Source organism: Arachis hypogaea, chromosome 10 (assembly GCF_003086295.3).
Source record: "Arachis hypogaea cultivar Tifrunner chromosome 10, arahy.Tifrunner.gnm2.J5K5, whole genome shotgun sequence".
Taxonomy (NCBI): Eukaryota; Viridiplantae; Streptophyta; class Magnoliopsida; order Fabales; family Fabaceae; genus Arachis; species Arachis hypogaea.
In genome coordinates, this window is record NC_092045.1 from 110,939,927 (window position 1) to 111,003,092 (window position 63,166).

At 31.7% G+C, this 63,166-nt stretch overlaps 5 protein-coding genes, 1 long non-coding RNA gene and 1 pseudogene across 6 annotated transcripts in view; 4 read left to right on the forward strand and 3 right to left on the reverse strand.

Moving 5' to 3' along the window:
- LOC112716560 (GDSL esterase/lipase 7) overlaps nucleotides 1–5,215 on the forward strand; it is a 5,803-nt gene extending 588 nt beyond the window's left edge. The window contains exons 2-5 of the mRNA XM_025768483.3: nucleotides 625–746; nucleotides 2,529–2,780; nucleotides 3,485–3,737; nucleotides 4,843–5,215. Of these exons, the coding sequence (XP_025624268.1) occupies nucleotides 625–746; nucleotides 2,529–2,780; nucleotides 3,485–3,737; nucleotides 4,843–5,051 (836 nt within the window). The 3' untranslated portion in view covers nucleotides 5,052–5,215. The remainder of the gene's footprint in view (nucleotides 1–624; nucleotides 747–2,528; nucleotides 2,781–3,484; nucleotides 3,738–4,842) is intronic.
- Nucleotides 5,216–6,667: 1,452 nt separating this feature from the next.
- Nucleotides 6,668–7,406, forward strand: LOC112717957 (uncharacterized; annotated as a pseudogene).
- Nucleotides 7,407–8,337: 931 nt separating this feature from the next.
- Nucleotides 8,338–9,175, reverse strand: LOC112717958 (3-isopropylmalate dehydrogenase, chloroplastic-like). Its single transcript, XM_025769876.1, has 4 exons — nucleotides 8,992–9,175; nucleotides 8,657–8,898; nucleotides 8,499–8,578; nucleotides 8,338–8,401 (listed from the first exon to the last, which is right to left on the reverse strand). The coding sequence occupies exons 1-4, from the start codon at nucleotides 9,173–9,175 to the stop codon at nucleotides 8,338–8,340; spliced, it is 570 nt and encodes a 189-aa protein (XP_025625661.1).
- Nucleotides 9,176–17,221: 8,046 nt separating this feature from the next.
- LOC140175528 (uncharacterized) lies at nucleotides 17,222–18,032 on the forward strand. Its single transcript, XR_011866358.1, has 2 exons — nucleotides 17,222–17,515; nucleotides 17,727–18,032. It is a non-coding gene; the product is annotated as an uncharacterized lncRNA (long non-coding RNA).
- A 2,093-nt stretch (nucleotides 18,033–20,125) lies between these two features.
- LOC112718361 (amino acid transporter AVT6B-like) lies at nucleotides 20,126–22,554 on the forward strand. Its single transcript, XM_025770137.3, has 5 exons — nucleotides 20,126–20,891; nucleotides 21,109–21,261; nucleotides 21,363–21,566; nucleotides 21,656–22,124; nucleotides 22,198–22,554. The coding sequence occupies exons 1-5, from the start codon at nucleotides 20,462–20,464 to the stop codon at nucleotides 22,340–22,342; spliced, it is 1,401 nt and encodes a 466-aa protein (XP_025625922.1). The 5' UTR covers nucleotides 20,126–20,461; the 3' UTR covers nucleotides 22,343–22,554.
- Nucleotides 22,555–28,329: 5,775 nt separating this feature from the next.
- Nucleotides 28,330–42,649, reverse strand: LOC112716561 (uncharacterized). Its single transcript, XM_025768484.3, has 17 exons — nucleotides 42,179–42,649; nucleotides 41,975–42,093; nucleotides 41,828–41,873; nucleotides 41,461–41,533; nucleotides 41,288–41,345; nucleotides 40,216–40,311; nucleotides 38,791–38,908; nucleotides 38,442–38,708; nucleotides 38,260–38,361; nucleotides 37,406–37,763; nucleotides 37,186–37,299; nucleotides 36,117–36,745; nucleotides 35,748–35,944; nucleotides 33,734–33,956; nucleotides 33,202–33,321; nucleotides 32,123–32,896; nucleotides 28,330–31,599 (listed from the first exon to the last, which is right to left on the reverse strand). The coding sequence occupies exons 1-17, from the start codon at nucleotides 42,272–42,274 to the stop codon at nucleotides 28,540–28,542; spliced, it is 6,450 nt and encodes a 2,149-aa protein (XP_025624269.1). The 5' UTR covers nucleotides 42,275–42,649; the 3' UTR covers nucleotides 28,330–28,539.
- A 1,901-nt stretch (nucleotides 42,650–44,550) lies between these two features.
- Nucleotides 44,551–56,898, reverse strand: LOC112717959 (uncharacterized). The gene is made up of 22 exons (XM_072204317.1): nucleotides 56,615–56,898; nucleotides 56,090–56,361; nucleotides 55,666–55,889; nucleotides 53,943–54,210; nucleotides 53,730–53,829; nucleotides 53,155–53,276; nucleotides 52,966–53,050; nucleotides 52,771–52,882; nucleotides 52,483–52,637; nucleotides 52,289–52,382; nucleotides 51,542–51,659; nucleotides 49,371–49,445; nucleotides 49,028–49,168; nucleotides 48,844–48,927; nucleotides 48,442–48,666; nucleotides 47,623–48,061; nucleotides 46,588–47,516; nucleotides 45,694–46,397; nucleotides 45,501–45,574; nucleotides 45,180–45,406; nucleotides 44,737–45,045; nucleotides 44,551–44,627 (listed from the first exon to the last, which is right to left on the reverse strand). The coding sequence occupies exons 1-22, from the start codon at nucleotides 56,896–56,898 to the stop codon at nucleotides 44,551–44,553; spliced, it is 5,118 nt and encodes a 1,705-aa protein (XP_072060418.1).
- Nucleotides 56,899–63,166: the final 6,268 nt, after the last annotated feature.

Here is a 63,166-nt window from a genome sequence, read left to right on the forward strand (position 1 = left end):
GATAGAATAATTAAAAAAAAGTATTCAATGTACAGGAGAATACTAATATATCAAAAAATAATATTGTCCTGCGATAACAATTGACTGTTAAGTTTTATTTTGTTTTAATTTTGTCTTAAAATTTTTTTATTTGTATCAAATATACTACTAACTGTTAATTTTTTAAAAAATTTAGGATCAATTCAATAACAATTTCATAAGAATAATTTTTAACACATAAAAATAAATTAAGTATAATTTTCATATATTATTGTTAGATTGGTCTTATTTTTTTTGAAAATTTAGTTGTCAAGATATATTTGATGAAAATTAAAATTTTTTGAGACAAAATTAAAATAAAATAAAATTAAAAATATTTTTAAAATTTTTACCAAATTTCAAGAACAAAAAATATAATTTATCCTATTTTATATTCATTAATAATTTCTAAAATAAATTCACAATAATATTAGATGTAATAAATATATAATTTTAGATATTATATGCATAAAATTATAGATATTAAATTAAATAAGATAATTTTAAATTATTATTTTCTTAATATTACTGAATTAGAAAATATCTAGAATAATTTTTTTTCCTAATAAGCTAATTACTAATTAGTGTTTTTGTTTTGGTGATCAGCTGAATATATGGGATTGCCATATCCTCCACCATACTTGAGCAAAGAAGGGCCATCTTCATTAACCGGAATTAATTATGCATCTGGTGCTGCTGGAATTGTTGAATATACTGGATCACAAGTTGTAAGTACTAATAAATTGCTAGACCTTGATTTTCCTTTATATATATATATATATATATATATATATATATATATATATATATATATATATATATATATATTTCATTTTTTATTTTTTTCCTCTGGTATAAATTCTGAATATTTTTTTCATATTTTTCTTGAATTTGGATTTGATTTCCGAAGTATTATTGATTCTTGAATGATTCTTTGTGGTTGTTTTAATTTGAGTAATAAGACAAATAGATCCTGAAAATTTTGTGATAAACTTATAAATTATAAATTAAGAAACAAAATCTAAACAAGTTTTTGAAAATATTTTGTAGAAGTTTTATAAGTCTTTGTAGAAAAAAAAAGTCTCTAAAGAATTACAACATTATAGTTATACATTTTGAAATGATGATGAGATAGTTGTGTACGTTACAGTTATTTAACTAGAGATTTATAATGCTGTTGCTGTAATTATTTAAAACCTCGGTATTTTATTATGATTTTATTTTTGATGTATTGACAATGTAAAATATTTTTTATAATGATCAATCATATTTATTTTTTTAAATAATTATTTAGACAGTTAATAGTTAATGTAAAAAATAATTATTTTGATTAACATTGTTAGAATATATTAAAGGTGAATTTTATGGTGCCTTTTATTATATGGTGTCTAAATTGCTAATTTATTTTTATAAGTAAAAAAAAATATATAAAATAAAAACAAAATATTTTAAATTTATTAAATATTATTTATTTGACTTTTTTAGTAAGTTAGGCACAATATCATAGGCACCATAGCATTTACCTATATTAAAATCAATTAGTATTCATTAAAATTATTTAATATATATGAATATTTATTAATAGGATATTATATCTCTTAGTACTTATAAATATTTTTTTATATTGTATCATTTTATACAATTTGAATACACACAAATTTTTTTATTACTCTCTCTTATCCTCTAATATGATATCAGAGTCATGGTATCTTTCTTGAAGAGGATATGTTGTTTTTCTTGTCATTTTACTGTATTTTTACATTTTTCCTCTTTGTCATTTTTTTCTTGCCTTTTGTTACTCTTTTGATGCCTTTTCACCTCACCAATTAGCCTATCTTTTCTGTCTTGTGTCTTTTTGATTCTAATGAATCAAACATCACTATCATCCGCTGCTTACCTATTCTCGTGAAAAAACAATATATTTTTCGTCACTCTTCGATAGTTTGTCATCCTTTGACATTTTATCATCTCTTTACAATTTTCCACCTTTTCGCTAGTTTATTATCCTTTTGGCAGTTTCGTCTGCATTTTTCTTGCGATAGTTTCGTCTGTACTTTTGTTGTAACAGTTTTATCTGCGCTTTCTTGTGATAGTTTCGTTTGTGCTTCTGTTGCAGCAATTTGAGAGGGATGTTATTAGAATATATTAGAATCAATTAGCATTCATTAGAATTATTTAACACACATAGATATTTATTATAAAATATTATATCTCTTAACACTTATAAATACCTTTTTATATTGTATCATTTCACATAACTTGAATATATTCAAACTTTTTTTTTATCGTTCTCTCCTATCTTTCTAACAAACATAATGATACATGATTGAATGTACATATAAAATTATTTTCTACCGACATCACATTTTTTTCTAAGCTTATAAATCATTTCAAATTTTTCAGAAACCTACTTATTCGACTACTTTCTTAAACTTTCCTTTGATCTTGATTCATTGTTAATGAACACCATTGTCAAAATATTATATCATAGAATTTTTTTTTTTTGGTAGGGAGTGGTGCTTCCTTTGGACGAACAACTTGCCAATTTTCAGATGACAATTACAAGGGATTTGCCCATACATATGACCCAAAGTCAGATATCTGAGCATCTATCAAAAGCTATATATTTATTGTCAATAGGCAACAATGACTACCTCATCAACTATCTTGGAGCTTTTACTGGCGTAAGTCCCACATCCACTGTTTACGCACCCGAACCCTTTGCTGACCTTCTCATTAACACCCTTGAAAAACAATTGCAGGTATGTCATCTCATCATTGTAGTCACCAATCACACTTCTTGTCATTTTTGTCACAGAACTAATTATTCGTATGCTTCTTTTTATCAATTTAAATTAAAAAAAAAAGTAATATTATGACGTAATGTCAAAATTTGTATGACAGAAAAATTTAGAATTTGATCTTTATTAAATAAAAAAGAATATATCTTTAACCAAAAAAATTATACAAAAAAAATTCTTATTTATAAAAGCATGATAAAAATAACCATTTATATTTTTCTTCTTATTAGTTTAAATTTTTGAAAAAAGTAGTAATAATATAAAATTTTAAAATATCCATAAATATAAGTTGCTAGATTATAGGTGCATAGATGTTCATTTTACATCATTTAATGCAAATAATTTTTATGATAGGTAATTATAATTTATTCACGGTAATATTATATATCAATTTATTTTAATAATTAAGTTTAATCAAATTAGTTCAATAATTTTTTAACATATAATAATTAGTTGAAGAAAAAAGAAAAAATATAAAAAAAATTAATTAAATTTAATTATAAAAATAACTTATTCAATTAGTATTTCTGATTTAATAATTTTATCACAAAAACTAATTTGTATAAATAAATATTTAATCGTATATTATTATATTAATAAAAGTAATTAATTTTTAAATTTATTATTTAAAAAATGATCTAAACGCATGAATCTAATTGTAACAGCAACTATACAAGTTGGGAGCTAGGAAGATAATATTGAACGATCTATGCCCCTTAGGGTGCACCCCAATGTACTTAAAGACATGTCCCCACAAAGGTGCATGTGTTGATGAAATAAACGCATTGGTTCAACATTTTAACAAAAGGCTTCCTTCAATGCTTCAACGTCTCTCTTCCACCCTTACCGGAGCCGTCTTCGTTCAGGGTAATATTTATGCCACCGCCACTGAAATCATCTTAAATCCAACCAAATATGGTAAACCTTTTCTTTTCTTTTTTTTTTTTGATTTTTCTGCATGAATTTTCAAGTTTGTTATCTTGTCTTTATTGATATTGTAACAGGTTGCATTTAATTTTTTTCTTTTATAATAAATTTATGAGATTATCTGTGCAAAAAATAAATGACTAAAATGATGTTCAAAAATTTATATTATAAGCAAAAATAATTTTTAAAAATTATATTTAAGATTATTTTTGTTAGCGTAAAATTTTGAGTACTATTTTAATAGTTTATATCAATTTTTCCTTGAGACTTTGAGGTTGCATTAGATATCTATATATAAAAGTTATTAGGAACAACAACTATTATTTAATCATGTTTATATATTCTTGTTTTGATAACAAGCCTCTAATTTTGAACTGGAAGAATATGCTTTCTTTTCTAAAATTTTTTAAAAGTTTTAAAAATATTTTATCATTTAATTGATTTAATTTTATTATTAATATTTAAAATAAATGTTAAACTTTTTCATACTAATAATTTTTTAATAAAAATTTACATATAAGTATTTTTATGTAAAATTAATAATTAAAAATTATTATATGACAATTTAATCAAATTTATTAAATGATTTTTAACTATGTACTTTAAACGAAAACAACTTCATGTACGTTTCTACCTAATTTTTTATAGTGAACATGTAATTGACTTTTAGCATTATTATTTTAGAGAATCTTAGCTGCCAATATTTTTAGTAAAAAAATTAATAATTGACTACTATCAATTCAAATGTAAGACGAAAATAAGAAAAAAGTATTGGTGTATTTTTTTTCCCTTTGTTATGTCTTTAAAAATTTACAATTTGATAACTATTACACATAGAATTCAAATGATTTTGAATGATGTTAATGAGATGGTCAATAAAAATAATTTGAATATAAATGATGTTAATAACTGTAAATATAATAAACCAATTTGGGTTAGTACTTAGTAGAATAATAAACTTAATTGTCCACTTAAGTAAGTGTGGAGTTTGAATCCTACCTTGTACATATATTAACATATTGATCAACGATAAACTCTTAAATAGAGTTTAGATCCGCAACGGATTATTTTTTGATTTGTGTATTTAATTTTGCAGGTTTTAGTGACGTGAGAAACCAATGTTGTGAAACATCGTTTAATTTGATGTGTATGCCATTAAAAACGCCATGCTCAGATCCACAAGAAAAATTCTTTTGGGATGGAGCTCATCCAACAGAAGCCACATATTCAATTATTGCAAAGCGAATGGTTTCTGATAAATCTGTTCTCACACCATTCACCCTTCAAGAACTCCTCCAACTCTAACTGTAATATTCCCATCATTTTTGGGGTGGATTTTAATTTTTCTCTAGTTTAAATTTGAATAATTAAAAAACAATGTAACGCTTATTACATATTATTTTTTTGTTGATTTATAATCATATTTCATCGTGAAATATAAAGCAACTATTATTTGATTTATTTCATAATATATAGCAAATGTGTCTTGTTAATTAATATTCAGGCATCTTTCTTTTTGTGATCCTTAATTGGATGTGTATAAATCATGTAGGAATGACATATACTTAGGATAATAGCATGCACAATATAAAATATTTATTTCAATTTGATTTTGGGCGGTAATTATTTTCATGTCTCTCTCCTCATATCAATTATATAATGTAGTATACTTGAAGTGAGAAATTTGCAGAGAGGTGTAGAATTCGTTGGGTAACAAAATTAACAAAATAGAATAAGGCAACTAAAATTTATAGATAAAAAATGGATAAAACTGAATCAAATGATTTGGATAATAATAATTAAAATATACATTTAAATGATAAAAATTATAATTTTTTAAAATATAAAAAATCTATAATAAACTCTTTTTATGAAATCTTTACTCATTTTTTCTTTTATTTTTGTCCACTATAATTTCTTAATACATTAGAATATTATTTATAACAAATTTTATTAGCAACAACTATGTTTCTCTTGATAACAAATTGCTACTCATCTGACCATTCTTCCTTATATCAAAATCACTCGTTATTAGCTAAGATATATTTACAAACAAGTTTTATTAATGATAAGATAAGAAGCAATAATAGTAGAAATCAGTTTTTTTTTTAACAGAAATTCTGTTATAACAAACTTTTTTAGTCAATTAATTTCTTAACTACTATGTGATGTATATAAAACAAAATCTTTTTTAGTGTGTAAAATTCTGATTAGATAATACATTTTATTGAATAGTTCTGAGATCTTCTAAAATTCTAATTTTATAAAATATTTCAGTGAATAATTTTGAGATCTTCTTCTAAAATTCTATTTTCTCTCTTATTTCTTGATTTCATTTAAGTTCAAAATGTTTTTTTGTGCTGCTAATGTTATATTGTCAATGTGCTGAAACAGTAACACACATACTTTTATATGGTCAATATATTTCTAGGTTCCGGGTGAGGTTATGGGTGAGGCTAATTAATGTTACTTGGTTTAGACCTAACGAATAAATCAAGGAGTGTATAACATGAGTAAAAGAAGGTGGCTTATGTCTTTTTTTTTTTCATGGTTATTATATGAATTGTATTAAATTAATCTTCTACCTTAGCACATAACAATAATAAAACATAACAATAATAAAAAAATTTTGTGTTCCACAAATTTAACCTAATAAAATACATAATTTCAGTTACAATTTTAGTATTTATTATTTTATCTTTTTATTATCTTTTTATTTTATCTTATTTTTATTTATTTTTATCTTTCATGAGTCAATGTTTTACCTTCTTAATTTACAATATAATTCAATAATCAATAAAAAATTTTTTTTTTTTTCTTTTCCTATTTTTTCACAATTTTATGAGCAGCAGACTCCACCCTTGCCACCGTCTGCTCTGTTTCTCAATCGCATTCGCCGTGGCCGCCGTGGTTTCTGTCTCTGCTTCTTCAGCTCGCTGGGGAACATAGATAGAGTGAGTGCTGTTCATGTTATTGTTTTAGCTGCTTTATTAGATTAGACAGATTGCAGAAGAATGAAGGTCAAAGTTATATCTCGTTCTACTGATGAATTCACCCGGGAACGAAGCCAAGACCTTGAGAGGGTATTCCGCAACTACGATCCCAACCTTCGTACTCAAGAGAAAGCTGTTGAGTATGTCCGTGCTCTCAATGCTGTCAAGTTGGACAAGATTTTTGCAAGACCGTTTATAGGTGCAATGGATGGGCATATAGATGGGGTTTCCTGTATGGCCAAGAATCCTACACAATTGAAATGGATATTCTCTGGTGCAATGGATGGAGATATTCGTCTCTGGGGTATAGCTTCCAGGCGCACAGTTTGTCAGGTCATCAAGGTGCTGTCAGAGACTTGACTGTATCAACAGATGGGCGCATGCTTGTGTCATGTGGTACTGATTGCACTGTTAACTTTGGAATACTTCTGTTGATAATCTTATGGAGTTGGGTCACTCAACTAAGAATTTTGTAGAGCCAGCAAGTGTTCATGTTGGGAAGTATGCATTTTTGGCTGTTGATCACCGGTGGGATGGTGAACTTTTTGCCACAGCTGGTGCCCAAGTAGATATATGGAATCACAACAGATCTGAGCCTATAAACAGTTTTAAGTGGGAAACAGATTCAGTAATTTCAGTTCGGTTTAATCATTTGAGATTTATTTGATATATGTTATATCAGTATATGTAATTATACTAAATTTTATGTGTATATTAAAAATTATATTATATTATATATATATACATTGGCCCATAGATTAAAACCTTTTATATATATATATATATATATATATATATATATATATATATATATATATATATATTCTATTAATATTTAATATATAATAGGAGAATAGTAGTGGGTTGGTTACTCGACAAGTGTTTGCTTTCATTGAGCGACACGTGATAGGAAAAAATAAAATAAGATAAAGGGTAAAAGACAAATAGGTTTTTGACATTAAAATGCGGACATTTTCGTCCTTCAAAATTGAAAAATACATTTCGATCCCTTACTATATAAATTCCGTGACAATTAAGTATTTCGGTGGAATTGATGCTCGAAATGGTAACGGAGATTGTTGAGGTGGAGAGGTGGAGAGTGATGTGTCTGTTACTGTTGTTAAAATGGATGTGAAACAAATTGTTAAAAGACAAATTAGTGACCAAAACGACACCAGATGCATCCCCCACTTTCATGTCCATAGTCCCAGACCTCCTCTTCTTCTTCCATGGCAGAGAAACCAAGAAAAAAAAAATGAAAACCGTAAGCAACACATTAACTTAGATGTCCCTCCCACACAATCTTTTTTCCATCCTTCTTTATGAAAGAAACCCCTCCAACATAATCTCACATCAAACAATTGTGAAAGTTCTGAATCATTGGATATATTTTTCACATGTGTTGGCTCAATCGACTATTCTGAATCATTGTATAATAATAAAATCTGTAATCAAATAGTGCACATGAATTCTCTTCCACTTAAGTATTCAACCAAGGTCAACAACCTTGACGAATTCTATTGCAACCATAGCTTTTGTTTATATTTCACTCACAAATCACAAGCAAGTTATAATTCATATAGAGAAGCATTTTCCAATTAGTAAGATACTTGGCCATTTTCATTGGTCCGAAAGCCCCTGGGTTTTCCAAAATATATACCCCTGAATAAGCAGAGAGCACGGACAAGAAGATTTAACCCTATGAATCAGGGACAGCAACTAGAAATTCAGTATAATGAGCGGGGAACCGAAGGAGGACTGACCGCCAGTGGGTTCCCTCACAACCATAAGATCAACACCTTCAGCAACCTCTTTCTTAAGGGTTGAAGCATCCACTAACTAGAGGATAACCAGCACAAATAAAAAGGCATGCAGATTATTTCCATGTGAGAAGAAGCAGCAAGAGCTGATTAGTACCTGTGGGAAGACAGTGGCTGGTCTGAGATTTGCAAAAACTTGAAGGCCAGGCCGGAGCTGAAGCAACCCAGTCTCTGACTTCAGATGTTTCTCGTTTTTATCCCATTTATAGCCTCCAATGGCACCAAGAAGAACAGCATCGGATTGCTTCGAAACAGCAAGGGTCTCGTCGGGCATGGGGACTCCGGTGGCGTCCAATGCAGTGCCTCCTAGAAGCATCTCTCGGAACTCGTATGTGATCCCTGATGCAATAAGGGGGGAAAATTAGGAAAATTGTGGGATTTTGAAGAGTGAAAGAGCGGATGAAGTGGGGAAAAGGGAAATGGGGAGGATACCTTCGAAGGAGCCGGTGAGGACAAGAACGTCTTTTGTGAAGGAAATGACTTCGGGGCCGATGCCGTCGCCGGGGAGGAGGGTGATGGTGTAGGACGCGAGAGAGGAAGAAAGGGTGCGATGAAACTGCCATGGAAGAAGAAGAGGAGGAGGTTTGGGATGATAGGCATGAAAGTGGGAATGCATGCCGCGTCGTTTTGGTCATTAAGGACCAATTTGTCTTCTAACAATTTGTTTTCCATCCAGTTCAGCAATTATAACAGACACATCACTTTCTATCTCTCTACCTCAGCAATCTCCATTACCGTTTCGAGCACCAATTTCACGAAAGGACTTAATTGTCAGGGAATTTACATAATGAGAGATTGAAATGTATTTTCCAATTTTGAGGGACAAAAATGTCCGCGTTTTAAAAGGTTAGGAACCTATTTTTCTTTTGCCCATTTTTAGTAAAAAAAACCAAAGTTTCCGTGAGAGTTGAGACCTTGAGTAAGAAAAGCATTGGGTGGGATTTTTGCTAAAATTCAAATTTAAAATAGAGGTTTATGGTTCAGGTGTGAGGTGTGAGGTGTGAGGTGCGAGGGAGAGAGAAGGATGGAGATAGGGGAAGAGAGAAAGAAAGACAGAATGTTGCAGAGAAGAAGAAGAAAATCTGAGGGTAAAGAAAAGAAATACGACAGAAGAAGGAGAAGAGGGTGGCGACAGAGGTGGCGGTGACAGATAAGGAGGCTAGATGGAGAGAGAAGGGAAGAGGGGATAAGAATGTATACTACATGTTTGACGACACATCAAGTCCCATCTCATAGATTCATTTCAACTCTTCCATGTCAGTATTTTATTTGATCAATTCTTGCTCAATGCTTTGATTTTCTGATTAACTAAATCATATATTAGATCAATTATATACTATGATTCATCCTCGCTCCATCTTTACTACTCTTTGACTGAGGGAATAAACTGCAACATTATTTATAGTTTTTTGTACTTTTTTATTAGAAAATTTTTTTGGTTCTTTGTTTCTAACTCCGAGTATTTCGTGCAATTGGAAGCTTTGATCTTTGGAGCATAGAGAGTGTTGGTTTAGAAAAGATAAGAGAAAGGAGAAGTCAGTGGAGGATGAGAACAAGATAAGTGCAAAATGAATACTCTGGAGAAAATTTATGCTGGTAAGTGAATGCTTTTTAGCCATTTTTTAACAATTTTGTACTACCTCTTTTGATTTTTGTTTTTTTTTTCATGGTTTAGGTGGATTGGGAAGGCTCTATTTTGAACATTCTTTCTTGATTTATTACATAGGTTAGTCTTTCATGTATGATAAATATGTGATGCAATGATTTAGTGCTAATTTTAATGGGGAAAAAGGAGGAGAAGTGAATGGATCCATTTGTTTAGTTTCAAGTCTTTTCTATTTTTTTTTTAAGTTTTTTTTTCTTTTTTCTATGATTGTTTTTATGAATAGATGGAGTGTCATTTGTGCACTTGAATACTGAATACTGCAAATTCAATGTTGAGTGTGATATTGTCATTCATTTATATGTTGAAGATTGTTTTTTAGTAAAGTACCTTCCTTTAGTTAGAATTTTTGGTGCCATTGTGGAATCATTTCTAAGCCTTACTCTTTGTCTTTCATTTTTTTTAGTTGCACATATATTTGGTTTAGACCGTTCTCATGCTGTTGTTATGGAACTTCAACAAAACCGTTTGGATTTTCATGCTGAAAATAGAGTAGAGAAGAGAAAATGCTTAATCTACATGCTGTTTTTTCCCTCTTCTACTTATGCCAATGTTTCATTTTAATACACTATAAAGTAATCTCGCTATATTTTTGCAGATAGTGGTGTCAATTTTTTTGGTAGGTATATTTATAGATCTAAGAATATGAACAGATTTTGCTCAAGAATCGGAAAGGAATTCGAGGCGTGTTTGCTGTGATATTAGATTTCAATAAATTAAGCTTCTCTTCTATATGAGTGTTTCATCTAATATTACTATGTAAGACTTTGAACTTTTATATATATATATATAGCAAAAATTGTTGTATTTTTTCAAATTGTGATTGAATCAGAGTAAAAGAGCTTTGGTTTTGAGAATGTTGATGCAATTAACATATGTTCTTTATATTTTTAAAATTTTTTATCTTTTCTTTATTGCCTGATGTGGTGTTGATTTTATTCTTCCATGAATTGACCACTTTTTAGATTAATTTTTAATGTAAACATTAAATTGTTCTGTAGTGTTTATTGAGGACCATTAGAAAGGAGAACCCGAAGTTACTAATGGCCAGCTCTGTTGTGTTTCTCTCCCATTCACCTAACAACAAAATTAAATAGTACTAATATAGTAATAAATCCTTTGTTAATGAGGTTCATTTCATTTTTTTATTTTTACCGCAGAATGTTAGTTCTTAGTAACTTTTAATGTCAATTTTATTTGGTTGCATCTTCACCGGCATTTATTTTCGTTCCTTTTTTTTAAGGTATTATAAAATTGTAGGTTCTTTCGATAATTATGCTACTACATTGTAAATCTTAAACCCTAAATGATACATTGGCTATAGGATATGTTTAATTAATTTTATATAGCATATACAAATTTCATCATTTAAACGACCTAGGTTACAGGTTTAATATCTCATATGGTTAGTCCCTCAAATATTTTTAGTGTACAACTTTTTATCATGAAAGCAGTTAGGAAAAATTTATTGTTATTTTTGGGAATCCACTTAGATAAAGATGTCAAAAATATTTTTTTTAAAGATATTTTTTAAAATTTAAAATTTATCATATATAATCAATTAAATTATATTATTTTTATTAAAATTAGATCGGACAAATTAGTTTAATAAAAAATTAATAAATTAAATTTTAAACCGGTATAAATTAATATTTTTTATAAAAAATTAGTATAATATCTCTATTATAAAACACAACTAAAATATCTCTATTATATATATATATTGAAAACTTTAAATTCTAACTTTATAACGACGATAGAGAAGAAAATAACTAGAATTTAGGATTCTCAAAATTAATATATATAATAAAATTATTTTAGTCATTTTATATAATAGGAGTATTGTAGTTATTTTTTATAAAAAAATATTAATTTAAACAAATTCAAAATTTAATTCACTATTTTTCAGTCAAATTAATTTCTCTGACATAATTTTGATAAAAATAATATAATTTAAATGAGTATATGTATTAAATTTTAATTATTAAAAAATATCTTAAAAAAAAAATGTTTTCTACAATTTTATGAGAGCATCCTCCTTATTCTTGATTTCAAGGTAGATGAGAATGTAGTGCTATGACTGCAAAGAAGGATTCCTTTGAGAGTACAGTGCTAGAATATGCGTGTAATACACTTTTTCTCAAGGTAAGTAATTATAATTTAAATGGACTTTGAAGGAGTTCCTTTGTTTACTTCAATATTATTCTTACTTTTTTTTCATAGAATTAATTTTATTTCGTTAATAGAGGTGTTGAATATTCTGAGTTTGAAAAAAGTGTTTCTATGTGCAAATACATTATAAAATAAGGTTTACTTGAATAGACCAAAGAAGAGCTCGAGCAATATTAAAATTTTCTCCATTTCAAATCCATGATTTGAATTTCTTTCTTGTTCTCATTTTTCATTTTGCTCTTGATTTATGTATTTTATTAGGTTGAATTTGTGGATCATAAAATTTTTTTTATTGTTGTCATCTGCTAAAGTAAAAGAGTAGTTTAATAAATTGTGTGGAGTAATAGCAATAAAAAATTATTTGTTAACAAAGTTTACATGGTCAAGTTTGTGGGAACAAATTAAAGCCATTGTGAGTTAGTGGTATATTGAAAAGAGAGTAAATAGAAATGAATGTATTATAAAAGAGTATAAACCGCAACGCCCACCATAGAAGAAATATTATAAATTTCTAATTAAAAGTGTCTTTGGCTTTTTCATGTTATTCAACTTTTTTTTTATTTTTTATTAAGTAATTAGTAGGAATGAATTAATGGCAAAAAGTTTTAAGTAGTAATGCCGTATAAATAAAATTCTATATTTAAATGTTTTTTTCTGTCAATATAAATAAAAAAATAAAAAAGTTGGTGAACTATATAAACATTATAAAAGAAGAAATTGATATTATGTTTATTTGCAAATAAATGTTTAAATTAGTCCTTTAAATTTTACAGGTAAATCACATTCATCTTTTGAATTTTCATTAAATTAAATTTATTATTTTTAGGGTTTAGTTATTATATGTTATAAAAGACAAATATTAAGATTATTATTAATACAAATTTTTAAATTTTTTATTTTAATAAATAAATAATAAATATATTAAAATTTTAAACTTTATATATTTTTATACATTTTTTTTTATTTGTAACATTATCTCGTGCTTTTAGGACATATAGTTAAACTCTATACGTTTTCATTTTCCTAAAGTTTGATCCATATTAATGTGGTGTGTTAAAATTTCAGGTAGGAAATGTAGGATGCAATAAAATAAGATGTTTATGATGGAACTCAATATCAATTCAAATGTAAGACGAAAATAAGAAAAAAGTATTGGTGTAATTTTTTTTCCCTTTGTTATGTCTTTAAAAATTTACAATTTGATAACTATTACATATGGAATTCAAAAGATTTTGAATGATGTTAATGAGATGGTCAATAAAAATAATTGAGTATAAATGATGTTAATAACTATAAATATAATAAATCAATTTGGGTTAATATTTAGTAGAATAATCAGTTTATTTGTCCGTTTAAATAAATGTAGAGAGTTTGAATTCTGCTTTATACATATAATAACATATTGGTCAACGATAATTTGTAGGTTTTAGTGATATGAGAAGCAAGTGTTGCGAAACAACCTTTAATTTGATGTGTATGCCATTAAAAAAGCCATTCTCAGATCCAGAAGAAAAATTCTTTTGGGATGGAGCTCATCCAACAGAAGCCACGTATTCAATTATTGCTTATGAAGCATGAGTACTTCATTGAGTTTTTGTGTCCGCGGACACTACACTCATCGACACTCGTTCGATACGCATGTTTGCTGTGTACAATCGTGTCTTAATAAAAAATAAAAAATTCTTTTTTCGGATAGGACACACCTAAATACCATCATGTGAGTCTTATTCTTAACATATATTTTTAAAATAAATTTAGATATAGTATATATTATTATTTATTAAAACAAAAAATATTTTAAATACTTAATATAATTAAAATAAGATATTAAAAATTATAATTTATATTTTAATATCAATAAAATATCAAAATATTATTACGATTTATCTAAAAAATACTTTATATATATATATATATATATGTGTGTGTGTCTACGTATCTTATATCGTATTGTATCTCGTATCTGTGCATCATAGATTACTGCAAAACCAATGGTTTCCGATAAATCTGTTCTCACACCATTCACCCTTGAAGAACTCCTCCAACTCCAACCTTAATATTCCCATCATTTTTTGGGGTGGATTTTAATTTTTCTCCAGTTTAATTTTGAATAATTAAAAAACAATGTAACGCTTATTACATGTTATTTTTTCGTTGATTTATAATCATATTTCATCATGAAATATAAAGCAACTATTATTTGATTTATTTCATAATATATAGTAAAGAGAAGAGTTAGGGGCAATAATTTTTATAATTTGTAGTTATTAAATAGTTATCAACAATATTTTTAATGGTGTGAAATTCTATTCAATAATGTGAAATTATTTATTTTTTTATTAATTACATGCTAGTCAGAATTTAATAAAATTATTAGTCCTAAACTTTTCTATTATATGTGTCTTGTTAATATTCAGGCATTTTTCTTTTTGTGATTCTTGATTGGACGTGTATAAATCATGCAAGAATGACATGTACTTAGAGCAACTCCAATGAATTGATCGTGAGGCCCTGTTTCTGACAAAAGAGGGATGGGGAGCGTTGGAGAGAAAAAGAAACGAATTCATGCACGGATCTCAAGGTGAGCTCTCTAAGCAGGGATTCAAATTAATCAATAATAATTTAACATTTAGTAAATTATTATAAAAATAAATAATTATATAAAATTTAAAATAATTAAATAATTATATTAAATAATTAAATAATAATTAAATTAATAATAATTATAATAAATAATTATATTTTTATTTAATTAATAATTTATATTAATTATTTAAATAATTAAATTATAATTAATTTATTAATAATTTTAATAATTAATTAGAGTTTAATTAAATACATATGGTAATTTTACAATGTTTGTAAAACTTAATTATGTTTTTTTTTATATTAAGTAATTTTATAAATAAATGTAATTCTGAATTATATATTGTGTATTATTGTTATATATGAATTTATTTAATATTAATATCTTTTAATAGTGAATTATTTTTAAATTTATAAATTTAAATAATATTATTAAAAAAATCAATTATATTAATTTTAAGTATTTTAATTAATTAATTAAGTGGAACCACAACAAGGACTAAAGTTAGTTCCTCCTAATAGAGAAGAGATAGATGTTTTGAGTTTCTATTTACTATTTATGACGCAAAACCTGATGTGAAGTTGCTTTTTTATGACAGGTGGGTCATAAATAGGGATTATGATGAGTTTCCTACCGGAGATGGTCTTAGAATAATAGTATCATAGCATGCACAATATAAAATATTTATTTCAATTTGATTTTGGGCAGTAATTATTTTTATCTCTCTCTCCTCATGTCAATTATATAATGTCCTATAGTATATTTGAAGTGAGAAATTTTGAGGGGTGAAGGAGAATTTGTTGGGTAACAAAATTAACGAAATAGAATAAGGCAACTAAAATTTATAGATAAAAAATAGATAAAATTGAATCAAATGATTTGGATAATAATTAAAATATATGATTATTAAATGGTAAAAATTATAATTTTTTAAAATATAAAGAATTTATAATAAAATCATAAATGTTATAATTTTTTTTTGAATCCCGCTAGGGAGACAATTCAAGTATTAAACTGATTTTGGGTTCACCAAGGATCGAACTCTTACCTTTCGAATCTAGCGCTTTAATACCATGTCATGATACCATTCATCTCAAAAACTTCAGCTGATGGGAAAAGGTAACACTAATGGTTATATCTCTGATATTCCATAAACCTCCATTGTACATATTATGTAAATATTCCATTAACTTCTCGTACTTTCTCTTTCTTAATACATTAGAATATTATTTATAACAAATTTTATTAGCAACAATTAGCTTGCTCTTGATAACAAATTGCTGCTCGTCATTTATTCTTCTTTGTATCAAAAGTCACTAGTTATTAGCTAAGATACATTTACAAATAAGTTCTATTAATGTATAAACAATAGTAGAAATCTTTTTTTTCTTCAACAGAAATTCTGTTATAACCTATTTTCTTAGTCAATTAGTTTCTTAGCTACTAAGTGGCATATATAAAGCAAGAGTCTTTAGTGTGTAAAATTAAATAATATATTTCGGTGAATAATTTTGAGATTTTTTTTAAATTCTATTTTCTCTGTTTCTTGATTTCATTCAAGTTCAAAATATTTTTTTGGATTGACTAATGTTATACTGTCAATATATTGAAACCATAGTTATCAGAATCGAATCGGCAATCAACTCGGTGAAGTTACTAGGTCACTGGGTTAGTGGTTTAACTGATGGGTCAGTAATCGAACCATTTAATCCGGTAATAATTAAATAAATATATAAAATTATAATACAATATTTATTAAAAAATAAAAATTAGGGTTTAATATTGCATATTATTTAAATTTAAATAAATTATATATAAATTTCATTAGCTTATTACTTTAATACGATATATAGATAATTTATATAAATTATTAGCCTTTAATTTAATGGGTCTAATCTAAAAAAAAATTACATATAAATAAAATTAATATTAGACATATGAACTAGTGTATGGTTGTTAGTTTAGAACATTTTCATGTGAACTTTCTTATTATATATATTATTATTAGCCTATAAATACTAAAGAAAAATGATTGGCTTTGTTACCCTTTTTGGTAATGCGTTGTACAATTTGTTTTATTTAGCAGGTGAGATGATTATTTAGCCCAAGTATACTTTTTTGGATTCATTAGCCCAAGTATACTAAATAGCTACTTTTGAATTTTGGGCCGTAGCCCATTATATAGACGAGCCAAAGCCCATAGTAGTATTGAAAAGCAAAGCTCCAGTTTGAGTCTTCGTATCCAACACGAAAGTAGAAATAGGTTCAAAAAAGAAAAAGCAAAAGACGGTTGCATTGTGCCCAAGCAAAAGACTGAGAAGTGAGAAGGAAAGAAAAGAAAAGTCGAAGAAGAAAATCAAACTGAGAAAGAAAGAGGGAAGAATCCATAGAGAAGGTTATAGTGCACCCACTGGTGCTGCTGAGCATCGTCGACAACTACAACAGAGTCGCCAAAGACACTCGCAAACGCGTCGTCGGCGTTCTTCTCGACTCCACCCTCAAGGGCACCGTCGATGTCACCAACAGCTATGCCGGTACCCTACCTTCTTAATTTCGTAAACTGAAAACTGGAATTTAATTCTGTATAGTCATGTAGTAGCATTGGTATCTAGGGTTAACAAGCCAGATTTCTGACTCAAGCTGGTTTGCTTTTGTTGTATATAACTTGATAATCGATGCTTTCTTATTGAAATTTGGAATTAGGAATGTGCTTATTATCATTAATTAGTTTTGTAATTCACACAGGATTTTGAGCTACAGGGTTATCTGGTGGTGCTTTTCTGTTATGGTTGATCGATCCGGGTCCGGTTCTGATAACTATGGTTGAAACAGTAGCACATATACTTTTATATTGTCAATATATTTCTAGATTCTCGATGGGGTTATGAGTGAGGCTAATGTTACCTGGGTTGGACCTAACGGGTCAATCAATGAGTGTATAACATGAGTAAAAGAAGGTAGATTAATTGATTTTTTTTTACTATTATATGAATTGTGTGGATTAGTAGCAATAAAAAATTATTTGATATAATAAAGACGTTACATGGTCAAGTTTGTGGGAACAAATTAAAATCATTGTGAATTAGTGGTGTATTGAAACGAGAGTAAATAAAAATGAATGTATTATAAAAGAGTATAAACCGCAAGGCAAGGTGCACCATAGGAGAACTAACACAAGTAAAATCAAGAGCCTAACTGGATTAGCCAATTTGTTCTTGAAGACAGAGGGGTGAAGGAAACAAACACATAGCAATGGGAAGGGAGACATGTTGAAAAACTCATGGTTGAATGGGAGCATAACAAAGACTATTATATAACAATTTCTCATGTCTTTTGTTTGAGGTTTATTAGGTGTGTCTTGGATGTTAGATTTTATGGTACTTTTAGTATGATTTTGTAGTTGTCTTTAATGTCAATGTCGAATGAATGATTTACAAATAAAAAATTTTACTTTTAAATTTGGGTCGAGTATGAACTAAATATCTAAAAAAAACAAGTTTAAAATGTCTAATTGTTTTTTCACACGACAGAATTAAACGTATCATCTATGCTATAAATTTCTAATTAACTTTTCATATTATTCAAATTTTTTAATATTTTTTATTAAGTAATTAGTAGGAATTGAATGAATTATTAATGGCAACAAGTTTTAAGTAGTAATGCCGTATACATAAAATTCTATATTTAAATGTTTTTTTTTTCTGTCAATATAAATAAAAAAATAAAAAAGTTGGTGAACTATATAAACATTATAAAAGAAGAAATTGATATTATCTTTATTTACAAATAAATGTTTAAATTAGTCCTTCAAGTTTTACACGTAAATCACATTCATCTTTTGGATTTTTATTAAATTAAATTTATTTTTAGGGTTTAGTTAGTTATTATAATTTATATGTTATAAAAGATAAATGTTAAGATTATTATTAATAAAAAATTTTAAATTTTATTTTAATAAATAAATAATTAATATATTAAAAATTTAAACTTTATATATTTTTATACAATTTTTTTTATTTGTAATATTATCTCGTGCTTTTAGGACATATAGTTAAACTCTATACGTTTTCATTTTCCTAAGTTTGATCCATATTAATGTTGTGTTAAAATTTCAGGTAGGAAATGTAGGATGCAATAAAATAACGATGTTTATGATGGAACTCAACAGTCCACATGAGCATATGCATGCATAAAAACAAAAAGTGGTCTAATAAAGGAATAATGTAATTCATGCTAATTAATTTGGAGGCCGATTTAATTTAATAAAGATTTAAAAAATTAATTTAATTTATACATAAAATTTAAGGAAACTTTTGACGTGCTTTAATTAAACTTACACGCTCAACATAATCGATAAATCTATTTATAATTATATTATATTGTTGTTTGTAATTATAATATGTCAGTAATTTTATATAAATATTAATTTTCTAGTATAAAATATAATAAAATTTTACATAAAATGATACAAAACTTTAATCATGTTAATCAACTAAATTTAATACTTATTATTATTCAGTTAAATTAAAAAATAATAGTTAAATATAAGTAACATCCGAATAAAAATTATAATAATGATAAATTTCAGTTTCAAATATTCAAAGCGTAGACTATTTAAATATGTTTAGTAACACTATTGTTATTATGACTTCATCTTATATTCCCTTAAATAAATTTTCTAAAATATGTTTAATTGCGTTTAATTTTAGTATAACAACATTTATTTACTAAATATATTTTCTAATATATTATAATTAATAAAATTTATTTATAATTTTATATTATATTTTTGTATTTTTACTTTTAATATATTTTTTAGTTTTCTTTTTTAATTAATCTCCAAAAACACAGACAATTAAAAAAAAAGTCAAAATTACGCTATAAAATACTATCTTCTAAAAAATATCATTAAATAGATAATTGAATCTTAAATAATATAATATTTTTAAATTTATATTATATAATATCTTTAGGTTTGTCCGATGATGCCCAGATTTTTTTTTAATTAAGAATAAGACTCAAATTTACGATATTTAAGTGAATATAAAAAGACTATACTATTTAAGTTATGTTAGTCTTTTAAGTGTATGTCACGCGTATTTACTGTGCTAACGCACTAAATACCCACCGCACACTTTTTCTCTGGCTTCTCATTTTTTCCATTTTCTCTTTATTTCATTTTTTGGTTCCCTTGTCTCCATGATTTTTGGACGAAAAAGAAAAAGAAAAAAAAATCCAAAATAGCTCTTCAGTTTTTTCTATTGTGCGCCTCATTTGGCAAAGAAATTTTGGGATTCTAAATCCTTACCAATTGATGATCATTGGGACTGAAATTTTATGTCTTCAAGAGTTTAGGTCATCTCAATTTGCATCCTTTTAGAGAAAAAAAAATTGGGTGTGTTTTTTCGTATTTATTATTAAAATCACATTCCCATCTGAAAATTTTGGAAGAAAAAGAAGCCTTATAATTGCGAAAAACCATGGTTGGAGGCCCAACACCTAACCATGTGAAGAAAAGATCAAGAAAGAGCAATGCAATTGGTGCTAATGAGAATGAACCATTGTTGCCAAAGTCTCAAGAAAATTATAACGGTGATGATGATTTTAAAGGATCCTCATTCGCCAGTGCGACCTTCAATTTATCAACCACAATTATTGGTGCTGGGATCATGGCCTTGCCTGCAACCCTCAAAGTGTTGGGGATGGTGCCTGGTCTTATTACTATCACTTTCATGGCTTTCTTGACGGACAAGTCAATCGAATTCATGATCCGATTTTCACGCGCCGGCGGCCTTACTTCTTATGGTGATCTCATGGGGGATGCCTTTGGGAGATATGGAAAAGCTGTGCTTCAAATTAGTGTCATAGTCAACAATGTTGGCATCCTTATTGTTTACATGATTATTATTGGTATATATATGGTTGCGTTTATTCACAGGCACGGGACATTGCGTCCAGAGATACTGAATTAGTATATTTTATATCTATCTTGACAAGAAAGATAAAGAGATATTAACAAAAGATACTAATTTTTGTGTCTCTGTCTTTTGTGTCTTGTTTTCAGTGTCTGTCTTATTTATTATCGGAACATGATTGTTGATGTCTTATTTATGAGATTTAATTTCAGGTGATGTGCTATCTGGAACATCTTCAAGTAAAGATCACCATTATGGAATACTTGAAGGATGGTTTGGTGTACATTGGTGGACAGGCCGTACAGTTGTTCTTATTTTTACTACACTTGCTATATTTCTTCCTTTGGTTAGCTTTAAGAGAATTGGTGAGTGACTCTGCTCTTTTTTACGCAGACAACTAATTGTGTATTGTTATATCAACTAAAGTAAATCTGATTGGATGATCGTGTAAAACTACTGTATGCAGATTCGTTGAGTTTTACATCGGCACTATCAATTGCACTAGCAGTTGTGTTTCTTGTAGTTGCTGTGGGAATAGCAATTTTCAAGATCATAAGTGGAGGCATTGGAATGCCAAGACTCTTTCCAGTTATTAATGATTTGACAGATTTCTTCCAACTCTTCACTGTAACTCCTATTCTTGTCACTGCCTATATATGCCACTACAATGGTATGTATATGTTTTAAATCTCTATGAAGAGCTAAATTCCATTGGTAGAATATGTGATTATGAGAGATGGTTGAATCTTATCTTTGCAGTTCACAACATAGACAATGAAATGGAGGACCCCTCTCAAATGCATGGAGTTGTAAGGACATCCCTTGCAATGTGTTGTTCAGTGTACCTATTAACAAGCTTCTTTGGTTTCCTCCTATTTGGAGAATCAACTCTTGAAGATGTCCTAGCAAACTTTGACACTGATCTTGGAATCCCTTTCGGCCCTGCGCTTAACGACGCCATTCGATTTAGCTACGCCGCGCACATCATGCTTGTTTTTCCAGTTGTCTTCTATCCCCTGCGAATCAACTTAGATGGCCTCATCTTTTCGTCTTCTTCAAGGCCTTTGCTTCAAGATAACTTGAGATTCACGTCACTAACCTTATCTCTTATTCTTCTAATATTTCTTGGTGCAACCTTAATACCTAGCATTTGGGACACTTTTCAGTTCACTGGAGCAACCGCCACCGTTTTTGTAGGGTTTATTTTCCCGGCTGCCGTCACTCTTAGGTGAGTTTGGCCTTTGAATTCTTTCTAGTACTTCTTAAATGAATTGATCATCAAATACCTTCTTTTGGAACAGGGATCGATACGACATTGCAACCAAACAAGACAAGATTCTTTCGGTTATGATGATCATATTGGCAGTATTCTCAAATGTTGTGGCTATATATAGTGATGCCATTGCCTTGGTGAATAAGGATAAAGGCAAAACTTCACGTGAATGACCTCTTCAAAGTTGAAACATTCTTCAAGAGCTTAGAAGAAAGATCAGAATAGGAGGGAAAATTTGTAAAAATATATTGTGAAAATCATGGTTTTCTGAGAATGGCTATATATACTAATGTATCTGTATATAAATACATATATAGTTTAATTTATTTTCATTGTGTATTTATATTTTAACATGTATTTTATACTGGTGACTGGTTTTGGTGTACACGTAGTATAGTCAAAATTTTTTCTTTTTATTATCAGAAATTCAACAAAATCAGTTCGACCCGATTAAGATCTCGTGAAATAAACAAGACGAGCTTTTCCGTTTGTTTTAGTGAAAGAATGGAAGAAACTTAGGTGAATTTTAAAGGAAATGACAATGATCCTGAAATCAAATTAGTGTTGAAAGATATCTAAACCTACTAATAGATACTGTTTACTTTCAATTATCTAGGAAAAAGTTTCAAGTATGCAGTTCAGCAGAAGAAATTTAATTAAGTGTGAAGATTTAATTTAATTAAGTGTGAAGATTTAATTAAAGATTCTACAAAAATATAAGGTGAAATGGTAAATGATATCATCCCACAAAAATAATTACCGAATACAGTATCAGTAGCATTTTAATCTAGCATTCATATTAACTCATCATCTATCATTTGCAAAACAAAGGTAAGTCTGAAAATTCTAAGAGAGAGAAATAGAAAAAGAAATTTGCTGGAGTTGAATTGAAATTGCTTTATAATGTATGGCTAAACCATTCATGGACGAGTAATTTTAAGTATGGCTCCAATGCAAATTTTGACGTTAGCAATGGAAGTAGTCGAAAGACTAACGTGAATAATTTAAAATTAAAAAAAAACGAATTTAATTAAAAAATTATTCAAAAAGCAATTTAAAAAATAGATAATTTTTTATGAACAAATTTGGCTATTTACTTCATATGTTAACTTTGATCATTGACAAAGGCGAGGCAAAATATCATAAGTTTCCACAAAACAACTTTTTCAAACAATTACCATAAATTCATTAGATATACTGAATTTCCATATTTTCTTATCTATACTAATATGTGAAATCAAAACAACAACAACAACAACAAAGCCTTGTCCCACTAAGTGGGGTCGGCTACATGAATCAAACGACGCCATTGTACTCTGTCATGTATCATGTCTACAGTGAGACCGTTTACATGTAGATCTCGTCTGACCACCTCATGGATGGTCTTCTTAGGTCTTCCTCTGCCTTTCGCCCTTTGTCCATCTTCCATCTCATCCACCCTCCTGACTGGATGTTCTATCGGTCTTCTTCTCACATGTCCAAACCACCTGAGACGCGATTCAACCATCTTTTCCACAATGGGTGCTACTCCAACTCTCTCCCTTATATCTTCATTCCTTATTTTATCCAATCGCATATGACCACTCATCCATCTCAACATCTTCATCTCTGCCACACTCAGCTTATGTTCGTGCTCCCCTTTAGCCGCCCAACACTCCGTACCATACAGCATCGCCGGTCTTATAGCGGTGCGATAGAATTTACCTTTAAGTTTTAAAGGCACTTTTTTGTCGCATATAAAACCAGATGCACTCCGCCATTTTGACCAACCTGCTTGGATCCTATGATTTACATCATGTTCAATCTCTCCATTATCCTGTATGATGCACCCGAGATACTTAAAACTTTTAACTTTTCGTAGGGTGTTCTCTCCAATTTTCACCTCTATATTGGAGTTTTCCCTTCTCAGACTGAACTTACATTCCATATATTCCGTCTTGCTACGGCTTATGCGCAGACCATACACTTCTAGAGCTTCTCTCCATAACTCCAACTTCTTATTTAGGTCTTCCCTTGACTCTCCCATAAGGACGATATCATCGGCAAAAAGCATGCACCATGGCACAGGCTCTTGGATGTGCTCTGTGAGTACTTCCAAGACTAATGTGAAAAGGTATGGACTTAAGGATGATCCCTGGTGTAATCCTATACCAATAGGGAATTCCTCTGTCACACCACCTTGAGTCTTCACACTAGTTGTGGCCCCATCATACATGTCTTTAATTGCCCGAATATATGCGATCCTTACTCTCCTCTTTTCTAAAACCTTCCATAAGACCTCCCTTGGTACCCTATCATACGCTTTTTCCAAATCAATAAACACCATGTGTAGATCCCTTTTATTACTACGATACCTCTCCATCATCCTTCTTAATAGGTATATCGCTTCAGTGGTAGATCTGCCTGGCATAAATCTAAATTGGTTCTCTGTTACTTGTGTCTCTTTTCTCAACCTCCGTTCTATCACCCTTTCCCATAACTTCATAGTATGACTCATAAGCTTAATCCCTCTATAATTTTCGCAACTTTGTATATCTCCCTTATTCTTGTAGATAGGTACCAAGGTGCTCTTTCTCCACTCATCAGGCATCTTCTTTGACCTTAAAATCTCATTAAAAAGCTTGGTTAACCAGTTGATGCCTTTTCCTTCAAGACCCTTCCAAACCTCAATCGGGATATTATCAGGTCCTACTGCCCTGCCATTTTTCATCTGCTTTAGAGCCTCTTTTACCTCGAAGTCTCGAATCCTTCGATAGTAGTCAAAGTTTTGATCTTCTTCGCTTGTGCATAATCGACCAAGGTTCGGAAGAGTCTTCTGTCCCTCATTAAATAACTCGTAGAAGTAGCTCTTCCACCTTTCATTAATCTTCTCCTCTTGAGCCAACACCTCTCCATCCTTATCCTTTATGCACTTAACCTGATCTAAATCTCTCGTTCTTCTTTTCCGGCTCTTTGCAATTCTATATATACCTTTTTCTCCTTCTTTCGTGCCTAAAGACTGGTAGAGACCCTCATATGCTCTTGTTCTTGCTTCACTTACAGCCACTTTTGTCTCTTTCTTAGCCGCCTTATATTTTTCCCAGTTATCTGCATTGCGGCATAAAGACCACTCTTTAAAGCATTCTCTTTTTATCTTTATCTTTTCTTGTATACTCGCATTCCACCACCAGGACTCCTTGTCTCTTGGTCCTATTCCTTTAGATTCACCAAAACTTTCTTTTGCTGTTCTTCTAATAACTTCTGCCATCTCCCTCCACATTTCTTCCGCGCTTCCATTCCCATCCCACTTTGCCTCTTCTCCTACCCGTCTTAGGAAGCTTCTTTGTTCCTCACCTTTCATCCGCCACCACCTCGTCCTTGGGTTCTTCGTATGATGTCTTTTCCTCAACTTTTGCTCAACGCGAAAATCCATGACGAGCACCCTATGTTGTGTTGTCAAACTCTCTCCCGGGATAATTTTACAGTTAATGCAAAATTTCCGGTCGACTCTCCTCAACAAGAAGAAGTCGATTTGAGAGCTTGTCATGCCACTCTTATAGGTTATAAGATGTTCGTCTCTCTTTTTAAAACATGTATTTGCGATGAGAAGATCAAAAGTTGAGGAAAAGTCCAAAATAGTTTTACCCTCGGCATTGATCACCCCGAAACCATGGCCTCCGTGAATACTCCCATATCCAGTCACTTCTCTCCCAACATGGCCATTTAAATCTCCTCCTAAGAAAATCTTATCTCCCAAAGATATGCCTTGAACCAAACTCTCTAGATCCTCCCAAAACCTTATCTTGTGTTGTTCGTCCGAACCCACTTGCGGTGCATAGGCGCTAATCACATGGAAAGCACCTCCCTCCACCACAAGTTTGATAGAGATGATCCGATCTCCCACCCTCTTGACATCAACTACGTCCTTCTTCCACTGCTTATCCACAATTATTCCAACTCCATTCCTATTCTTCACCTTTCCTGTATACCAAAGTTTGAAACCAGAAGAATCCAACTCCCTAGCCTTTGCACCAACCCATTTCGTTTCTTGTAGGCACATAATGTTAATCTTCCTCCTTGTCATGGTGTCCACCACCTCCATGGACTTTCCTGTTAGAGTGCCTATATTCCATGTCCCAAATCTCAACCTTTTGTCGCTTCGACTTTTACCTTTTCCTTTGTGAACTAGCTTATTTACCCTCGTCCGTTCACGAAAACGCGAGAACCCTTGCTCATTTAACACTACATCCGGGCACCGATGCAGCGGCTCTTGCTTTGACACCGTACTCGAGCCATACGGCGCGTTACTTCCGGGTAACGACCTAGCTTTAGTAATATGTGAAATCAATTAAGAATTTAATTTTCATAATATTAGTAAAAATAATTATTTTTACTCACTTTAAATACTCATCTACATACATCAGTGTAAAGCTTTTTGTCCGAAAATTATAATCTACATGAGGTCTAATAATATATATTTCAGTCTAAATTTCCTGCTCTACAAAACTTTGGCAGAAAATATAACAACAATAAACAACAACAAAATTTGTCCCACTAGATAGAATCAGATACATGAATCAAACAATGTTATTGAACTCTATCATGTTTATAAAAAGACCATTTATATATAGATCTCGTTTAATCACTTTATGGATGATCTTCCTAAGTCTTTCACTGCTTTTCACCATTTGTCCATCTTTCATCTCATCTACCCTTTTAATTGGGTGTTCTATCGATCTTCCTCTCACATCTCCAAACCACTTGAGACGCAATTTTACCATCTTTTTCACAATAAGTATCACTCCAACTCTCTTTCTTATATCTTTATTCCTTATTCTATCCAATCACGTATGATCACTTATTCATCTCAACATCTTTATTTCTACCACACTTAACTTATATTCGTACTCTCCTTTGACTGCCCAATACTCTGTACTATAAAGCATAGTCGGTCTGATAGCAGTGCAATAGAATTTACCTTTAAGTTTTAAAGATACTTTTTTTGTCACATATAAAACCAGATGCACTCTACCATTTTGACTAACATGTTTAGATCTTATGATTTACATCATGTTCAATCTCTCCATTATCTTGTATGATGCACCCAAAATACTTAAAACTTTTAACTTTTCATATGATGTTTTCTCCAATCTTCAATTCTGTATTAGGGTTTTTCCTTCGGAGGCCAAACTTACATTCCATATATTCCGTTTTGTTACGGCTTATGCGCAGACCATACACTTCTAGAGTTTCTCTCCATAAATCCAACTTCTTATTTAAGTCTTCTCTTGACTCTCCCATGAAGACGATATCATCGGCAAAAAGCATGTATCATGGCACAGGCTCTTGGATATGCTTTGTGAGTACTTCTAATACTAACATATAAAGATCGACTTAACGATGATCCCTAGTATAATCCTATACTAATAGGAATTTTTTCTATCACACCACCTTGAGTTTGCATACTAGTTGTAACCCCATCATATATGTCTTTAATTGCATGAATATATACGATCCTTACTCTCTTCTTTTCCAAAACCTTCTATAAGACTTCCCTTGACACTCTATCGTATGCTTTTTCCAAATTAATAAACACCACATGTAGATCCCTTTGATTATTACGATACCTCTCTATCATCCTTCTTAACAGGTATATCGCTTCAGTAGTGGATCCGTCTGGCATAAAACTAAATTAGTTCTCTGTTACTTGTGTCTTTTGTCTCAACCTCTATTCTATCACCCTTTTCCATAACTTCATGGTATGGTTCATGAACTTAATTCCTCTATAGTTTTTGCAACTTTGTATATCTCTCTTATTCTTGTAGATAGGTATGAATGTGCTCTTTATCCACTCATCTGACATCTTTTTTGACATTAAAATCTTATTAAAAAGCTTGGTTAACCAACTGATGTCTTTCTCTCCAAGACCCTTCCAAACTTCAATCGAAATATTATCGGGTCCTACTCTCTGCCGTTTTTCATCCGCTTTCGAGTCTCTTTTATCTCAGAGTCTCGAATCTTCGATGGTAGTGAAAATTTCGATCTTCTTCCCTCGTACATAAGTCATAAAAATTTGACTAAGTTTTTATATTAGGTATCGAAGGCTTAATACAACCTTCCTCTTTTATCCGGGTATAAAACGAAAATTTTCTTGGAGAAAAAATAAAGATTGAGAGGACAATAGAATAACAGTATAGTAGTATACTATAATAGAATGTTACTTACGACGGATACATTATGCATGATATTGACATCAAAAGCGTGCTGCTAAACTACACATAAAGATACAAACTGTGAAACCAATATTTAGATGCCTATTTACAAACCCCCTATTCTGGATTAATCACTACATCTTTGGACAGAATATATACAACAACTCTTACTATGCAGATCACGGGTTACCAATATTGGCCACAAAAGGGACCAACTTTTTCTGGTCCTTTCTCCTACCTAATGCACTTCTATCCAATACCCTCCCTAGAATCAGGCGAGTATTCTGCAGAGCTAACTCTCTTGCCTCTCTTGCTGAAGTCCCAGACTCGTTTGGTCCACCCTGTGTCACTGTAGACACGGTGCCGAATGCTGATCCTATACTATACTGCAGAGGGCCGCTGCGTGCCTTGAATGAGGTCTGTGGAACAAGCAACTTTTCTTCAGTACCACCAATTCCATTCTCGAGCGAGCCAAGTTCATGCGGGTGAGCACCATTCAATGAACTGCAACTTTGTAGAAGGGCTTCAAGCACACTTAGTGCTTCCCAACAGAGAGTGCTTTCCACCAATTGGGAAACAATTGCGTAGATTTGCGGACTTTGGGCTGCATCCATTGGAGTATGCTGAAGGAGAGCTTTGAGCATAAGTAGAATAACGCGTTGATACTCAACAGGTCCCCTCTCTAGTAGCCTTAACAAGTGTCCAAAGGCCAAAGTTGAATGTCTTGGAAACCATTCATTGCATAGGAGGGGCGAAACACAGGCTAGAAAATTATCTATGCTCTTGATCTCACCTCGAGAGTAAATCATAAATACGGTAGCTAGTTCATCCAAGGACTTTGCTCGGCACCAAATTGCAATATTCGCTGCAACGGAGCAAGCTTTTTGATATTGGTGTTGAAGTGGGGAAGCAGAACCTATCACTGGGTCTTTGCTGAGTTGAAGGCAAAGCCATGGGAGCAATCCTATAATATGCATAAGGAGTCTTGTCTCAGCATCACCAAATATAGAATCACATGAATGCACCGTTATACGGGACAGGACATCAATAGAAACACTGTGGCTGACATTTGACGTAAGTCCCTTCAGAACAAGAGGTTGTACTCCTTCAAATGCTGGCAAATTACCCTCTTGTAGAGGTTCATAATTTTTGGATTCTATACGTTGAAATTCTGCTAAATCACTAGTATTAACATCTCTAGGCATGCTTGAGAGAAGAACATTTTCTGTAGTGTGATCACGGAATGATAGACGATCAATAACATGAGAAAAGAGCTCTAAAACCTGTCGGTAGACATGGACAAAATCCGTGTGCATCATAGCTACACACCCCCAAAATAGCTGAGGATAAAGTATGACCTTCTCTGGCTCCATATTCTCCACCATAACTTGCAATGTCATCAAAATTTCCATAATAAATCCCAGCACAGGAGGTATTGGATTCCCCAGACATCTATGTAGGCACCGGAGAAGGGACACACAAGCATCACTTGTTACGCTGGGTCTAAGTGCTCGGTAGATCTGATGTGAACGACAAGCAAGGTGTCGTGAAGTGCACTCCATAGCCCATCTAAGTGCTTCTTCTCCCCAAGTCTCACGAAGGTCTCCTTGGAAGAAGATAGCATCCACCATGCTCTGAACTAGGGCAGAAAGAAGGGCTGCACTTGGCAGCTCTGTTCTGACAACAGTAGGATCCTCATTCTCCCACATCATGCTTCCTCGCTTTGATTGTACATATTTAATCAGGCTAACAACCTGCTGCTTGTTCTCTCTATCATTATTTTCAACCTCATACTGCTCTAAATGGCGGCCTGCAATAGAATATAGCAGATTAACAAGCAAATGCTGGCAATGCTCCAGTACAATGTCTTCTGAGCTATCCATTGAAACAAAAATGACATGGAAGAGTAAAGGCAAGTATTGGCGGAAGTCTTCGTCATTTTCATATGCAATTTCAGCAAGAAGAATCAATGCTATATCTGCATGTGTAAGTGAATGCTGCTGATGACCCTGCAATGCTGATTGAAGTTCTTTTGCATTGATACCATGCCCACTCACAGGATGCAGACCATCTTCACCAGAGTTTGGTGTGTCAACAAGATAATCTCCACTATCACGTGAAAGATGACGGCTCCGCAAACTCCCTGTTGAACCTCTAACACCAATTAAGGGTCCTGACATGTTTACCAACGATGGAAGGAGCTGCCCAGATCGCGCTGCATTTACTGGAACAACATTCAATTCTGGAGGCATTGGACTTAATGGGCCTGAGACACTTCGGCCTGTCATACCTGCTGTTCTCCAGCTCAAGCTCCCACTAACATTTCTAAGTGGTCCATCAAGAGAACCTCTTACAAGCAATGGGGACATGTGTGGTTGGTTATCCATAACTGATGTAATTTGGGCTACAGCAGGACCTTGCGAGAATTCTAACACAAAATTTGCACCGGCATCACCCTTAGTTGATGTTTGCCCAACTGGCTCAATGCTATCCTCCAGTAATCGCTGAGACAACTGGAAAACCAGGTGATCTATAGTGCGTTGAGGGCATATTCGTGCTAAATACAGACTAACCCGTTTCGCAACACTGAAATATGTCGCAAATGCACCACTTATTTCAGTTGATGCATTTGAATCACAGTCTTCAATACCTTTTGTGATCAAGAAGTCTAAAACAGGACTAATATTCTTATTTTTGCTAGCAATTGTACTCCAAAGTTTTTCAATTTCATCAGGGAATTGGTCTCCATGCCGCCATGTTACGTAGTATAAACTTTTCAATAACCTTTCACTCCAGCCTTCCTTGAGTTTCCAGAAGTTAAGGTTCTCAATCCATGGAGCCATGCATGTTAAAACCTGATGCTGAGCAATTATATCAACAGCATCCAGTTGCCTCTGCATAATCTCTTCACACAGAAGTTGACTCAGTTCAGGATGATCTTTGGCAAGCTTACAGGAAAGCTTGTACTGGAATTGTTGGTAGGAATCTGGAAGATTACCCACTACAGCAGCTCGATAACTTCCCGATCCCTCGATGCCATCCTCGGCCCATTCACGAATAGAAAGTGTCTCGAGCATCTGAAGGGCATCATCACGGATTTGTCTAGATGGGTCCACCACCTTGTAAAGGATCAAACTTAGGAGTCTCTGTATTTCACAGTTTGGTATCTCTTGACGCATGTACACCTCAGCTAGTACACTAAAGTACCCGTCAGCTACTGAAGAGTTAGAGTAGTAGCACTGCAAGAGATAATGAATATCTATAAGCTTAAATGTCAATGGGAAACAAGATAGATCTGCATAAAATTACTTGACTGAACAAGCTTGGAAATACAGGAAATCAAAATGACAATTAGATCATGCAAAAATATAACAGAATTGCATAGAGAATAAAATAATCCCTACAAGGTCATGCTATTTGAATCTAAGTACAGAGCTTTCTGAATATCTCTCAGTGGCTACATATAATCCAACATGCAGGGAGATCAAATGAAAGAATCATAAACAGGGAGGCACATATAAAGACAGAACCCACTGTCAAGAACAGAGACAACCAGAAGATACTGCAATGTCGTATGTTTAAATGATATATGGTGAGGTGACCAAAATTTATGTTGCTTAGGATGAAGTGATCTGGATAGTCTTTTGAAAAGAAATACGATTTGAAAGAGTTGGACACACTTTAAACCCTTGCTTGCTTTCTGCACAATACATGAACAATGCTCATTCAGATTCAATGCACAATAATGTGAGAAAATATTACCTGATCAATGCACGACGGAAATAGGTCCAAATTTGTGAGCAGAAGATTCTTCAGAGCTAATTTAGCTAACGAAACACGATGTTGGCCACCTCTAAGCCTATCACGACCAGCATTTCCTCGACCACCTTCCACTTGATACTTGGTATATGATGGAGTTCTTGGATCAGCAGGTGAAAATCCAAATGGAGCCCTTGCAGTAGGCTCCATAAAGAAAGCATTAATCCAAGATATGACACGGCCACTCATTTTCCTTGCATTGTCATCAAAGCATGGCCCATATAAAAGTGATGCTATTGCATTCAAGGACGCCCACTGGATTGCCTCAATTTGTTCATTCAATTCTTTGTCAAATGATATTTTATCCACAGAATCTTTTGACCTTGCATGTTGAGAAGACTTGTAACGATCGACCTCACGTCGATAGTCATTGACACCTTCCTGACCCCATGCACTTCCTGTGTCATCGGACCATGAGAGGAGAAGATCAAACAGACGCTTTCTAGTTCTAACATCAAATTTTTCTGATTTTGAATCAACAAATTCGGGGGCCAAGGATCTTAGAACACAGGCAAGAGCATAGCGGAAGGGTTGTATTTCCTGAAAATTTTCAGGGGGAGATGTTGAGATTAGTCTGGTTGTCTCTTCAATGAACCTAAGATAATGGAGGCGGAACACAGGCTTGCGGGCTAGCATGCCAGGCCATATATTTTCTGCAACTGTGCGATATATATTGGCAATGTGGACACGAAGTTCTTCTCGGCGAACCTTTTGACTCTGCGTTCATAAAATAAAACTCGTAATCGCGAACTTAAGATTCGAAAATTAGAAATCGAGCAACCAAATTACTATTTAACCAAAATAAAATAAAATGAAAACTCCCATATCGTCTTTGTTTAAATATGGAGTATTATCAATAAAATTGTTTGAATTGTAGGAATGGTTAAGATATGAGAATTCAAAATTCTTAAAATGATATTAAATTTCTTGTATTATCATATTATCCTTGTCATTTATAATTCATTAATACTACTATAAAGAATAGTTCATAGAACTAAATCTACATTTTTTGGGGAATTTACCTTCCATTTTGGTTTTCCTTCTGTCTCAGAAGAAATCTCATCCATAAAAGTTGCAAGTTCACCAAACATGATTTCACATGCCTCTAGGTGTGAGCGGCCAAGAGCCATGGTGGCTGCTTGCTATATCAAAAACATCATCACCAATAAAAAGTGGTAAGCAAACAAATGACAGTAGAAAATTTAGAGCAAATAAATTCAAGGCATCATATTTATTAAGATATTAGAATTATTGGGTTATTCTTCTTATTTTTAAATATAAAGAACATAAAATAAATTGAATATAGGTTTAAGGTTGTATTACATTACTTTTATCAATTATATTTTCAGACACCTTTATAGCTGGAAGCTGGCTTTATCTATTTTCCTTCTTAACAGAAAGTCTCAGCTTTTCAAGTACTCATTTGGACAAAAAATAAGTACAAAATCCTGAACACACGGTAATTATGCACAGAATGGAACTCTTCATCTTTATCAACATTCCTTTTGAAAAGAACTTAAGAGAGCTTTCGGTAGTTTGACAGAATATACTTACACATTGAGCATCAGATCCAGATTTTAGAGAAGGGAAAATAAGATGGTAAAGATCTTTGGTTGCTCCAATTCCTCCTGATTCTCGAGTTGATGGTGGGCATGAACAGACAAACATTGCATACATAAGCCACTGATCCAGTTTATTATCAACATCTTGTGACTGATGAGCTTTTCCACCCAGCTCAATAGGTGTGATATGGGTAAGACGTTGCATAACTTCTAGCCTGCCCAGAGTTAGTTGGTACTACAAAGCTTTAGCCAGGACTCAGAAACACAGATTAAAGGCAACATGCAATACTTTATACTTGTGAGTAAAACTCACTTTTTATTCGCCATTACAATCATGCATGAATGCAGAGTTTAAAGAAGATAAAGAGATGCTGGTTATAAAATTAATGGCAAAAATAAATATTTGTCCTAGCTAGCCTCAAAAACTCAGTACCAAGATCAATTAAATATATAGAAGGAACAATTTAATATTATATTATGTCAAAATCCAATTTCCCTATCATGTTTATTATAGCTCGTGAAAGTAAACCAAAATGGGAAGAAACATGAAGCAAAACATTTAACAGGGAAAAAAAACACAAAGAAACAGACAGTTTAGCCTTCTCAGTTCTCTGTTTTGTGAAGAAAACAAGTGAAAACAGGAAATAAAAACAGAAAACACGGTTTTATTATTTTCATTGCATTCACCTTAAAAGTTTTAAGTTTTAAGTATCCTGGGTGCATCATACAGGATAATGGAGACATTGAACAGGATGTAAATCATAGGATCTAAACAGGTTGGTCAAAATGGCGTGCGTCTGGTTTTATATGTGACAAAAAATGCCTTTAAAACTTAAAGGTAAATTCTATCGCACTGCTATGAAACCAGCTATGTTTTATGGTACAGAGTGTTGGACGGCCAAAAGGGAGCACGAAGAAAAGTTAAGTGCGGTAGAGATGAAGATGTTGAGATGGATGAGTGGTCATAACTCATATGCGATTGTATAGAATAAGGAACGAAGATATAAAAGAGAGAGTTAGAGTAGCACCTATTGTGGAAAATATGATAGAATCGCATCTCAGGTGGTTTGGACATATGAAAAGAAGACTGACAAAGCACCCAATGAAGGTGGATGAGATGGAAGATGGACAAGGGGTGAAAGGCAGGGAAAATCCTAGGAAGACCATCTATGAGATGGTCAAACGAGATCTACATGTAAACAGTCTCTCTGTAGACATGATACATGATAGAGCTCAATAGCATCATTTGATCCAGGTAGCTAACTCCACCTAGTGGGACAAGACTTTGTTGTTGTTGCTGTTGTTGTTGTATTCACCTTAAAAGAAAATCTTGATAACAGAACAAACTGAAAATGAAACTATTCAGTACCTAAGGAAAGTGGGGAACCACACCCTAAAGCTATCTATTAAGGGGAATAACCGCTCTCTTTAAATACAACATCAAACACTCGATGCTACTCAATATGGTACTTTTGGTACACCCGATATCTTCATAACCCCTCGGTTTTCGGCTATTAGTATTCTGTATTTACATTAATCCAGCCTATAGGTACCCCTTTCCGTATCGCCGACAAACCTAGCTCTGATAACATCGTTAAGTATCTAAGGAAAGTGGGGAACCACACCTTAAAAGCTACACTCTTTAAATATAACATCAACCATCCATACTACTCAGTGTGAGACTTTCAGCACCCAAAATACCCAAGTACCCAACAGAAACACAAACCAAGCACCTTAGTTTACTTTCTATGTATCGGTGTATGTATAAGAAGCGACACTTACATAGACACTTGACAACACCACCAACACTAACAAGGAGACGCCCCACATTTTTACAGGGAAGACATGGACACAGCATATGTATATACAAAAGATTCAAGATATATAAATATATATATTTAAACATTAAGAGACTTGTTCTCTTCCACTATTAAAGCTCATTATTTTCCTTTAAAATAGCACTGGTGGTACATACTTTGCATAACAGAAAATAAATGTATACTTACTTTGCATCCTGAACAGAGCTCGGACAAAGCTCGGCAGCATATTTGACTAGTTCACTTAGACAGCGAGCCCACCTGTTCTTGTCAGGGCTCTCAAATATTATAGATTGAAGCGTCATATCAGGAGGTATGGCATCAGATTCTCGTTTCAAATCAAAAGGCCTCCCCGAGTCCCAATAACAGTTCTGAACAATCTCATCCTGCAATTACTGAAGATTTTAAACTTTTAAGGGGAAAATAAAAGCTTAATCTAACATGATTGAACATTTAAAAAAAAAAAACACTCAATAACCGAAAGACTGCCCCATAAGTTAAAAAAATAACATTGACGAATTCGTATCCTAAGAATACAAAATAAAGGCAAATGCGTACCCCATGTTCTTCCAGAACATCAATTATAAATATTGGTTCAGCTTCATATTTTATAATATGATTTGGTTGCTCTTGTATCCTCAGATCACGAATATCATTTCTCAGTGCACGAACACAACGCAACAATTCCAATGCTGTGTGCCTAATTTGACTATCAACAGAACTAAGGAATATGAGGCCAACTGCGTCAATTTCTGAAGCACGAAATTCAATTGCTTCACCTGATTGTTGGAAAGAAGGTTTTCCGAATCTCTCAGTTTCATGTCCCAAAGATTTTTCCTCTGCATCGAGTTGCATCCTATCATCTATTAGACAAGACCTCCAAAAACGCATTAGTTCCAACAGGCGCCCTAATGAAGTTTGGATGAGAAGAGGGAATTCATCAGGAAGTCGTAATATGAAGTTGGCCATCCCCTTCATTACTGCAAAACGACGTTGCGGTAGGTATTTCACAATACGGTTTAGTACTTGCACTGCTTCCTCACGTACACCGGGGTCAATACTTATGCCATGTTGTGGTATTATTTCAGTAATTTTATCACTTCGCCCAACTTCTTCAATTAGATATGGGATGCACTTTAGCACAGACCGGAACAAATAACCTTGTGACTTTTCCTTGGTTACAGCATCTATAAAACAGTGTGTCATGATGCACAAGAGATTCACCAGAAAAGCAAATAAAGAATTTTCTAAACTGATAAATAATAAACTAACTATAAGGGATCAAAGGAACACAAATCTTGAATTCTGTGAAATGTAGGTCGTACCTTCATTATTTTTATACAAGAAAGAAACTAAAAAAAAAAAAGGTTTCACTTCTAGTTTCAATAAATTAATTTAACATATCTCTGTAAGACCAATTAAGCATAATTTTAAAATGATCAGATTATTATGAAAGGAAGTCAAGCATACTTTGTGATCGAAGTGATACTATTACTAAATAATTCAATAATTGAAGAACCATGCTTTCGACAATGTAACTTGAGCTTTAATTCGACTATCCTATTGCTCTCACTATTTACAATATAAGTTCTCTTTGCAGTTGCATATCATAGAAGTTAGCAATTACCTATAGTGGTCCTTGATGATGTCAAAAGTGCTTGACTATAGGTTCTATGACATGACCTCAATATTGCCTCAATTGCAGCTTTCACTTTTGGAATGTAATGACCAATATCATGACCTGCTCATTCATCCACAGTGTTAACATTTACTGCAGGAAACAAGTGTATTTTATTTCAACCAAATATAACCATGTAGAATTATTCTAGGTGCAGCACCGCTCCTACCTTTAAAAATGTCCAAGCCAAAATGCTGACTTGAAGGCAACATCACAATAGCAAGCAAGGCACGGAGACCAATAACCTTTGCTTCACTAGAGCTATCTTGCTTTAACAATTCCAGTATCATATGGTTCATGGCAAAATCAAGGTTGTGTTCGGCAATAGTTACACAAAATTCAACAAGTTTATCATGTTGGACATCTTGTGTAAGCAATCCCTTCCTTAGAACCGTTAAGAGTTGTGAAGTTACACTGTCAAGGTAATCCCATATACGATTTGGAGCCTGATTAAATGCATGGACACTTAAGTAAAATCTTAAAACTCGATGGAGACAATCCAAAGCCATGAATCGATGATTTTTATCCTGTATGATCCAACCAGGGAATGGAACTGTCATATAACTAAAAAACCATAATGGAAAGAGATGATAAAGTAACTACAAACTCCAGTGAGTTACCCAATTATACAAATTGAGGACCAAATCACACTAACATCACCAATTCAAAGTTACCGGTTCAACCCAAAAGCTGATACTGCTAGGTGAAGGACTACAAATGATTCTAGTTAAAAGTAAAAACAGCTTGTAAGTTGTATGTCAGTATTTATGTTTCCTATGGCATATAATAATAGTTAAAACTGTATGTGATTAGTCAAAAAAATAGAGAAAGGAAATACATATATCCAATAATTCTAAATGAATTTAAGCAAATATTTTAGTATGGATGATTGAACTTCTCCTTTGCAAAAATATAAGTAATACCTGTGCGAAAACATAAGCATTCTTCCATCCACATATCATAAGATAAACTCAGTACAGTTATGATTCAATTATAAACAGAGCCTACACAATTTGAACTTACCCTGAGAAGTTTGTAGAGTTGCTCCATGTGAGGACTTAAGTTGTTGTTAAATATTAGAGGATCACCAAGACAGAGAAGAAGAGTGACCAATGGGTACCCAACCTACATGACAACATAAGATATAAATGGTTAGCATTTTAAGGCGAGGGAAAAATAACAAAAATTGTAGAAGAACCACTTACTGCAATGTGCTTGCTCTGTTTATCCATCCAATGCACAAGCATAACTCTTATACGTCCAACAGCTTCATACCAAAACGTAAGCGCTGGCTCCACACCAGAAGGTGGCCACTGGCTTTTTCCACCATCTGCAAGAGGCGCAAGGATATTTGAAAGCATATTGCATAGAGCATGGTAAAGCTCACTTTTTCGTTTGTGGGGAGCACGGTTTAAAGGGTTTGCTTTAGCCACAAATGAAGCAGATGCATTCAATGCACCCTCAGTTTTCACCTGAGAAGAACATCATAATTATAACAATAACATATCATGCAATACCTTGCAGGAAAAAAAAAAAACTAATTCTGAAACATACCCCAAGCTTCAGGTATCGCATGCCATTAATGATACTGAGGGTTTCACTTCTTGCTGCGCTGGTGTCAATTCGACGGGTATTAAGTTCCATGAAAAAACGCTCAGTAACAGAACTAAATCTGAAACAGAAAGACAGGAAAAACCATTAACTCTAACATGACATTTCACAGTCTAGACACAAGGCAAAGTGCACATTAATGGTTTAACTTCTCATTATTAACCTGACACATCTAATGGTGATTAATGTATAGCTCCAGAAAAGAAAACCCTCAAACATTAAATCTAAGAGACACATGCAGAAAAATTAGTAACCATGAAAAATTACAAAGCTTTATTTTTCAGGGTTGAAACATGAAAGTTACATCTGAAATGGAGAACTGACATAAGTTCTTTCTAATTAGTCAATAATCATTTTTTAAAAATAAAATAAAATAAACACACACACACAACTCACAAAGGTCCTTTTCTTTAGTCCCTGCCCTGCTGGAACTAAGCAGACAAATGATGGCAGGTAGTAAAAGAATAATACAAATCCAAATACAAAATGAGGGGGAGTATGAAAGACCTAGTTAGAAGTATACCCTCAAAAGAAAGTAGGAAAGTAAACTCATAAGCATCCAAAGTCATTTTCCTAACAAGATGAGCTAGCTCTAGGATGAGAACTAAAACATGCACCATCAGATGGGGATTCAAGTCTCAACAGAACATCTAAGTGTACCAGTAACCTTATTGCTTTTATCAGAATATATAATACCATTGCTTAAACCACAAATGCTATAGATTCATCAACTAAGAAATCACAGAAATCCACAAAGATGAGAACAGTGACATAGGATACAAAGTTCACCAAGTGTAGATGCTACAATTTACTCAAGATTGAATTCCTTCCTAAAACCAGTAGTTTATGTTTATCAAGAATCAAAACCTACAAAGCAAAGACATGGCAACCTAAGTGTGTGTCTTTGTGCTCAACATACACCAAACACAGGTAATAGCTTAAGATGTGCACACCACTTGTCAGGCACACATCTACATGTCCAACAATAACTTAACCTTGTCCTACAACATCAAATCAGCCACACGGATTAGACAACACCGAAATACTCTACCAAATATCTATCGTTATCTAAAACATTAACATCTAAATCTCTATTAATAGTTCCACCACCAACTTATGGTTTTTCCAGGTTTAGCTCTGCCTCTAGCTATTGAACTATGTCTTCATCTGCTCCACTCTCCTTATAGCCTCTTCAGGTTTCCAAACCACCAAAGATAAGCTTCTACCCTCATCTACAAAATAAGCACTACGAGTAACTCTTTAACTTAATAATTTTTAAACATTTCTTAAAACAATCTTTCTTGATGGTCAGACATTTCTTATCATGCTGAGCATGTTTCAACAGTAGTTCAGCAATAAATCAGATACCTGATGCGGGATAAAGCACCTAAGAATTGAGCAACTAAGTCCAGAAGAAGACCCCTTAAATCAACCAACGATGGATATTCAACCTGGCTAACAACCCTGCAATAAGAGATTATTAAGTTCAAACCAAATCTCCATATCAGAATATAAAAGAATAATCATAAATATTTATGTTGTGCTTCTGGTATAACATAGTCAAGTCCAAATGAGGACAATAATACTTTCAATTTATCTTCTGTCCCTTGGGTTAATCAAAATATTAAATTGAAAACAACTCCAATCTTGAGTAGTGGAGTATCTTCAAAATCAAATGGGAGGACATAGTTGCTTGAGTATTACATAATGACAGAAACTTAGTATCAGATGAACAAGAAATCAAAACATCCCTGTTTGTATTACTCATCAAGAGAATAAAAGTAGCCAGATATTAAACAGACCCAGCTGCTCTCCCATGTTCCAATTATAATTCTGAGATATCCTGCTCAATGTCCCTCCCCTTCCCTATATAACAATCCACCTTCCCTCCAAATGAACATTCTCTCTCCTGTCTATTACAAAACTCATCCTAACCTATACACTTAATTACAATTAAGTCCCCTTTGACACCAGTCCACTTTCTACTCTTCCTAATAGGTGCATAACAGTAAAATACTCTCATATTGGACAAAATTACTTGGAATGTAAATTACTAACAATACTAATATTTGGGGTCTTATCACATAGAATATTATGCCTATATAATGTTACTGCTCTGGGTCTAACAATGTTTAACCTTTTCTTTTTTGTTTGGAAATAGAAGATATTAAGATGAAGAGCTCTCCATACGAGAGCAAAAACACGACAACCTTAACCCAATATGTAGACTAAGCATATATCCCTACCCCAAGAAAAATTGCTTGTCTGAAAAATATCATTGAAGATAAATGAATTAGACTCCAACCAAATTCTCCAAACAATGGCATGTTGTTAGCAAGCTATAATTGAAATTCTATCATTTAAAGTTCTTTCCTTCTTTAGTTATGTTGTAGCATGTGAAAAGGTTCCTATTACTATCATCTATCAACTACAGTGTTACCTGTCCGCATTTATCAGCCAGTCAAAAGCAAAACTTTCAAGACCAGACCACAGCTTCTCTGTAGTGAAGAATAAGTGAGGGCTATAAGGCCAATACTCGTCGAACAACAAATGCACATAGCATGAAACAAAAATAACACAACAGGCCAACGGTATTGTTAAAAATGAACAAACCAGTAAGCCCTTCTTGCGGACAACACTCCACGAAGCGAATGCACGCTGAGCAAAATATGCATTCAACCGCAAGCTGAATTTAAACAAAAAAAAATGCATTAATTAAATCTTAGAATCAATCGGCAGAGGTTTTCTAAACGAAACAAAGAACTCATAAGCCAAAATAGGAATTTCACCAATTTTAATTCATGAAATATATATATAAACCTACCTACATTTCTAGGTAGAATATTGCGATAAACACATAAAGCCTAGTTTCCGAACAAACCCAATTTAAAAACCTCTTCCAGAGTATGCATTCATGCATCTGAACACGGAGCCAAAAGAGAACTAAAGAGCAAGTAACAAACAGATAAGAGTAACAAACCTTTCTTTGGAATGTAGATGCATCATTCGTACCCTTTGGAGATTCACTACAATAACAAAATAAAAAAAAAAAAAAAGCAATTTTCTTTTACTAGAGTTATTTCAGGAAAACAAAGTAGAACCATAGTGCAGAGACACTAAAACAAACCCCTCTCTCCATCTCAAAAGAGCTTCCAATAGAGGCATCGGGGTGTGGCGCGCAACCATGGCGAGTGAATCCAGGACTTGCTCGTAGGCGGGATCAGATGGTCGCAGGTACTGCCCATCCTACGGTAGACCCGCAAAAAATAAATAAATAAAAAAACGAGATGCTTAGGTCAATTCGAAGATGGTGTGGATCTTAAAGACTTACCTGGGCTTGGGCGGTTTCAATACGACGTCGTGCGAGAGGGAGGAAGCGCTGGAGAAGAGCATCAACGATTAACTTGGCAGCACTCCCTGCCTTCATTGCCTTCGCCTCTTTTCAATTTTTCCTCTTTTCTTTTCAAATAATAACCATTCGCCCTTGTTTCTTGTGTAGGAGATGGATAGAATAGAAGAGAGAAAACAAAACCCCGAATTGTGGCAAAAGCGTAATATTGAAATAATGAGAAGGAAGAGGAGGATCTGAGGGATTGAAGAAGCGAAGAGTGGACTACCGACGACGAGGATCGCGGTGGGGCTATGCCCAAAGTGACCAGCTTTTTAATAATGAAGCTGTTTTTCCGTCAATGCCACGCTTTTTTTATTGGTGCCACGTAAGGACTAAGGATTTTATTTTTTTTTTTTCCCAAAAGAAAATAATGGTCCAAAAACAAATTAAAGCTATATATTATTTAGTACTAGGGAAGTGCCCCAGCCCCCATGGAAAATAAAGTTTTATATATGTACATAATTAAACCATGGGCATTTTATACCAACGAGTTATAACTCATGACATAATCTTTCCGTTCTCATGTTCGAATTTAACTTTTAACTTAAAAAAAGACAGATATTTTATGATAAAAGTGTCTATGTTAAATAATAAGCAAAACATATTGTAATAATATAGTAGACGACGGAAAATTTGTGACTATTATATACTAGTGTTAAACCCGTGCGATGCACGGGCTTATATTTAAATTTGATAAGTTAAATTAAAAATAATATTTTATAACTATATATTTTTTTAAATTTAGTATAACACTATCATCGTAGTTATATAATAAACGTGTGAAATATGTTGTTTTATCTTTATTCAAAGTAAAATATAAATAAAAAAGTTTGAAGTTTATAATATTCTTAAACCATAAGGAGGGAGACATGAAAAAAATAAGAACATATATAACTGTAATAATAGCATGTTAATTTTACACTAAATTTTGTATAAAAAGCTAATAAAAATTTATCGATCGATAACCTAGTATCTTACTAACTTCATTAGAAAAGCAATTGGCATAGGATGTTGTGCTCCTTGTTACACATTTCATTTCAAATCTGAAAAAAGAGTTATAGATAAATTAGTAATATCTATAGTAAATATTTGTACAAAAGTATAAATCATAACATGCTATTAAAATAAAAATAATATTATTCTTACCTAAATATTATTAAAAACCTCTTTGAACACGACATTTGTTGTTGATGACTTTGGATTGCCGTCTTCATCTAGAATTAAAACCCTGAGGCCACTGCGACTCTTAACTCTTGACAAAGCAACATAAAGTTGTCCATGGGTAAACACTGATTTTGACAAATAAAGCCCTACATGTGATAATGATTGACCCTGACTCTTGTTAATGGTCATTGCAAAGCATACTGTCAATGGAAATTGTCTCCGTTGGAACTTAAATGGCAATCCTGAATCTGAAGGGATCAAGTTCATTCTTGGAATGTACACTTTATCTCCAATATTTCTACTGGTCACTACCGTCGCTCCAATTACGTTGCTGCCAAGTTCGTTAACTATTAATCTTGTCCCGTTGCATAAACCTGAAGTCTGGTCTATGTTTCGCAGTAGCATTACAGCGACTCCTGGCTTCAAAGTCAACTTGTGATTGGGTAGTCCCGAACATTTGATGTCATTTAGGAACTCTGGTGTGAACCACTCTTGTTGTACATCTTCATTCTCATCAGCTTGACATGTTGTGTCAGAGCTCAAATACTCCTTTTCCATCCCTAGAAAGATTGTCAAGACAAAATCGTTTACCTTCTCGACACTCTCAAGCGTGGGTGCAAGAATTGCCCTACTCTGAAAATACCTGTAATCTGACATGTTTTGCAACAAATTTGGATATGCAAAGTCTACCAAATGAGAGAGAGGGTCATCAGTAGTTGTAATCAATAGATCATTTGGAATTTCAACTTCTGATTCATCACCAACAACAGAGCCAATATTTCCATTTCCAACATCAAGTATCCAATTAGCAAATCTCTTCATTTCACCTTCATCTTGATCCGAAGAAGACATTAGAAGCCTCATATTCGTATGCAGTTTCAGAACCTTACAAAATGACCACAGATGGGATGAGTTAATAGCGGATGCCAATATATCGTGTCTACTTCCTTTCGGAATCACCGGAAGTATCTGTCTGAAATCACCTCCTAGAACAACAACCTTACCACCAAATGGTTGATGTATCTTATGTTGATCGGTAACTGACATAAGATCCCTGAGCGTCCGATCAAGTGCTTCAAAGCACATTTTATTGAGCATTGGAGCTTCATCCCAAATTATTAAGCTACTTTGGATGAGCAGCTCAGCCTTCAAACTGCCATGCTTGATGTTGCAAGTAGATTCATCAGTAATTGTAATGGGTATTGAAAATCTAGAATGAGCCGTTCTGCCACCAGGTAGGAGTAAAGAAGCAATTCCACTGGATGCGACATTTAAAACAATTTTTCCTCTAGACCGAATAGCAGAAGAAAGTCCATTCCAAATAAATGTCTTACCACACCCACCATGCCCATAAACGAAGTAAAAACCACCAGAGTCTGTAACAACAGCATTGAGTATCTCATCAAATACTAACCTTTGCTCATGAGTCATCTTTTGTTCTGTATATAAGTTTGTATGAGTCAACTCATTTGTGTCATATGCTAACTCCTCCTCTATTAGCTTATTCTGAAAAAGGCGAACATGAGACATCTCAGGATATGGCATTGATTGATAGTCTCTTAAAGATCTCGCATTGCTGTTGAGTATCTTCTCAATCTCAATAAGGCAGAGGTTTTTCAATTCGTCATCAGTCATGCTTAGTCCTAGAAAAAGCACATAGTGGTTTTATGAAATATTTAATAAATAATTCTAAAATAAAATTATTAATATTCTTAATAAAAATAAAGATAATAAGAGAATACAATCTTGATATATAAAAAAAGACATAGTAAAATACCTTGGTTTTTCAAAGCTTTTCTCCTCTCATATAGTATTCCATTAGCCAATAATGTCCAAGTTGCATTCCAAACACGCTCTGGGTTGCTAATGCTATTAGATATCAGTAGCATCGCAAATAATTTTCTCAATTGATGACCAGATGCAAGTTCAGCTACCTCATTAATAGCTGCAATGAATTCCCTATCATCGCACAGTAGTCCCATGGAATAGCAAGCATCTTGGAAGCTAGAATATGTAATTCCATTAACTGTCCTAATAGACTCATATGTTGTGCAACCTCTCTGAACAGCTAACAAAATTCTCATATAATAAATATCACCTGTACCCGGTGGAACATAATTTAACCTCCCGATAGAATAACCTCTTTTGCGTGGATGCCACACCCTTGATTCTCTATCATAAACAAATTGATTTGGAAACTCAGCATACGTCAAAGTTTGACCTGCTTTAAATTTTTTATTGGCCTCCATCCATGCTAAGAACATTGTATATTTTCCTTCCTCTTCTTCCACGATTTCTTCAAGATCGTCATCATCTTTAAAGATGATATTTTGCTCTCCAGGCAAATGAAAGGTTAATCTCATCACTGAAGGCCACCTTTGATGAATATCATACGCTAAGGTTCTCCACACAGCCTCACATGCAGACAAATATCTGCAATCATAGAATTGTTTGATCTCATCAATAACCTGAGCATCCTCTCCACTGGAAGCTTCCTTTGTAACTCCAACTGCTACCCTGTCTGGACCTTTATTCACATACTTGACCAAATATTTGATAGCATTCGACTTGTTGCAGTACTCTACATTAACATGCGCTTGATAAGACATCAGTAGATATGCATTGTATGGAACCACATTCCTATTATCCATATGGACTCCCTTCTTCTCAGTAACCACCCCTGTGTCTCGTCTTCTATATGATGGGTATCCACTATCATCGATAACTGTGGTTTTACTGAATGTCTTGGGATAATATTTGGTGCAGTACCCATCTTTCATGCAGGGAGATTTTGAGAATGCTCTACCACATGGTCCATGAATCATATATGTAGATACAGCTCTAAACAATTTTGGATGCTGAGCAGGATCTGGCAACTCTGAAGATATTAATTGATCAATTTGAGTTGTCGTTGTTTTCTTATGGTCTCCACTTAACCACAAAAGAATGTGAGCATGTGGTAGACCTCTTTTTGGGAATTCCACCGTATACATCCCTTATACCAAAAAGACAAAAAAAAAGTTATATGTTATATTTAAACTATCTATTTTATGTATGTGCTTTGATAAATTAAGGGTGATAATAAAAAATCAACAATACGTTAAGTAAGAAAATATTTTGCCATTTATTTTATAACAATCTAAATGAATATTTCTCTAAAAATAAGGTCGGATGATGAGCAATACCTGCATCTAGCACTCCAAATGGAATTCCTTGCTTAAGATCCGAGATTATCATGTCAAGCTTAATTTTGAATACTCTACACGATATATCCGGCCGGTCTTCAACCTTTAAGTTCCTTGGATTGTTAACCCTGCCAATCTCTTGCCAACTTGAGTTACATGTCATTGTGATGAAGAGGTCTGGATATCCATATTTCTTACAAATTGCCATAGCATCTTGACAATTATTAAACATGTATCTCATGCCACCAGTGAAGGACGCAGGTAGGATGATACGCTTACCTGCTTTAGAAGCACGTGTCTCACCCCTAACAACTGCATCTTGAATCCCTTTGTATATATCACTCCTCACCTTGGTTTGGTTGTTTCGGTAATAGGTCAACCTTTGTGCTTCAATCATAGAAAAGCAATCAACCAAGAACTGCTGAAATAATCTTCCACCATTGACAATGGTTGCATACTCGACCTTTCTCTCTTGTATTCTAAATGCTATGAACTCCCTTAAACTCACACGCTGTCTCTTTCTATTTTCATCAGCCCTATGAGATTCTCGCAAAGGAATGTCTTCTTGGTAGCCATCTTCACCGTAAGGAAACATCATAGGGTACTGAAGAGGAATAAATGCGGTGTGTGTCTCATGAATCCTTTGCAGATGTCCAGACTTTAATTGAACTATAATATCACGCCCTGCATCTCCAGAATCAAAATCTCCTACTATTAGAGCTGCGACCTCGTTAGAAGATGGTAAATTGTAGACTCTTGCATCCTTTGATCTTTTTCGGTACAACCGTAGTCTTATATTTGCGATATCTCCTTGATTCAGGTAGTTTCTCACTATCCTAAATGTGTGAGCAAGAACATTATGTTGATCGATCATGTCCTTGAGATCTAGAACTAAGGACTGGTCAATGTTGTTGTTGTTTGTTCTTGAACTGTATAAAACATCAATTGAAAAATATTAGTATTCATAATTAACCAAAATCAAAGTACGAACTACCTAAATAATTTTTTAATCAGTTTGGAATGCATGATACAAACCTGAAAATCTCTATCCTGTTTGAGACCTCATTTTCTGTATCATAAATATATAACTGCGCAAATTTTGGTCTTTGTCCCTCAATTGGTACCAAGCTTCCAATTCTGTGGTAGTTTTGTCCACTCACAATGAACTGGGGAGGACCTGTCCCATCATTGATAGAGGTCTCTATTTTACCTCCGAGGGACGTGAAGCAAAACATGCTATTATAAGTTCTTATATTATCCTTAAAGTGTTTGCTTCTCTGGTCTGCTCCAGATAATAAACCTTGCAAGAGCTGAGGTGGACGTTGCAAAAACGGCAATTGTACCTTCCCTCGCATACAACATATTGAGAACTCAATATTGGATCCTGTTTTAGACTTTTCTGATCTCTCCTCATACCACATCATGGCGTCGCAATGCCGACAAAAAAATTCTGGGTCACCAATATCTATCACATCTAATAATCACCAAGATAATAAATTATGTTTCAGTTATATCTGAAAAAAATACTTTATATAAAAATATATCTTTCTTTCACCATGTTAGGTATAAAAATAATATTTATAAAAGATTACCGAATACTACAATTTATAGATTAAAAAGATGAGATCATATAATACAATTTTTTTGTGCCAACCTCAAGGTTTAAGTTTTATATGCACACTAATCAAACAATAAGAATTACAATATATCAATGTTCAAATACAAAAATCATAATATATAACCATATCTTAGTTTGAATTTTAAAAACTTGAACACTAAACGATAATTTTTTGTTTATAAAAAGCATAACAATAGTAAATAATAAACTGCTGATATTGCTACTTCTTAGATTACCTGTATTCTCAGCAACATCGAATATGGCTGGGTATTCAATTTGCACAGAATCATCTAATATAGTCGTGTTTTCAGTAATATCCTCAACTTCTTCAAAAATTTTTGAAAGATTTATAGCCAATTCCTTCAAGAATGTTTTTCTTTGTCTCAGGTGTCTTCCTTTTTCAGCTATGCACACTTCTTCTAATTCTTTAATATCTAAATTTGAATTAGATGTACTTGCTCCTGTAATCATTAGAGATAGTAAATCAAGCACTTTATATTATAAAAAAAAGAAAAATGAATATATATTAAATGTTTGAATCAGCTGAGTTATGAATATATATTATGAAAGTAGTATTAAAGATAAAAGAAGTAGAATTTTAGCTTTATGATAATTACAATCTATCATGCTTATCTTACCATGTCTCTTTTGAAGTAGCATAGTCTTTCTATTCAGTCTTGCATCCCTTTGCAATCTAATTCGATTTGAGTACTCCAATGAATCTATAATAATTATTTAGCATATATCAAAGATTGTTTTCAAGAGACCAATTGAAAAGTTAAATGTTTGGTCTTTAAGTAATAAAAGCATATATTAACATACGCTGGCTTTGCAACTGGTCGATATTGTTTGATGTTTGTTGAAACTGTTGTTGACTTGTCTGATGACATGGGCTATCATATGCTTCGCATGTGATACCTGAATTACTAATATCACTAATATTGGAACATCGTTCCTTTTCACCTACAGAGTGTAGATTAGTAGTTGGAGACCTTGATCGATATGGTGTTGGGTTATTATCTAATAAGATAACTCGAGATATTAGTTTTTTGAACATATTTTTTGTTAAAGTTTATAATTGAATAAATAGTAGGAAAATCAAAATACATAAAGTGCATGTACATTCACATAAGTAAGTTCCAAAAAAAATCATCCAAAAATTAACCTGTATTGAGTCCATTTGTAATGTTCGACAACACCGATTGAAAATGCACATCATTGGAACCATCACTCGAATTTCCTGTAATTTTTTCATAAACAAATTTAGTAACATATTACAAAAACAATGTAAATTAATAATTTATTACTTGTCAATAGCTAAATAATATATAGAAAATATTGTATTTTATGGGCTTTCATTCGTCCAAAATACTCATGACATGTTAGTTATTTTTTGTATGAAGTCTACCTTGAATTGTGGTCCGCTTTGTATTTTCTTTGTCTTTTAATATCAATTTTCTCTTCGATCTTGCTTCTCTTTGGACTTCTTGCATCTTTCAATATATACCTGGAAATACCAAATAAATAATTTTTTAACTAATTAAAAATATATATACCTTATACCTAATACATTTTTATTATCAATTTTTTTATATTATTAAAAAAAATAAAGTACACAGGAGTACACATATGGCGGCGTTTGTTTTTGGTATACATATCGATCAAAACATAGATACGGGAGTACATAGGAGTACATGTATAGTGCTTGAATACTGAGACAAAAATGATGAAAGACATGGTATGGATTTAAACATATTTTATGGAAAATAATATATATTTTTATGGAAAATAATAATGTATGGATTTAAACATATTTTATGGAAAATAATATATATTTTTTTTCAAAAGTATCTTTTTTCAAATAAATATAAGTTTAATCTCACGATCAATAAATTCAACTTACAGTTAAAATCTTTTTTTTATTTCCTTAAATAAAGAGATTGAAAATGAATAATTTATAAGTAAAAAGAGAGAAAAAGATGAAAGTACCTCTATTGTTGTGCTGAGATAATATAAAAAATAACAATGTAAACGAAGTAAACAGAGAAATTTATAAATGTGACAAATCAAAAAAATTTAAATTTAAAAATCAAAACGGTTAAGAAGTCACTTAATTAGGAATTAGTATTAGAATTTTAAATTTCAAATTTTTAAATAGAGTTTCCTAATTAGCTAGTTTATTTAAAAATTTTTAAATAAACTTTCTCAATTAAACGTTTGTTGTTTATTAAGAATATAGAAATTTGTTAATTTACAAATAATTTTTATTAGTTTTGTCATAAATAGTATCAATCCTATTATTTATCGATAAAAATAATAAAATTAAATATAATCTAAAAATTAATAACCTTATAAATATCGTAAATTTAGAAAAAAAATTTAAAAAGAGAGAAAAAGATGAAAGTACTTCTATTGTGGAGAAATAATCTAAAAGATAATAATAAAAATTTATAAATATGGCAAGTAAAAAAATTTAAATTTAAATATTGAAATGGTTAAGAACTTACTTAATTAGAAATTAGTATTAGAAATTCAAATTTAAAATTTTTAAATAGAATTTTCTAATTAGCTAATATAAATTTTAAATTTTTAAATAAAATTTTCTAATCAAACGTCCGCTGTCTATTAGGAATATAGAAATTTGTTAATTTAAAAATAATTTTTTTTAGTTTCATCATAAACAGTATTAACTTTATTATACTTTTTCTAAAATTTAAACAGTATTACATTTTTTTAAATAGTATAAATAATTTCACGTCTTAATAAGACTGATAATTCTATTTACTTTATTATACTCCTTTGTAATTAGCATAATAACTTATAAATTATATAAATTCTTAAAAAATATTGTCAAATTGCTTACGTAAAAATTCAAAAAAAAAGTATATTTGAATTTAAATTTAAAATTCTAAACATAATACTTTAATTAAAAATTATAATTAGATTTTTTTTAAAAAATAAATACACATTAAAAATTAATAACTAACTTAATTGTATCAACAATAATTCAAAGAAAAAATTTATAACTTTATGACATTAAATATTAAATTAGATATTATCAGAATATCAACGGTGAAAATCAAATTAAAAATAAAACCACAAGTAATAACCAAATAACTTCAATTTATATTTAAAAAAATTCTAAATTCCAAACATAAAAATAGAAAAGAACCAAAAGAAAAATAACAACTCAAGAAAAGATAATGTTTCCACCAAAACAAACATATGCTTGACATTATTCTATAAGATAGACTCTAAAAGGGATTCCAAAACATGTGCATCCAAATTCTCAAGTTTCTTTCTCAATCTTGATCTTCTTGGAAGTTGAGGTATCACCTTCTACCTTCGATTCTTCCGACTCCGAGCATAATCGCTTAGTTGGTGTAATAGCATTTTCCAACAATTCGGATTCATCATTGGCAGCAACTTCATTGGAGAATTCAAGCAACAAATTCTGTACAAAATACCACGTTAAATTAAAGACTTCTTTCTAACCTTTGATTTTATAATTAATTATTAATTATAAAAAAAATTAATTTCTAATTTTGAGAGAACAAACAAAAAAAAATTATTTTTTGAACAAATACCTTAGCACCTTTTACTTTCTACCCTTCAATGATTGAGGATGTTTTTGAAATTGGAAGCAAACCACCGGTGTAGTCAACATCCTAAAATTATAATTAATTATTAATTATAAATTAGATACTACTAATGACCAAGGAAGCAAAAAATAAATTAATTTTTAATAGAAAATACACTTATAATTATACTCACAATTTGAATAGGGTGAGCCTCTTTGAATTTATTTATGAGGTCCACATTATCAGTCATCTTCTTAACTTTATAAGAAGGTGAAAAATGTGGATTATCAGATATTTGAACTTCAACGATGAAGAGAAAGGTCTTATCAATTAGGTTGAGCAAAAGTGTAGGTGTATCCGATAGATCTCCTTTCTGCAGGGTATTACATAATATATTAATAATAAATAATATAAAAATTACCAATAAAAATATCTTCACTAATATTTTTAGAAATAAATATTGGTTAGATCTTACCAATAGGAGTGGATCAAGTATCTCTACACAGCTCTTTCCCAAAACTTGTTTTGCCTCCTTGTCAAAGACTACAAAACATGCACAGTCAGAATCATCAATGACACCAAGCTTTATTCGATATCTGCTTAAAAAAATAACATAAAAAAAAAGTTAAATATAGACTTATTCAATATCTAATCCAATGTGCATATACTTTAATTTAAAAAAAATAAATAAATAACCTTGGAGTTATGAATAAAAGGAGACGGCCACAACTTGAACATTTGAAAGTTTTTGTAAAAGCATATGTGGACCTGTTGCATTCACATTGGCCGTACCACCAGTCTGGAGTATCCATAATATGACTTATAGTAGCCAAGACAATACAAATAGAATTCTGAAAAAAAAATAATGATTTAAATTCCCTAAATTTGGTGAATTTTTTAAATAAATAAGATGAATAAATAAAAATAATCTATGTACAACGGATTTCAATTATTTTTTTCTCCATTTTAAAAAAAAAAAATTACCGTTTCGAATTCTTTTAACTGCTCGATGGTTTTGCCTTGATAAATTTTTAAGAATGCAGCCTCATTTGGAATTCCGCCGATGTTACCTCTAGATTCTTCAAATCTTACAAAGCTTGATAAATAAAGTTAAAAAAAAATTATGTTAGATAACACACACGTAGTATGGAACTAAAGAATTAAAAAGAAAATACCCACCTATTTTTAAATTGGATGACAGTTGTATCTTCAAGATTGAAGAACATCTTTGTGCCATACATGGAATTTTGTAAAACAATCTTTTCTGAAAAATTTATTTTAATACAAAATGAGTAAAAATTCACATAAACAATAAGTAAAAGCTCACATATAAAAATATATTGTTAAAAAAATATGGATAAATATTACCGTTAAATAACTTCACTCTAACAAACTGTAAGACGACAACAGCTCCATCCTTATTGCCAGATCCCAGAAAAGCATTTAATTCATGTGCATAGTTGCCAAAAAATGCACACTCCATTATTTTTCTATATCAAATAGAATGTTTAATGTTAAAAAAGTAACTACCAATAAAATAATATCAAATTATATATATTTTATATTTTTAAAATTTAAAATTTAATAATAAAATTAAAATATCAAATACAATTTAAAAAATTAATAATTAATTAATTATTTTAAATTTGTAACAAATAAACCGCGGAAAGAATGCTTTTTATTATTTTTTTTTAAATTTGAATCTTTTTTTTTAAATCAATCCGAAGTGATTTTTTTTAAAAAAAATTAAATTTAAATAATTAGACGTTTAAAAACGGTGGCTTTGAATCTAAAACATTTTAACTAAGCTTAATGTTAGTTAAGATACATTTGTTACTTATTAATATTAATAAAAATATTTATAATAAAATAAGTTAAAATAATAATTTAAAAAGATGAGATTAGCAAAATTTGTATATTTATAAAAATAAATAGATAATTACCCATCATCAATCTCTAATTCGATAACAGTATATTTGGTAGAATTGCCATCCTTTTCAAGAGTCTTCTCATTCCCAATTCCAGCAAGATATCCAACAACATCTGAAATGATTTAAAATAAAAAAAATTATTGTCAATAAATTTGTTAAAAAAAAACGCAGAATAAATTATCAATAAAATAAATAATTATACTTTTTCTAAAATAATAAACTTACCAACTAAATAGGTGCAATCATACCCAGGAGCATTGAGAGTGTCAAAACTCACAAACTTAAATCCATATCGTGGGATACTCGACGATTCTGGAAGTCTGTGCACATCAGTACGTTGGTTTAAATTAACCACGTATTCATGATGTGTAGTCTTGAAGTAACCCTTATTGAGTCCAACACCAAAATATCTTATTTGGTAAGATATTCCTTCCTCCAGCAAATTCACGAATCGAGATACAAAAGCCTTCTTAACTGCGTGTATTTTTCCTCCCTAGAATTAATGAACAAAAAAACGATTAGATGGGAATAAACAAATAAATTTAAAATATAAATAATATAAATTTTAAACAAAATAGAAAAAACATTAGTAGAAAACTCACGTCTTCATCGAGCCAAACCATCTCAATTGAGTATGGCAATGGAGAATTTCCGTAACTTGGCAGTGTCCATAACCGTATCACTCGTATACGTACACACAAATTGTCGATTGTAGGATTGATGTCAGTAATTTTGTGAATACCAGCCATTAGAATAAATAGAGAGATTTTAGATATATGTAAAGAAAGGGATTGATGTACTTTAAATTGTGGTGCTTTACATCTCTCGTAACTTATACTTTTATAGTTGCATCATAACTAATATTTTTTAAATTTGATTGACTTTAATTTAAAATTTAAAAAATAACAAACTAAATAAAACAACCAAAACTTAAATTTTAAAAATAACAACTTAAACAAATTATAATTTAAAAATTCTAACATAACGTAAATTTTTATAATAATATAATAATATAATAATATTAGTACGTAACAATCGAAGAATAATTAACGTAAATTTTTTTAAAACTCTAAATTTCTTTAAAAAAATTTATGTAGCTGCAATTTAAAAAAAAATTAAAATTTTAAAAAATAATGCTAAAAAGAATTAACAGATATTTAAAAAATAGTGTTATAATATAAAAAAGAACAACCTAAGTAAAATCTAAATAAAATTAAAAAAATAACAATTTAAATAAAATAATTTGAAATTTAAAAAATAACAACCTAACTAAAATAACCCAAACAAATAAAATAATTTAAAATTTAAAAAATAACAACCTATGTAAAACAACCCAAACTTAAAATTTGAAAAAAACAACTTAAGCAAATAATAATTTATAATTTATAAATATAAATTTAAAAATTTCTAGTCACGACACGTAAGCAAATAAACTCCCAGACTCAACGTATGAGCGCCACGTCAGCAAATTGGCTCCCTATTTGTATTACTATAAAGATTATCAACAAAATTTTAGAATTATATACGGTCATTGAAGTTCTTATTATAAATAACATTGATGGTTGTAACTTTTGTCTTGAATGAATTATTCTCAATTAATACCCTTAAACCGGATTTTGATTTTACCCTTCACAAAGCAATATATAGTTGATCGTGGAAAAAAAACAGGTTTCGGCAAGTACAATCCCACCGTTGTTAAAGTTTGACTCTGAGACTTGTTAATAGTTTTAGAAAATAAAATAACTAATGGAAATTGTCTCCTTTAAAACCTAAAAGGAATAGTAGCATTATTGGGTATCATGTTCATCCGTGGTATCAAAACCACTCAACCTGCTTTATTTCCTATTAATGCGATGCATTCAATAACATGATAACCTAATATGTGTACATATAATCTTGTGTCATTGCATAGCCCATTTGATTAATCAATGTTTCGTAGTAACGTTACTGGTATACCTTCTTTAAGAGTCAACAGGTGAGACAGCAAGTCTGAACAATTTATAGCATTGAGAACATTTGGAGTAATTGTACCTAATTTAGATTCCATGTTACCTTCCCCTGCGCACAATGAATCAGAGCTAAGGTAGGTCTTCTCCTCTCCAATTAAAGATTTCATTATGTGCTTGTTAACATCGTTGACAATCTCAAGTGTAGGAACAAGTATTGTTCTGTCTGTGAAGTACAACTCATTGTTTAAATTTAGAAACAAATTTGGATACACAAAATTAACTAAAGAATTGAAACCATCTTCATTGTCATGAATAAGGATGTCTTCAGGTATGTTAACTTCGCTTTACATACCAGCTTGGCTAACGAAGTACGTTGCTTGATATAACACACAGTCTTCATTTAGATCAAGTGGTATCTTAAACCTTGAATGAATCGTACGGTCATTGGGGAGTAATAAGGATGCAATCCCAACATATCCATATACAAAAAAAAGCCTCCAACATCATCATTTACAGCACTAATCACCTTATCAAATGGTTCACGCTGCTCCAAATTCATGGTGTGTAAATTATTCTCCAACTCCTCCTTCAGCAGGGATAAATCAAAGTTCATCTCATCCATTATTAGAGGATTATCTATGCCCTCTAGATCATCAATAGTTGGGAGAAGCAACTGATCATACTCCTTAAACGATCTACCATTAACTTGTAATTTGTCCTAAATCTTGAAAAGAGTTAGATTAATAATTTGCTCTTCAGAAAGTTGTAACTCTGCATTACAACTATTGTTATTGTGGTGTTATATATATACATAATAATATAATAAAATTAAAGATACAACATTCGCAATGCATAGCCTTCTTGTGAGAATAAAGGGTGTCTTCAGATAATATATGATAACACTGTTCTCAAATCTTTATAGGACTCGAGATATTGTTTGATAGTAACAGAACAACAAATAGATCTCGAATGTATCTTGCAGAAGCCCACGTGCTTGCTTCCAACATAGCGTCAATAAATTCTTTATCACGTTGCAACAAACCTAAAGCATAACACGCTTCCTTGAATATTGAATACACAACACCATCTACTATTCGAAGATGGATGAAACTCAGGCACCCTTTCTGAATGTTCAGGAGAAGTTTGAGGTAGTAGTCTTCTCCATTGCCATGTGGCACATGGGTTAACCTACCAATTGAAAACCCTTGCTTCCTTGGCATCCACATGACCATATTGATATGTCCTCTTTCCATACAAATTTCTTAGGGAATTGGCTGTATGTAAGAGACCGGCCAAAAGGAAACAACTGATTAGCGAGCATCCATGCTAACAATTTAGTGAGCTTGCCATCCACCATTTCTATGACATCAATGATGTTTTCATGATCCCTAAAGACAACTGGATGTTTATTGGGTAAATGGGAAGGTAGTCTAATTACCAAAGGCTCTTTTTATTGTATGTCATACCTAAATACCCTCTAAGCAGTCTCACAGGCAGATATGTACCTACAATCATAATTACATATCTCATCAACAACCTGTTGGCAATCACCATCACCTGTTGATTGATAAAAAGTAGCTGTGACCCTATCATTGCCCTTGTGAACATACTTAAATAGATATTTTATTGCAGATGTCTAACATGTATGCTCGACATTAATGTGACAACCATACTTTAACAGCAGTGATGTGTTGTAGGGTACAATGAAAGAATTGTCAAGAACTACGCTCCTTTTTAAAATTGTGCGCCCATTGTCAAGCCTTTTATACTTTGGGAACCCAACTTCATCAATGATAGTCATTCTTTGAAATTGTTTTGGGTAAAATTTAGAGCAACGATCATTGATCATGCAAGGACTGTTCTTATTATGACGACCACATGGTCCATAAACCATGAACTTCTCTACTACTGCATAGAGCTTAGGTCTACGTAACTTATCTGGTATCTCAGCACAGATCATCTTGTCAATGTCATATGGAGATTTAGGTGTGTGATTTGGATCCAACAATAGAATATGAGCATGTGATAAGCCACGTTTCTGAAATTCTACAATACATACATCTGCAAAAAATTGGACAATGCGTTAAAGATATTAGATGAAATTTAGTTAAATAATGTATTACTCACATGCAGATATCTTGCCAAAGAATCTCCCGTGCTTAAAGTCCATAATAAGCTCATTCAACTTTATGTGAAAGATCCTAGACACTATGTCAGGTCGATCTTCAGCTTTAAGACCTGAGTCCTTTAATAAACATTTAATCTCATCCCATTCAGAATTGCATGTTATTGTGACAAAACAACTTGGGTATCTTGCATATTTGCAAATTACAAAAGCATCTTTACAATTATTAAACGTATATATTGGATCACCAGTGAAACTACTTGGAAAGATTATACATTGATCAGTAGCCACAGCATTTGCTTCGCCTCTAACCAATGACTCATGCATGTAGAGAGCTGTACTTATCAACCCTCAATTTAGGTTGGTTGTTCCATATAAAACTAAGACATTTAGACTCTATCATAGTGTAAGCATCCACCAAGAATTACTGAAATAATCTTATAGAATAAAACAAAATGGGAGAATATTCAAATCTCATCTGAATTCGATATAAGAAGAACTCTTTCATGCTTATATTATTTCTCTTATATAAAGAACTACTTCCATGGCGTAGAGAAGTTTCAATTCCTAGTCTAAGACTGTCTTCTCCATACGAAAATAATAAGGGATACTGAAGGGGCAAGTACAATGGGTGAAGAACGTCAATCATTTGTAACTTCTTGAAAGTGGTCTCAATGATTATTTCGCTGTCTAAAATAGATTCATTAATGTCTCCAACAATTAGAATAGCAACCTCTTAAGCAGTTGGTAAATTGTAGAGTCTTCCATTCTTAACCCTGTTCAAATAAGGTTCATCTTAATATCTGAACGATTCTCATTCTTGAACCTTTATCTAGCATAACAAAAACTCCTCACCAGTTCATTGTGGTTATCCAACATTTCCTTCAAGTCGTGCACAATTTGTCTTTCAATAGCGTTTGATAAATCAACGGAATTGATATAAATTTTAAAAGAAATTAAATTAAAACTTGTTTTTAAAAGAATTGAGAAATAATATTTCGTCAACGTAAAAAAATGCAATGTATTATATACCTCGCAGCAGATATTCGATTTTTGATTTCATTCTCTGTATCATAAATATAAAGCTAGGAAAATTTGGTCCTATCATTTTCAACTCGAAGTAAACTACCGATTGAATGGTAATTTTTTCCACTGATTGAAAATGTAAGTGGAGCTGAGCCATTATTGATGGTACGATTAATTTTTCCAGCCATCGATATGAAAGCGAACATTGACTTAAACTTACGTTTGTGTCTCCGGAAGTATTTTCCTTTTTCATTATCATTATAATGCAACTCTTCAAGACAAATAAGAACTTCTTTAAGATTTGGGTGTTCAACCTTTCCGTCCATGCAACATAACCCAAACTTTGCAATTTTGTTTCTTACACTTTTTGAGAGTCTCACACCTTCCCATATTGTTGCTTTACAATAAACACAATTATAAACCAAATCACTAGCATCCCAAGTATCTGCATATGTATCAATTTTAAGATTGTGTAATAATAAAATATTAATAATTTAATTTCATAAATTAAATGAAAAAAATTACATGAGTTACCTTCTTCAATTGAAGGAGTAAATGATGTACCACATACATTGTGCTCCACGTTTGCAAATTATTTTTTATATAAATTAAACAAAACTATATAGATAAATTTTATGTATAAAAGTTTTTTTGATATAATAAGTGATATAATACTACCTTCATAGTTATATGAATCATCACGATCAATGATATCATTCTCTAATACAATGTCGTCAAATCCATCTATAACTGGAAGACATTTATACAAAATTGGATTAATATTAAATAAATAACGCATATTAATATTTATTTCACATAACTTAAATAAAAATAATACCTGTGTGATCCTCATAATCTTCTAGAATTTCTGAATCACAATTATGGTTAACTGAATTGGTAATCTACCTGTTTTGTTGGACTATAGACTGGGGTATAACATTCAAACTAAAAAAGAAATTCTTAAACTTATAATTTGTCGTCTTCATAAAAAAAAGTTGAACTAAACGTTATAATAATTAAGCATCTAAACTTATAATTCCATTATAAATTAGCTTAATAATAATTAGGTACTAGCAATTAAGGTGAATAGACTGCAGTATAACGTTCAAACTAAAAAAGAAATTCTTAAACTTATAATTTGAGTTCTTTATAAAAAATTTTGAATTAAACATTATAATAATTAAGCATCTAAACTTATAATTCCACTATAAATTAACTTAATAATAATAAGATACTTACCATTCATGTGAATTCGATCTGCCACTACTTGTGATATTTGGAGAAAACTTCGTTATATAAGAACTCGAAAAAGGTTGATCACCCATGCAATTCGTTTGATGATATGAGTTCTCCTTCCCAATTGTTTTGATTTTAGATTGAATGGAAAAATATGAAGAACAATTCACTGATAACATAAACATTAGTTAATGACCAATTGATTCTGTGGACATAAAAAATTAACCAATTCAATTAGGTATCTTTTAAAAATTTTATAATATTCAGCTTTTTATTACCATAATTTAAAAAAATAAAACAAACACATCTAAAAATTATGAATAGATTTAGTGTATTTTTAAAATTAAATACACATCTAAAATACAAACTAAATAAAATTGAAATTTAAAATTTAAATTTTAAATTTCTGTTTCAGATTTAATATATTTAATTATTAATATATTACAATTTAAATACACATTCAAAAATCAAATTAATTAAAATTCAATTTTTCAAATTTAAAAATCTAAAATAAACCTTAAATAATCTAATAAGACCATACAAAACCTTGAAGGAAGCAGAGCAATCACATTCACCGCACAACATAAACCCAGAGGCGCACGCCGTCCGTGGTTCGTCATCCTCCGCCGCCGTTCATCCGCGCCACCTTCCTCCTCAACGCTCATCGTCGACGCCGCCTTTCTGCTCCTCGGCGCTCATTTACAACGCCGCCTTCCTCCTCCTTGGCGCTCATCTTCGTCGCGCCTTCCTCCTCCTCATCGCCGTTCGTCCGCATAAGCGTCGCCATTCACCTGCGCCGAAAACATACCTAAGGTTTGGACGGGTCTCTGTTCATAGAGTTTTTCTTTGCGCATTCTCTGACACAGTTGCTTTTCTTATTATCTTGTATAATATTCTTTTTTGTAATTAAAAATCGATTAAAATAGCTTGAAGAGATTCTCATATATATTGCAATGTTAAATTGTTTTTGCATGTGTAATTTCTGTATTTTGGAAGTGTTTACGTTCTTCACTGAGTTTTGGATGTGTTTACATGAGTTTTAGTTGTCTGCAAGGGAATATTATGTGAATTTTACTGATATCTGGTTGTTCTATTCTCATACTTGTGTTGAGGATTAATTTGTTTTTATTGGTGATTTTTGTTGACTATTAGTTATCTAGTGTGCAAGCTTGTGATTTAGGTTGTATAAACATATAATTTTGTATGTGTAATATTATAAATTTTGGGATGTGTAATAGGAACAAATTTGAAGCATCATCTTCAAGTTTTTAAGGTGGAGTTATTACTACGCCTACTAATCAGGTAAGTAATTTATACAATGTAATTAGTTATTCTATATACAGTGTTTTTGCTTATTTGTACAGTGTGTTCAACTTGTTAATTGTTCATTCATCGTGCATAAATTACACTTGGTTATAGTAGGTGAAATTTTTTCTAAACGCTAACTAGATTGACTTGCAATACATCCAAAATAATATCCCATCTTTTAAATTGGTTCTTACACACATCTAAAACTCATTCATTTGAACCAATGACCTAACCTTTAACATAAGTAAGGAACATAAAGAAGCGGTCTTGTATAAGAGAACGAGATAGAAGAAAATCATGTTACAGAGAGAAAAGAAACGTAAAAGAAGGAAACAATTACTAACTATGAAGTGGGTAGGAAGTTTAGAGAAATTTTAGTTTTTAAAATTTAAATTAATCTTAATTACGAATGTGTATCTAAAAAATAGGAATATGTTTTAATTAAAAAATAACTAATAATATTAAAGGCTTACCAAAGGCTGAATTTTATTGTATAAGTAGCATTTTTCTATTTTTAAAATAAAATACAAATAAAACCCCACAAAATTAATTTTTGTTATTATTTAACAATTTTTTTTTAACAAATGGATCATATTGTCCCAAAATAAAAAGGTTGAGGACCGAAGTGTTCGTTTTTTTTTTTGGACAGGGATCTCATAAATGGATAAGGACCGGATTGGATCTTTACTCCTAAAAGTTATTCCCACATTTGTTGTCGCATTCTCTTTATTATCTTATTGAGATGGGGGATTTTAAGTGAAATACTGTTAAATACCATGGGTTCCATGAATTGATCAAAATTAAGTAGTTGATGACAAAGAAATAAAATGTAATAGAAGATGAATATAAAAGTAACAGACAAAATAACTTGATGAACCACTTAGCACAAACACTAATAAGAACTTGAACTATTTTTCCCAGTGACTGATGAAAATGAGTGATCTTCAGTGACATGGTTCAATAAGTGACTTAACAAAAGAGGAGTGAAATACAAAAAAAGTTTAGCTAATAAACTAATTAACACTTATAACAAACAGCCAAATTCAATATTTCAGGACCTCTGCAAACATAAATGTCTCATATAAGGGCGACACCGTAAATCTCAACATGATTCCATGGTGAAGAAAATTATAATTTGCAAAAGATCTCCATCCTTTATTCATTACTGCATGAAAGAAACCATTCATAGAAGTACATCGCAGCCCCATGTGGTATGAGATTCCACCTTTTTAAACCACACGAATGTAATCAAATCTGGATGGGAATGCATGCATAACAAATTCATGTATGAAGAATTCACAACTATAATAAGCTAATAAATAGCAGTTTATAAATAATGACGAAGACTAATGAGAAGAAAAGCTAAAAAATTCATATAAATTATCAGTGTGCCGTATTCAATCTCATGCTTGGTTACAAAGTATAACATGCATCCGGTAAGAACTCGATGAATGATGGTGCATTAAAACCGGAGGAGGCAAAGGGATGGTTAGGCAGCTACACATATTGTTCATATGGTGACACATTTAAAAATTCATGGAACTTAATACGGAGGGATGAACATCTTGATGGGTCACTATACTTCGATAAATAACTAGTAGTAATATTTCCAAACTTTACGTTTTGGTTCATAGAAAGCGCATATTTTGGTTCTTTCTGAGCAGATAAAATGTTTGGAAATTCAGGCCAAACTTTACGTTTTGGTGCATAGAAAACGCATATTTTGGTTCTTTCTAAGCAGATATAATGTTTGAAAATTCATGGTTATTAAAATGGAATTTTTCATCCTTTGGAAAAACATTTAA

What these genes read in the sequence shown, in the direction of transcription:
- LOC112717958 (XM_025769876.1), bottom strand. Translation starts at nt 9,175, where the DNA reads ATGCATTCCCACTTTCATGCCTATCATCCCAAACCTCCTCCTCTTCTT. An exon ending in CCTCACCGGCTCCTTCGAAG is followed by an intron (nt 8,899 to 8,991) that starts GTATCCTCCCCA and finishes TTATTGCATCAG; the next exon opens with GGATCACATACGAGTTCCGA. An exon ending in AGGGAACCCACTGGCGGTCA is followed by an intron (nt 8,402 to 8,498) that starts GTCCTCCTTCGG and finishes CTGCTTATTCAG; the next exon opens with GGGTATATATTTTGGAAAAC.
- LOC112718361 (XM_025770137.3), top strand. Translation starts at nt 20,462, where the DNA reads ATGGTTGGAGGCCCAACACCTAACCATGTGAAGAAAAGATCAAGAAAG. An exon ending in TGTTTACATGATTATTATTG is followed by an intron (nt 20,892 to 21,108) that starts GTATATATATGG and finishes ATTTAATTTCAG; the next exon opens with GTGATGTGCTATCTGGAACA. An exon ending in CCGGCTGCCGTCACTCTTAG is followed by an intron (nt 22,125 to 22,197) that starts GTGAGTTTGGCC and finishes CTTTTGGAACAG; the next exon opens with GGATCGATACGACATTGCAA.
- LOC112716561 (XM_025768484.3), bottom strand. Translation starts at nt 42,274, where the DNA reads ATGAAGGCAGGGAGTGCTGCCAAGTTAATCGTTGATGCTCTTCTCCAG. An exon ending in CATCTACATTCCAAAGAAAG is followed by an intron (nt 41,534 to 41,827) that starts GTTTGTTACTCT and finishes GTTTAAATTCAG; the next exon opens with CTTGCGGTTGAATGCATATT. An exon ending in TGGCTTGGACATTTTTAAAG is followed by an intron (nt 37,300 to 37,405) that starts GTAGGAGCGGTG and finishes ATGAATGAGCAG; the next exon opens with GTCATGATATTGGTCATTAC.
- LOC112717959 (XM_072204317.1), bottom strand. Translation starts at nt 56,898, where the DNA reads ATGGTCATGTGGATGCCAAGGAAGCAAGGGTTTTCAATTGGTAGGTTA. An exon ending in TACAAATGGACTCAATACAG is followed by an intron (nt 49,169 to 49,370) that starts GTTAATTTTTGG and finishes TACACTCTGTAG; the next exon opens with GTGAAAAGGAACGATGTTCC. An exon ending in TTATGTTCCACCGGGTACAG is followed by an intron (nt 45,407 to 45,500) that starts GTGATATTTATT and finishes TACATATTCTAG; the next exon opens with CTTCCAAGATGCTTGCTATT.